The sequence below is a fragment of the Scardinius erythrophthalmus genome (assembly GCF_964197995.2).
Source record: "Scardinius erythrophthalmus genome assembly, chromosome: 6".
In the NCBI taxonomy this organism is placed as follows: Eukaryota; Metazoa; Chordata; class Actinopteri; order Cypriniformes; family Leuciscidae; genus Scardinius; species Scardinius erythrophthalmus.
In genome coordinates, this window is record NC_138226.1 from 1832850 (window position 1) to 1904938 (window position 72089).

General features: G+C 42.5%; 2 protein-coding genes and 2 long non-coding RNA genes across 10 annotated transcripts; 3 read left to right on the forward strand and 1 right to left on the reverse strand.

Annotated features, from left to right (window-relative positions):
* The first annotated feature begins 9573 nt into the window (after positions 1-9573).
* On the forward strand, positions 9574-20921 carry LOC308692658 (uncharacterized protein). The gene is made up of 5 exons (XM_081368879.1): positions 9574-9829; positions 17406-17756; positions 17950-18264; positions 18426-18746; positions 19014-20921. The coding sequence occupies exons 1-5, from the start codon at positions 9655-9657 to the stop codon at positions 19103-19105; spliced, it is 1254 nt and encodes a 417-aa protein (XP_081225005.1). The 5' UTR covers positions 9574-9654; the 3' UTR covers positions 19106-20921.
* Positions 20922-23138: 2217 nt separating this feature from the next.
* Positions 23139-51912, forward strand: LOC308692657 (uncharacterized protein). 7 transcript variants are annotated; one of them, XM_081368875.1, is made up of 11 exons: positions 23951-24871; positions 25042-25201; positions 25360-25549; positions 25640-25798; positions 27186-27437; positions 48591-48723; positions 48817-48941; positions 49113-49418; positions 50622-50927; positions 51114-51398; positions 51483-51912. In XM_081368875.1, the coding sequence occupies exons 5-11, from the start codon at positions 27278-27280 to the stop codon at positions 51632-51634; spliced, it is 1467 nt and encodes a 488-aa protein (XP_081225001.1). In that variant the 5' UTR covers positions 23951-24871; positions 25042-25201; positions 25360-25549; positions 25640-25798; positions 27186-27277; the 3' UTR covers positions 51635-51912. The 7 variants fall into 7 exon arrangements, with proteins under 7 accessions (XP_081225002.1, XP_081225003.1, XP_081225004.1 ...); XM_081368877.1 differs by adding an exon at positions 40337-40444 and having other exon boundaries at positions 23405-24871; positions 25042-25549; positions 25640-26846; positions 48591-48941; XM_081368878.1 differs by adding an exon at positions 40337-40444 and having other exon boundaries at positions 23545-24871; positions 25042-25549; positions 48591-48941.
* Positions 26171-38322, reverse strand: LOC308692661. The gene is made up of 3 exons (XR_014030364.1): positions 38215-38322; positions 37899-38097; positions 26171-29898 (listed from the first exon to the last, which is right to left on the reverse strand). It is a non-coding gene; the product is annotated as an uncharacterized lncRNA (long non-coding RNA).
* Positions 51913-52952: 1040 nt separating the features above from the next.
* On the forward strand, positions 52953-55097 carry LOC308692662. The gene is made up of 3 exons (XR_014030365.1): positions 52953-53270; positions 53433-53567; positions 53652-55097. It is a non-coding gene; the product is annotated as an uncharacterized lncRNA (long non-coding RNA).
* Positions 55098-72089: the final 16992 nt, after the last annotated feature.

The following is a 72089-nucleotide window of genomic DNA, read 5'->3' on the forward strand; positions in this document are numbered from 1 at the left end:
GGGCTGTTGAGGTAAAGAACTGGGGCTGGTTGTAGTATGCACATGGAAATTGAAACGTTGCATTTCTTGTTATTTCAGGTTTATTACCTGGTTATCCTTTTTGAAATAAACAAACAAATGTGGAATACCGAGTAATATCCTCTTTGTACACGGGGTTGCCCTTTCCGTGGGAAGAAAACGGAACAGTAATAAACCAACGGCCCAAGAGCGTTAAGCCAAGTCTGCCACTGCCATATCAGCATTGACCAGTGAAGGAGCACCAAGGGAAGAGGAATAGGCCAAATAGACCCCTCTGTCAATAGCGCCTTGGTCAGTGCAGAGAAAGGAAGATGGATTTGGCAGAATTAGTGTCCCTAAAAGGAAAGCGCTCAACAGCACAGAGCTCTTTCAGCAAGAGAGCCAAAAAGCTGTTCCTCACTGTAGACCTCCTAGAAAAAAAGGTGCTCATCGACGAGATCAGAGCACTTGGTGTGGACTTTGGAAAGCTGCACGACACTGGACTCGAATATGTTGATGCTCTAGGAGAAGTGGAAAGTGAGGAAGAAAAAGCAGAAAAAGAAGCGGCTCATGTAGAGGAGAAAATGGCGACGTGCCTTGCCACCTATACAGAAACGCTCCGGCTCGCTAAAGAGACGTTATGGTCCAAATTCGCCTATGTTGACCTTAAATTGTACGCCGATGGTGCAGAGGAGAAATGTGCTGAAGTGGAGAACACTGATCTGAAGGAGCTGGCAGATGAAGACTTTCAAGTCCTGAGAGAGGGCCTGGTGGAGAGAATCAAAATGCTTGAGCAGAAGGTGCTTGAATGGGAAGGTCTTGTCCCTGGAGCCAAGACAACAGTGTATAAGCAGCAGCTATACAAGCTGGTCAACAAACTGCATGACTGGGTGCGGAGCTGGCAAAAGTTGAAGCGGACAGAAGAGGTCGACGGAGGAGAAGAGGTTGAAGAAGCAGGTGCTAATGAAGAGCATAGCGAGTCCGAAGAGGGGCCCACTAGAGCTGGCACGCAGCCTCAAATCCCCAGTGTAACACCTGTATCCAGTACTGGAGCAGCTGCGTTTCCATATGCACCACCACAAAGCATCTCTGGCCTGCATCCCGGAGCATACGGCTTCAGACCACAGATCAGTCTTGAAAGAACACGCCTGCCAACGTTCTCGGGAGACATGACCGATTACTATCGGTGGAAGGCTGAGTGGGAAGAGCTGGAACAGCTGGGAAACCCACAGAGAACGGCTGGTGTTACAAGGTTCCACCTCCTGGCAAGTCTCAGCGACAGGGTTAAGAAAGACTTGGTTCTGTCCAGCTGTGCGTCGGCGGATGAAATGTTCAGGCGCCTCGACAACCGTTTCGGGAACAAGGCGAAAATCGTCCTGAAGATATCTGAGGAGGTTCAGGGCCTACCCCCTGTAAAGGGTGACAACCCTAGGAAAGCAATTGAGCTGATTCAAGCAGTGGAGCGGGCCCTTAGTAACCTTGTGATCCTGGGAGAAGAAGATGTTATAAGGAACCGTTGGGTAGCGCAGTCCCTTGAAAGCAAGCTACCAAGCTCTCTGAAGGAGAAATGGATTGCACACAAGACTGAGGCTGTGAATGGGTTTGCTCCACATAACCATTTCGACTGCTTACTGTGCTTCCTGAAGAAGCAGGAGGCAATCCTGGAGGAGCTGGATCAGCTGGAGGTAAGTCCTAGGGAGGGAAGCTCCTCAGTGAAAGGCCCGGCAGACAAACTAGAAAGAGGAGTCAAGAAAGCATTTTCCAAAGCTACCTCAGGCCGTAGAGAGGCTCAGTCGAAGCTACGTTTGGGCTCGTGCACTGCCTGTGCTGATGAGACTCACGCTGGCAGGCTATTTGCTTGCAAAACCTTCAGGGAGATGGATCTCCAGAGGAGAAAGACCCATCTAAATACCCATGGGATTTGCAATCGTTGCCTGTGCCTCCACCTAAAGGATGGCCGTTGCAACCCGAAGTTCCTCTGCAGTAAAATGGACTGCCGCAAAGAAGAGCCTCACCACTATCTGCTCTGCCCCAAGTCCATCGCTCAAGAGAAAGACGCTGGCAGAGAGGTGCAAGGTACCAAAAGGGTGGAGAGAAAAGGCCTCGGACTGACCAGCAAGCAAGAAGAGCTCCTGGCGAAAGTCACTCCGGAATTAAGAGCAGAATTTAGGAAGGCATTTTCCAATAAAGCCTCAACCACGATCTGCACTGCTGGAGGTGGACTGAAAGAGTACCCAGTTATAATGATGTTACTGGAAGTGACAACTAACTCAGGTCAGCTGATAGGCACTCTTATTGATCTTGCCTCTGACACCAACTACATAACAAACAACGCTGCCCAGCGCCTTGGACTGATTGGTGAGTGCATCAAGTTAATTGTCCATGGAATAGGAGGGATGAGAACGACAGTTACAACCAAGAGGTATTCCCTGCGACTAAGAGTGAAGACCACCAAGGGGACGGTAATGGAACATAAACTGCTCTGCTACGGCTTGGAGAGTATTGCGGAGATAAGTCAGCCTGTCACTCCGCAACAACTGCAAAAGATCTTTCCTGACGTCGCTATTGAAGAGCTGGTCCGCCCTGAGAACATCGATCTTTTGATCAGCCACAGGGAAGGTCGTCTAGTTCCACAGCCGTTCAAGTTGGAGGGAGATCTAGTCCTCTGGGACGGCCCATTGGGCAAAACTGTTGGTGGTACTCACCCTGACCTCTTCGAGGTAGTCGACCTAACGCTGCATCAGTCTGAAACTCACTTTGCAAGGTCTATGAGAACATCCTCAACGGTGTATAAGGAGGTTGTTGTAGACACCAAAGACCTGAGTGAGAACCCAATGAGGATGGAAGAAGTGACCTTCAGCAGCACCATTGCTACGAATAAGGAGGTGTTTGATTGGTTCAAGTGGGATAGTATTGGAGCAGCGTGTGACCCGAAATGCGGGAGCTGCAAGTGCAGCAAGTGTCCTCCGGGAGGCAAAGAGATGACCCTTGGAGAAGAAAGGGACTTAGAAAAGATAAAGGACTGCCTCTTTTATGTGCTAGCGGACAAACACAGCGACGCCCCACACTGGGATGCGGCCTACCCATGGAAAGTAAGCCCAGGAATTCTGCCAGATAACCGCCGAGCAGTGGAAGCAACCTTCCTGAACACCGAGGCTCGGCTGGCTAGAGACCCTGTGTGGAAAGCAGCATATGGAGAGCAGATCCGCGAGATGGTATCAAGAGGAGCAGCCATCAAGTTCACGAAGGAAAAGATCGAGGGCTGGAACGGCCCAATCTGGTACATCAGCCATTTGGTTGCCCCAAATCCTCATTCTAGCTCAACGCCAGTGAGGATAGTCTGGAACAGTAGCCAGGAGTTTAAAGGGTTGAGCCTAAACAACCTCCTGCACAAAGGCCCTGATGTCCTCAACCCAATCCGAGGTGTTTTGCTAAGATTCAGAACGAGATTGTATGCTGCCCTTGGCGATGTTAAAAAAATGTATAATTCAGTGTGGCTAAAAGATGAGGAGGTCCACCTCCATCGATTCCTTTGGAGGGATAACCCCGAAGATGAAATCGGTGTGTTTGCCGTCGTCAGGGTCAACATCGGCGACAAGCCTGCCGGATGCATCGCTCAGGTTGCCATGAGAGAGACGGCAAACCTGCCTCAGTTTACATCTATGGTTGAAGAGCGCCGGATCCTGACAGAGGATTGTTATGTGGATGACATCTTGACATCGCATGATGATCTCCAAACTCTGATCAGGATGACCGAAGGAGTAGAAGAGATCTTAAAAGCAGGTGGCTTCTCACTCAAGCCCTGGATCCTGACAGGCCAAAGTGGGAGGAGTGGAAAACCCACTGACCCCAGCAACGTCAGGTCAACAGAACCCAAGACCCTGATACTCCCCAACCAGATGCGGGACGAGGAGAATAAGGCATTGGGATTGGGATATGAACCCGAATCTGACAAACTCCGTGTGCTGACGTCGGTGAACTTTTCAAGGAGGCGAGGAAAGATGAGGACAGGTCTGGATTTACGAGAGGATGAGATCAGAGGCAGCACTCCCGACCCTCTCACCCGACGCATGCTGCTGAGTCAGATTGCAGGGTTCTATGACCCCATTGGCCTGGCCTCACCTGCCAAGCAACGAGGAGCGATGCTCATAAGAGAGTCCTTTCAGGAAGCAGGAAGAGACCATTCCTCCAAGGACACCTGGGACGATCCTCTTTCACCACGTCTTCGAGAGGCTGCAATAAAACTCTTTGAGCAATATGTGAGGCTTGGTCAACTCAGATTCGACAGGAGTCTCACACCCCTTGGAGCCATAGGTCACCCGATGGGGATCACGTTTTCTGATGGTAGTGAAGCTTCCTACGGAGCCGTTCTTTACCTACGGTGGCAGACAAAAGATGGAGTCGTAGTGAAGCTGGTTGAGTCTAAGGCCAAGCTCACCCCTTTAGACCAGAAAGGTGATGTCATTAAAGCAGAGCTGTGTGGGGCTGTCTTTGCATCCCGTCTGAAGACATACTTCGAGAAGCACTGTTACATCAAGATTGATCAGTGGATCCATTTTGTCGATAGTCAGACAATCCTGGGAGCTATCCAGAAGGATAGCTATGGCTATCAGACATTTTTTGCAAACCGGATTGGTGAAATCCAAAAGGCCGGATCAGTAGATAGCTGGAGGTGGGTCGAAGGAAGACAGAACGTCGCCGATCTCATCACAAGGGGAGCATCCCCTGAGGAGCTTGCTGAAGGATCAGTCTGGCAGGAAGGCCCAGAATTTTTTAAGTTGCCTGAATCAGATTGGCCTGTGAAAACTGCCAGAGAGATCAACCCCTCTGTTGTTGAAGAGATAGGGGGACTTCGGAGGAAGGCCTTCTCGGCACTGGTCACAGCAGGAGCCCAGCCCAGGAAATGGTTAGGCTCAACCAGTGTTGCGCTTGTGCGCCTTGTGGACCCCCGAAGGTTCAGTTCACTGGCACGGTTATGCGGGACCATCGCCTGGATGAGACAAGCAGTAGAAATCTGGCTGGGTAACAGCCAGGCCCCAGTTCGGTCAAAGTGGGAGGCAAGACCATACCTGTCTGTGGAAGAAAGAGCAACAGCTTTCAAAGATCTAGCTCTTGCAGCTCAAGATGATGTCGAGTTCCGGGACACAACCCTGGATCGCCTGGTTGTTCAGAAGGAGGAAAAGACAGGACTTCTGCTTTGCGGAGGGAGAATCCAACGCTGGAATGAAGATAGAGTGGCTGTACCGCTAATCCCATGCCAGTCGTGGCTCGCAACCCTATTGGCCAGGGAGGCACATGAAGAAAACCATGAAGGTGTTGCCTCAACCCTTCTACGGACAAGAGGGAAAGCCTGGATCATACAGGGACGAAGAATAGTTAAGAAGGTGCTGAACAACTGTGTCACCTGCAGAAAGCAAAGAGCCAAAATGTGCCAGCAAGTAATGAGTGATCTCCCTCAAGAGCGTACCAAAAGAGCAAGCCCATTCGAGTATACAACCCTCGACCTTTTTGGTCCCTTTGAGGTGAAGGACGCTGTTAAAAGAAGGACAAGCAAGAAGGTCTGGGGCATTGTTTTCTGTTGTATGTCCTCGAGGGCCGTCCATGCGGACCTCACCGATGACCAGTCGGCAGAAAGCTTCCTCCAAGCATACTCCCGCTTTGTTGCTCTGAGGGGGCATCCAAGGAAACTATGGTCTGACAGAGGCACCAACTTCGTTGGTGCTAAGTCGGCTCTGTGTGAGCTGCATAAACATCTGGCTTGCCTGCAGGCTGCGTCCATAGGAGATGTAGCCGCTAAGAACGGGACTGAGTGGAAGTGGGATTTTCACCCAGCAGATGCACCCCACAGGAATGGAGCTGCGGAGGCTGCTGTGAAGCTTTTGAAGAGGGCGCTCATGAGCCTCGGAGGAGCTACAGGATCTCTCACATGGGGGGAGCTCCAAACTTTGTTCTATCAGGCAGCCAACCTGACAAACGAACGCCCAATCGATGCCAGAGCTCAAGAACAGGAGGATTCGGTCGAGTACTTAACACCCAACTCCCTCATACTGGGTCGAGCATCGCTTGGAGGAGACACCAGCGGGCTTGACCTAGAGACCCATCCCTGGCGTCGTCTAAGGGCTATTCAAATCGGAGTTGACCGGTTCTGGGCAAAGTGGAGGGAACTAGCTGGTCCAAATCTGTTCATTCGACATAAGTGGCACCGGACAGAGAGGAGCGTCAAAGTCGGCGACCTTGTCTGGACTGCTGACCCAAATGCTTTGAGAGGTCAGTTTCGTCTGGGCCGGATTTTGACAGTTTATCCTGACAGTAAAGGAATTGTCAGGGATGCTGACATTGTAACATGTACTGGCCTTCCTGTTTCCTTGGTGGATGGCCGAAAGAAGAGGAGTTCTTCACTACCCATGACAGTTATTAGAAGAGACGTGAGAAGACTGGTGGTCCTTCTCCCGGTGGACGAAACTCATCCACCCCAGCCACCTTGACACCCGCCTCTTCCTGAACCCCTCTCATTTTGCACACTGCCCTATCCCCCTGGCCCAAACCCATCTCATTTACTGTCCAAACCCCTTTCATCTTGTCACCGCCCTAACCCTTGTTGGCTGGTTGGTGTAAGCCTAGCGCTGCCACCATGCCCATCACTTTGCACATACATGAAGAAGTTAGAGCATGCACATCCCATACCTCGCATACCCGGGCAGTACACCACACACCTGCCATAGGGATGTGATTGATTTGGACATTGGACTAAGCTGCTGCTCTTCCATTGGTCGTGCCTTCATCAGACACTTATATATAGACATTGTGCAAAGCTGTGGTTAAAAAAAAAAAAAAAAAAAAAAAAATTATATGTATGCGTATAAACATGTATGATTTGTGGAAAGGGAAAAATAAGAGGGGTCATTTGAGTGATTTTGGTAAGTTCCCTGGATTATAAGATCAGGAACTTAAGTGGGAGGTGTTGTGTTTTCTGTGAAGTTTGTCATTTGTGAAGTTTTGTTATTTACATGTTTAATTAAATGTTTAATGTTTAAATTTGCTTTAAACTAGAGCTACCAATGTTGCAAGTAACACTTTAGCAGCACAATAGTGTAGTGCCTCTTTAAGAGAGGAGTGTGCTGTGAGCACATGTGACCGGTATTTACTACGTGAAAAGGAAGCGTGAGATTCATTCAGTTTGTAGTAACTTTCAACCCGGTGTGCAGCCACTTGGTAAGCTCTCTTAAATCTCAAATGTTTTCTTGTCTACTTTAATGATGTATGCTTTATGTTGTCTGCTGTCGCCATGCTATGCTGTTGTACTGTGTTTATGTCCGTTGCACGTTAAAAATAACGCTATTTCGCTATTCTCCGGTAGATCAAAGCAGATTAGTTTACTGATAGAGATAACGCTATGCGCTGTATAAATTATAAACTGGCGAAGTGGCGAAGTCGTGGGATTAACATTTTGATTCATAACATTACTATACGTATTCATTTGTATTTACTCTATTTCGTTTTATAATGTTTGATGAAGTAGGAATCGCGGACTTCCTGGTTTGCCGCGGGGCATTTTGGGAGCTGTAGTTTCCTGCTTACAGAAAGGATTGTATGCATTTTGCATAGAGTTGTGGTAGGACTTAAGTATGATGCATAATGTTTAAAGTGTGAATTGTGTACGTTTAAATTATGAAACTATTATTATTATTATTATTATTATAGTATATTAATATTATTTTCTATTTGTATTTGATTAATGTTATTTAGTGTTGCTTATTGTTATTGGGCTGTTGAGGTAAAGAACTGGGGCTGGTTGTAGTATGCACATGGAAATTGAAACGTTGCATTTCTTGTTATTTCAGGTTTATTACCTGGTTATCCTTTTTGAAATAAACAAACAAATGTGGAATACCGAGTAATATCCTCTTTGTACACGGGGTTGCCCTTTCCGTGGGAAGAAAACGGAACATAATGTTAAAACATACAGGTGATACAAAAACTAATTCATTACCTCTTCCGTGAATATGATTCATGAATTCCATACATCTCTGGATGATGAAAACAACATTATTCTCTCATCTTTCCACTCTCCTTCATAGCATCATCAAGCTTCACCTTTGTTATTGTTTTGAAAATGGAAGCAAAAACGTACATAATGTGCCTTTAACTTCAAATTGTCATGTAATCTCAATTTAAATAATTGTATTAGTGGAAACTCAGCTAGATATAACTAACTAACTGCATGGTATAGCACTTGCTGAATGAGTACACCAATCATTTACTACATCTGAGGCCTGTTTCATAAAAGACGCTACTGTATAAAGCGGGGATTAAACTGCAACACCTGACTTGAATGAACAAATTGGGGCTGAAGCGGTTTCATAAAAGGTAATTGAAGTTCACACAATCCCACTAATTTGCTCCAGCTTTATCTATGTATAATATTGTGGGAGTTCAGTTAAAATATATATATATAATTTATGTTATAGGGAAGTGTAGAGTTAAATCATTTAAATGCAGCCTCCTTGATATTCATTTCCCTTGTTATGCATCATGAGGTTGTAGTCATAGTTAAATGTGATGTTGTATTCAGAGTTTTTTTTTTTTTTTTGTCAGCCCTATTTAAATACATGAGGTGGTCAGAATATTAGAAATGCATCTGGATATAAAGCAAATAAGTACAGCAGCACCCCCACAAATAAGACCTCAATGCTAAAACGTGTAAATTAATGTACACCTCTATGACAGTATAACAAAATCCTGAACATTATAGAAAAGCAGAATTTATGGCTGAGCTTTGTATATACGGTATCATAATGCAATAAAAATATAATTTTTTGGATGAGCAAAATAATCATCCAGCTTCTTCCATAATGTTGTTGTATAAGAATAATCATTTGAATAACAATAGAAATGCTATCTATTTGAAATTAAATGAGAACAACAAATTTATATATATAAATTATATATAAATTTGTTGTTCTCATTTAATTTCAAATAGATAGCATTTCTATTGTTATTCAAATGATTATTCTTATACAACAACATTATGGAAGAAGCTGGATGATTATTTTGCTCATATATATACAGTAAATACACAAAATTGTATTCAATTCAAAGGGCTTTATTGACATAAAAGTTTCAAGAACAGTGTGTGTGTGTGTGTGTGTGTGTGTGTGTGTGTGTGTGTGTGTGTGTGTGTGTGTGTGTGTGTGTGTGTGTGTGTCTGTCTGTCTGTGTGTAACTGGAGAGATGGTTACTGAATGAAATAACTATGTTCCTAAATACGATCCATAACATTAACATTACTGTTAAATGATTAATTTTAGTATGGCTAATGTACCTCTACATCCTTTCAACCCATTCATCAGAACACACACAAATACATGCATACGATGTACATGTGCACAGTATGTTTACGTGTAAATGTACTGAAATGAATCCCGTTAACAGTAACGTTAATGTTATAGTTATTCCACTCATTAACCATTTCTCCAGTTTAATTTCAACTGACCACACTGCTAACGTTAATGCCGTCTCTCCATCTTTACAGAAATCTGCTGCAAATGGTCGTTGGTGTAAATGTATTCTATACGTCATGGGAGCACTCCATTTCCTTTCAAAATTAAACACGCGTGGTGGCGAGATCACAGAGTGTCGCAACTCTGGTGCAGTTACATGAGATGTTGGTGGAGTTTCACTTCATTTCACTACAGAGCAGCTTCACATCAGGTCATCTGTCATTTTATCACTGAAGCAGTTTTGAAGAGTTTGTCTTTTCATATTTGTGGACTGAAAGCACTGAAGATGTTTCGGATTGTTTTCTTCTGTCTGTGTTTCTGGCGTCTGGATGGTGAGTTTTAAATATGACTTTGGTTGTTTCTCTTCTGGTACCATGTAATAAATTACAGGTTAAATTAGACAGAGATGTTTTAACATTCACTGTTATTCTCATATAGAAATAATTGAGTTGTGATTTTACTGTGAGATCAAGTTTGAATTCAGGTCTAAACTCAGTTATTAGTGTAGGCAGAAATAGCGGGGGATTCTTCAGGGCTTTTTACCCCTTACTCAGGATATATTGAGGATACAAAATCAGTTGAGTTTGCTTCTGTTGCAATTTGTTCAAGGTTGACCCCCATTTTGGCTTAAAATGACTGGACTACAACTACAACACCTTCACAACCTACAACATTTTTTATTTTCAGTAAACAGAAAAATTTGTTGTGGATGCAATGCTTTTGAACACTTTTCCTCTGGCATGCTGTGTTTTAATGTTTGAACTACAGATAATTGCTTATGATAGCAGATTCTGAGAAAATAGTTTTGTGCAAATAATGCACTACAAGGTATATCTGTTGTTTCCATTAAAAATATAAATAAATTAAAGATACTATTTGGCAGGGGCGCCACTAAGGGGGGAAAGTTAGGACGATTCTAAGGGCCCAGGCACTTTTGGGGGCCCCAGAGATAGATTTTATTAACGGAATGGGTGCGGTAGGGGGCCCAACCTCATATTCTTTCATAGGGCCCAAAATTGATAGAGGCGTCCCTGCTATTTGGCCAGTGGAAAAGATTGAGAAAAACTTTCTCTGAAATGTATTTTACGCTATTTGATTTATTTATTGTTATGGAAAAATGTATCTTTTCTTTGTATTTTATTTTTCAATGATTTAACAAATGAATGCCATTCATTTGTTTGGCTTTATTTTGAGTTTCGTTTACGATGTTGATACAGCTGGAAGGGTGTGTGTGAGACTTCAGAGGTTAGAAGATTCCCAGGCTGGGAGGGGTTAGGGGAGCCACAGAGGTTCCTCTGTTTATTGTTTTTGGTGTGTGTGTGTGTGTGGGGGGGGGGGGGGGGGCTGTAAGAGATAGCTTTGAGGAGAACATTATAAAACTGCCAGCCAAGAACCTCTGAAATGTCTCACTCCGCCTGCAGCTGGACTGTGGATGGTCTGGGAACTCTTTTTGCAAGAATAAATATCTTTTAAGGACAATTTGAATCCTGATGTCTCTTATGCTGTGATGCTGTTTTGTTAGTTATTGTTTTTGCCACAACATTATTCAAAAACAAGGCAAGGAAAGGCTACTAAATTATTTTTATCAATGTAATGTGACACATCCGTATTTCATATTTTCCTAATGTCTTGTACCGTTAACAGGTTATCACGTGGATGAATAATCATATGCAAATAATATGCAGATGGGTATATGCATAGTAAAACTAGGCGTTGTTAGGTCCATATGGTTATTTGGGGGAGGAGATGCCTGTGCGCACAATCTTCCGCTGACTGGGATTTATAAAGTGAATTCTGCACAGGTTCTGGCGTACGAACGGTTTTATAAGTCTGAATATTTTTTGGCATACGCCATTTTTGGCTTTCGGGGGCACATACACTTTTAGTAAGGCGTTTTATTAGCCTAGAAATCTAGACGCACCCTAGTGGCAGCAAAATGTATTTTGCAGCCAGGGTAGTCTAGCAACTCTCCGTTGACTTTCGGAGCTGTAAAAACACATCGTGTATAGAGTAGGCGGGGTGGGCTTAACATAACGACAGCGTTGCGACGGTTCCCTGCTACTTGAAAACAAAGAAGAGTTGCTGTTTCTGGCGAACAGTCTTTCAAATCGGCTTTGGCCGCGACTCTGGAGAACTTGGAGTTAAGTTTTTCTTTGAGAAAAGAGCATTTCAAACACATTTTCATTATTAAAAATTCAATAATCCATATTCACCTTTCATATTTCACTTCCAAAATATTCAAACGGTTTAAAAATACAACCTATAATATTCAATAGGCATTTTTCGGTCCATTTCATTTCGCTTTGCAAATTCGCTTCCACAAATTCAGTGGTTCAAATTCGACAGTTAATTCAACATTGACATCCAGGAAATGCAGGAAAAGCAGTAGATTGCCGAGCATACTCTCCATTTGCTGTTAGTCAACCTCACCAGCAGGAGGTGCAAAAGCGCGTGTTGTTGACGAAGACCAGCAACAGTTAGAACAAGCCATTCAGTCATAAAACTCATTTACAGCAATGTAAGTATATTTGTGATTATTATGAAGGCGGTTTTATGTTAAATTCAGTGAAGAAGATTTGCTGTACGTCTAATAACTGGCAATGGATATCGGACGACCATCACAACCTCGAACAGTCGAACTTCATTCACCACGTCTAAAAGTAAGCTATGGCTTGTTTAACCTGTTTGTTATAGTTAATTTGACTATCGTTAAATCTAGAGAGAATATTGGTCAAAACAGCATGCCTCTTTATACATAATTATGTTTTCAAATGTAGCTTAATGTTGTCAATATTCAAATGATAATTAATGATGGCATATGTTTTGTATAACATTTGCCACATTTATTTCAAATCAAGCCAAATATGTCGTTCTTTCCAATGACAAAAAAACAACATAGAAAACTGTTAATGTTTTGTTGCGTTTTATGTTTCTCTTAAAGCAGGGTTAGATGTTATCAGGGGGTTGGGGGCAAAATGCCAGCAGAATTAATATGCACTATCTTTATTGAAAGCAGAATATACTTCTCTATCTATATCCAAAGCTGAGTTTATCACTCATAGAACAAAGCAAAAATACTATTTTAATGCAGATAGGCCTAGCAGATTGCTTGCACTGAAACTTAAAGAGTGTGAATCTAAAGCCAGCATTGATGTTATTAAAACTGACTCTGGTGAAATTACTACGGACCCAAAGGCTGTTAATGATGAGTTTAGATCATTCTACTCTGCGTTGTATTCTTCTGAGGTTTGCCTTGACAGAGGAGAATGTAGTGATTTTCTCAGTCACCTGAATCTTCCCACTTTACCAATATCTGCTCAAGAATCACTGGATGCTCCTCTAACATTGGAGGAACTCCACAATGCAGCTAAATTGTTGCAGAAAGGTAAATCTCCCGGCCCTGATGGAATTCCTCCGGAGTTCTATCTACCTATCTGGGATATTGTGGGCCCACTAATTTTGAAGTCCATGAATTATGCCATTGGTCATGGTACACTTCATAGAGATCAAAATGTTGCCATCATTACCCTGTTACTTAAAAAAGACAAAGATCCACTAAGTTGTTCTAGTTATCGTCCAATATCTCTGATATCAGCCGACGTCAAGATCCTAGCCAAGGCATTGGTTTTAAGATTGGAACCATATATTGACAATCTGATCCATTATGATCAGACTGGCTTCTTGAAGGGCCGCATAGCATCGGATAACATGCGCCGACTATTACACATTATTGACTATGCTCAGACCACTAATGCTACTTCTGCCATTTTTTCTTTGGACGCTCTCAAAGCATTTGATAGGCTTGAATGGGATTATCTGTGGGCTGTTCTGGAGCGTTTTGGATTTGGCTCCAAGTTCCTAAATATTATACGATTGTTATATAAATGTCCCTCTGCTTCCGTATCAACAGGTTTCTGCCAATCACAACCTTTCTTACTTCAAAGAGGTTGTCGGCAAGGTTGTCCCTTGTCACCAATCTTGTTTGCACTCTCACTAGAACCTCTCGCACAAGCTCTTAGACAAAACCAAACAATGGCTACGTTCACACTGCAGGCTGAAACGACCCAATTCCGATTTTTTTGCCCCAATGCGACCTGTATCTGATCTTTTCATGACAGTCTGAACGACACATATCCGATCTTTTCAAATGCGACCCAGGCCACTTGGGTATGTGGTCCCAAATCCGATACATATCCGATCTTTTGAAATGCGACTTTAGTCTGAACGGCCAGGTCGCATGTATCCGACCCGCACGTCATTGATACGCGAAAAATGTCATTATTCTGCATTGAAGTAACGTTAGCAGCTAGTCGTCGGTTTGAAAACGGACTGCATATTCGTTGAGCTGAGGTAAATCTGCCGAACGGGTCGACCTCGACGAGCCCGTTAATTAAAAAAAAAAAAAAAGCCCACGGCCATAATATATACGTTATGTTAACTTATTTATGCTGAATCTGATATTAGATAGGTCAGCGGCTGCTGTCTGGCTCTTGTGTAACGGTCGCTGCGTGCGCTCGTGTGTGTGTGTGTGTGAGTGAGAAAATCACAGTTAGTTAAAGCAGAGACGGACTCTGGTTAAAGTTTAGCTAACGTTACTTCCGCAAACAACAAGTGACGTCGTTGACCGTTGAGTACTCTTCGGCGCATGCGGGTCACTTCTGGGTCATTTCACGTTCACACAGGAGATCACAAAGGTCGCATTTAATTGGAAATGTGAACGGCCTTGCAAAAAAATCAAATTATTTAAAGGGGTCATATAATGCCATTTTTGTACAAGCTAATATGATTCTTTAGGGTCTTAATTAAAAGTTTCTAATATACTTTAATTAAAAATTCTCATTAGTATTGTAAGAAAACACTAATTTTACCTGGTCAAAAACAGCTCTGTTTTCAGCACGCCGTTTCAGTGCATGTGTCTTTAAATGATAATGAGCTTTGCTCACCCCGCCCCTCTGTTCTGTGCGTACACCGTTTCTAACACAATAACCACGCGTTGTTCATTATAAACGTGGGATTATGAATTATATTGAGAAGGTCGTACATTGAAAACATGCCGTAATGTACCCTGAGTGTAAACCTTAGATGCATTCATTGTGAAGCCTGCAGCAAGGTTTGCAAATTTCGCATAGATTATTATAAATACTAATATAAAGGTTAATAAAACATTACACTCACATTTTCTGGAGGTTCAGCAGGAACACGTTGGTACCGATCCGTTTTTTTCTCGTTTGTAAAGCTGTCTGGTGTGAAATGATTCGCGCAAACATGAAAGCATGGACGATCGTGGGGAATCCCCGTGAGGGAATCCCCGCGTCAATCCTTTGATCCTCGCTTCAAAAACAAAACTCTTCAACGGCTCGGATTTAGGAACATCCAAATGACTGCTGTGTTCCTTATTTCATCTAAGAACAGAACACCACAATCGCTTAGACGCCATTCTGCTCCAGCATATCCACAATGGCGGACTACTATGACGGCTGTCACAGCTCACTCAGGGCGGGTCTTGTGTTGCAACACAGCTGTCAATCACAATAGCGGGAGGGGCGTACGATCTTATGACGTCACAATATCGAACGGCTTGATTTCAGAGAGGGTCAAACATATAAGGAGATTAAAACAAAACCACTGGATGGATTTTTATCATGATAGGATGGTTGTGTACAGGCACTGCCAACAGACATTTCAGTGCAATCAACTTGTAAAAGTGCATGTACCATTATATGACCCCTTTAAAAAAAATCGGAATTGAGCATTAAGCCCTGCAGTGTGAACGTAGCCAATAACACCTATAACTATTAACAACTCACACCACCACATCTCATTATATGCCGATGATATTATGCTTTATCTTTCAGACTTAAATACCTCTCTACCAGAAGTTTTGCGTTTGTTCAACTCCTTTAGCACCATGTCTGGTTATAAAATAAATTGGGATAAGTCATCCTTAATGGCACTTAATAGCATTACTAAAGCAGCATCTCTACCTAGTGACCTTGTCTTTGCTAATTCATGCACTTATCTTGGTATTAAAATTTCTGATTCTTTGTCTAGTATTGCTCAGACAAATTTCTATGAAATCAGTCAGAAAATTAAGCAGGACATACAGAGGTGGGACAACGTAAAAATGTCAATGCAAGCTAGAATTAGCACGGTTAAAATGAATATTTTACCCAGAGTTAACTTTTTATTTTTCATGCTCCCGTGTTTTCCTCCCCCAAAATTTTTCAAAGAAATGAATTCATTTATCTCTAAATTCATCTGGGGTGGTAAGCGTCCTAGAGTCAACCTTTCAGTATTACAGCGTGCAAAACTGCACGACGGTCTTGCACTTCCTAATTTAATGCTTTACTACTTTGCTTTCCAAATTAGGGCCATGCGTGTTTGGGTGGACACTCACTACAAAGTACCCTGGAGAAGCATTGAGTCTGATCGTGTTCTTCCTCATAGACTTCAAGATCTACCTTTTACTGGTGTAGGCTCAAGAAGTTTACATCAGAAGTTCGGAAATATTATTTCAGTTACTTTAAAAGCTTGGTTCAATGCAGAAAAGATTACAGGTTACGTTAAAAAAAAAAATCTCACGTCAGTCTCCTCTCTGGAACAATGCCCGCCTATTATCTGGTAATCAACCTTTCATTTACCCTTCCTGGTCCTTAAAAGGTGTGTTCACATTTGGTGATATATTCAATGGCAGTGGATTGCGCACATTTCAAGATATTCAAGCGGATTATTCTTTGCCAGGTACCTCCTTTTTTATGTACTTGAAGTTGAGGTCTGCAATGAAAGCATACGGGGTACCTTGGAATTCTAGCCTAGATGATCACCCATTGTTAAAGTGGTTCAAAAATACTGGGAAAATTCAGGGCACAGTCTCCTTGATTTATAAACAACTACTTTAATGTTCATATAAGACCCTGAAGGTATTAGCTGTGTGGGAGAGAGAACTCTCATGGTTGGGCTATAGTCCTGACTGGAATTCAGTTTGGTTAAATCTCTGTCTTACCTCCAAAAACCCCTCGCACATTCTTATTCATTTCAAAACTATACACAAAATGTATTGTACCCCATACAAGCGATACTTGATGAAACTCTCATTAAATCCTAATTGCAGTCTGTGTAACAATACTCTAAAGGTACTTTTTTGCATGGGACTGTTCAGTTGTATCCAATTTTTGGAAACATGTAGTTCAAGTACTAAAACATATCACAAAGTTGCAGTTTGACCTCGACCCCTGTCTTATGTTGTTGAATGATGATTCCTCATACAACTTTACGTTAGTACAGAGAAGAATGTTAATGTCTGGTTTCACTGTTGGTAAAAAAACAATTATACAGCAATGGTTCACTCCTGACATGGATCTTAGAAGATTCTGGCTGCTGTCTTTTCATTATATTGCTTGTTTAGAACGCAGCACTGCAAGGATTAATGGGGCTAGAATACAAACGGTCACTTATTGGAGTAGTACAGCCCAAGCTCTAAAAGAATTGTTTTAAATTGATGATGCATTATTTTGTGCTGTAATTGGCTGGCGGGATTTATTTGTTTGTTCCTTTTAAGTTACCCTTCCTTGTGTGTTTTGTGTGTTTTGTCTTTTACTTTTATTAGTATTCATGCTGTCATCCAACATCTGTAATGTTATTATTTCAAATAAAAAAATAATCACAAAAAAATAAAAGTAAAAGTGTGTTTAAAAGTGTGTATAATAATAAAAGTAAAAGTAAAATTTAGTTTTTGTTCCATATATAAATCTATTTCTACTCTATTTCACTTATCAACTTTTGTTTTTGTATTGCTGCAGAATATTATTGACATCACATTTAAACGATTTAAAGTATTTCAGTGAAGCTTCATCAAACCAACATCAAGTGATTTTAAAGCTTTAATCTGTGAAAAACTCTGTTCTTCAGGTGTGTTTGATGATGAAGATGAAGATGGTGTGTTTGGTGATGAAGATGAATTGAAGTTTATGATGAAGGGAGAATCATTCACTCTAAGCTCTGATCTTACTGAAATAAAGGATGATGATGTGATTCAGTGGAGGTTTGGATATTATGAAGACACTTTAATAGCTGAAATCAATAAACGGGCCGACAGAATCGCTGTATATGATGATGTTCTTGATGGGAGATTCAGAGACAGACTGAAGCTGAACATACGATCTGCATCTCTGACCATCATAAACATCACTGAAGAGACTGGATATTATTCTCTACAGATCAACGGTGTGAGAAAGAGAAAGATCTATATTGGTTCCTATGGTGAGGCTAAACACATTTGTTTCACCTTTTTTAATGACAACATTTAAATTAATTCATACATCATTTTGTTTCTTTTTGTTTGTTTTATGATATTGTTTATTTCAAACTGACATTTCAAACTATTTAGTAAAACATTATTAAGTGATTTCACCGTATTAATCTGTGTGTGTTCTGTGTGTGTTTTTGATATCAGGATCAGTGACGTTAGTGTCAGTGAAGGGAGAATCAGTCACTCTAAACTCTGATCTCACTGATATAAAGGATGATGATGTGATTCAATGGAGGTTTGGATATTATGAAGACACTTTAATAGCTGAAGTCAATAAACGGGCCGACAGAATCGCTGTATATGATGATGTTCTTGATGGGAGATTCAGAGACAGACAGAAGCTGAACAATCAAACTGCATCTCTGACCATCACAAACATCAGACCTGAACATGCTGGACATTATAACCTGCGGGAAGGCCAGTTTGGTTCAATCAGTAATGTCCTTCTCGCTGTCTTTGGTAGGTTAAATATTTGTTTTACAATTTAATTTTTTAATCAAATGAAACAATATTAATCTAAACACCATTTTGTTTCTTTTCAGTTTTTTTATGATATTGTTCATTTGAAATTTAAATATCAATATCTCAGATATAAACTCTGTTTCTGTTTGTTGATCCAGTTGAAATATCAGTGACGGAGGGAGAATCACTCACTGTAAACTCTGATCTCACTGAAATAAAGGATTATGATTGGATTCGGTGGATGTTTGGAGATGAAAATATTTTAATAGCTGAAATTAATGTAAAGGCCGACAGAATCACTGTATATGATGATTATCTTGGGAGATTCAGAGACAGACTGAAGCTGGACAATCAAACTGGATCTCTGACCATCACAAACATCACAACTGAACATGCTGGAGATTATCAACTACAGATCAAAAGTGAGAGAGGGCTCTCAGAAAGTTTCTCATTAAAAGCTTTCAGAGTTTCTGTCTCTGGTGAGTAGAGATCATTTCTCATGTCCTTCAAATATTCTTGTTTTTAACAACTATTTTCATATTAATTAATTGTTGAATCATTTTATAGTTTGAGATGATAGATCATATAAACACTGACTCAACCAAAAAGAACCAAAAATAAGATTGTTGATTAGATTTGTTTGTATTTATCTTTTCCCTCTCTCATGTTTTCCAGCTTGTCTGCCTGTTCCTGATATTAGCGTTTATGAACTGATCTGATCTCAGTTTGGTGCTTTTATTCCTCAGACTCTGTCCACTGTTATGGTCCTACTGAAGCTATGAACCGATTGGTCCTCTCTGCTCTGGTGGGTGTGGCTACTGTCATTATTCTGGTTTAAGACATCAGATCCAGAAGAGCTGAACAAGATCAAGCACGTATTCACACATCAGAAACCTTATGGTTTCATTTCTATTATTACAATCTTTTTTTTTTTCTTTTTTTTTTGTCATTTAGGGACCGTTCGGTATTTATGGAAGGGGCCCCTGGAGGAAAATAGGGGAGGGTCATGTCTTTTTATTCTTTGTTGAGGGGAGGGTCATCCAACTTTTTTTAGTCTAGGGGGAGGGTCACCCAACTTTTATATTCATTAAAACAGCAACATTTCAAAGTGGCTTGTTTGGTGCTATTTTTTTTTTTTTTTCATTTAGCTCCATGTTGATCTCGCGTTATCAGCCCCCCTTCGATATCAGATGGGTCTGACCCAACAAAAATCCAGTTTGGCGCTGTTTGACAGTGCGCGCGCACTTCAGTTCGCGCTTAGAAAAAGTGCATCATGTCAGAACAGAATGCCAAAGAAATGTTTACCCGGCAAAGCTTTAAAGCACGAGCAAATAATGAACTTTTGTTAAGTGCACAGTGTCCTGTGAGTGTAACTCTACGGGCCCTATCTTGCACCCAGCGCAATTGACTGTACACCGACGCATGTGTCATTCTTATTTTGCACCCGCGTAAAGCGCGCTTTTCCCTCCACAGAAGCACGTCGCTAAACTAGGGAATGAACTTGCGCTCCCTGGGCGGTTCAGCGCAAAAAAGGAGGTGTGTTCCGGCGCAAACGTTGCTTCATGCTATTTTGCAGGTTTAGAAAACAATTGCGCCACTATAACCAGAAAAAAATAGTTTAAAGTCAGTGGCGCGTTGCGCATGTTATTCATATGCTATTTTAAGGGCGCATTCTTGGCCATAATCAATGTAGCGTGTGCACAACGCAGATACACTTTAATTCTCTCATCTACACACAGACGCAGCCGTTATAATTTTTGCAATAGATAGATAGATAGATAGATAGATAGATAGACGCCAGTTTAACCGAAGTTAATTTGGGTGGGTTTCTCCATTTCAATGTAACTTATCTCTTTTACGACCGTGACGAGAGCGTTGCTCTCCTTGGCTGTGAACCGCTCCTGGTGCGCGTCTAGCAAATCCGCCGGTATAATAGGAATCCGCTTTAGAACAAGCGCGCCTGCTCTAAAGGGAATGTGAGATGATGCTCTGATTGGTTTATTTCACGTTACGGCCAAACCACACCTATGAATAATGAAGCTACTTCAGACCAACCCATTTTTAGATTTTTTTTAAGAGACCCTACCGCTGCATTAACATGTGATGTGAACGTACGTCGAGTTTAACAGTATTGGGACTGAGGCGCCAGATCTGCAGCTGATAGAATGTGCGCTGTAGGGCGATACTGCATATTTTAGTTTCCATTCTTATTTTGTTTCCACGATGTGTAAGATGTAGGGCTACCACATCTTTAAATTACTATTAGTATTATTTAAGTTAACATTAAATACATAGACCTACACCACAAAAACTAGTTTAGGATAAATTCGTTAAAATTGGGCGATTCCAGTGTTATGGACGTGACATTTGCAGTAAAAACTTAAAATAAAAATTCTCAGAAAATGCATTTAATACCAATATTTTGAAACGTCTGAAAGGAGTCAAGACATTAGAAAAATATCAGTCTACACATGCGTTTTATATTTAATATGAGGGAAATAGGCCTACACATGTGGCAAAATATTTTTTAGTAATTCTATAAATTACACTGTGCAAACCAAAGATATATACCCACCAGATGAATAAAGATCGGCCTCCACAGAACATAAAATATTATATTATTTTTATTTTATTTTTCGTGTTCGCATTATGTGAAAAAAAAAAAAAAACACACAATGTTACGGACGTGACAGTTCTCCATTACGGGCATGACTGCTCTGAAGCGACTTTAAAAATTGCACAGAGACCTCAAACAGTAAGCACAAAGCCTTTCTTTAAAGTGAATTTCGTTTTTTTATTAATTTTATCTTAATTTTAATCAATGTTTCATCTGGATTTAATAAATAAGAAGTAGTCTAAATATAGTAGAAAATAGATAATCATGACACGGAGGCGCGGGCGAGTGAACTGGACTCTTGTCTCATAAATGAACCGAAACTCAGCGTAAGGTAGGCTATGCTACTTGCCTCACAGACCTGAGAAATATATAGAAAGCTTGAAATGTCTACTTTTAAACAGAACAATTCAAAACTAAAGAAAACAGACTGCTTTATGCTTATGAAATGTGCATTTCTCTCTGGCGCGTTCTGAGAAGATTGCGACGCATCGTCAACTTCATCTTTGCAGTATACACAGAAAACACTTGTTTATTAATAAACAATTAAAATGTCTCCTAGCTATATTTGACATATTAATAATCATTACTTTTGCGGGTTCTTTGTGACAGCTTTTAGATGCTTTATTCGCAACGCCACCCACATGTTGAACGAGTGGAGTCACACCGCATCAACCCCAGAAAACATGATTTTTTTTTTCAAATCTAAAATCAAAAGTCGTGATACGAACCCGTTTGGTCTATCGTTACAGCCCTAGTAAGATGAGAAAGCAAGAGTTTATGGTTACAAACAATGGCTATCTGAACATCTTTGCCAAGCGCAAACCAGTACAGAATTAGGCTAATCAATAAATTATCGGGGAGGGTCATGCCTTTTTTCACAATCATTTTGGAGGGTCATAGAAAAATTTATAGCTGGCGAAGGGAGGGTCATGTCTTTTTTGACAACAGATCTCAAAACTCCTCTGGTGGCCCCTCAAATAATTAACGAGCAGTCCCCTATTAATCTTCATTTATTTGTAATGGCTTTATATGCTGGCATTTACTGTATGTTTATTTTCAGGAGGCTTATTTCCACCCTAGAACATAATTTAAGAACAAACAGCAATATATTTTCTCATTAACTCATTAGTGTTCAGTGTTTGTCATTGTAAATACTGATTTTTTTACTGATCTAGTCATTCATATTTGATTTGGGAATTTAAAAATGACTTCCAATCACACTTAAAGTCTCACTTGTATTGTTATTATTGTTCAGATCAGACGTCTCTAATACTGAAGCTCTTTTACTGACTAAACACGACACATTTCTCTCAGATAAGACACAGATCTCACTTTACTACTGCTGTTCATCTGTCATCTGGATTTTCTTGCCTTTGTCAAAGTTTTTGATTGATTTTTTTGATTGTTTTTGATTAGTAAATCAAAAGGGGCTTTTTAAATTAATTTATACATCCAAAAGAGAAATCAATTTAAGGGCTTTCTGGTTTTTAACAAGTTTTAAAGATTTTGCACAAGGGTTTAACCTCATTCATCCACTGGATAAAGTTGGGTTTAGTTTTAAACCATCTGCATTTATGAATGAAAAACTTTCCAAGACACAACAAGAAATTAATAACAAACTCAAACTTTTTGTTTTCCAGAAAAATACCAAACCTAATTAAATGTCCGCCTAAATTTTCAATATTTGCTTCACAAAGTTTACCTCCTTAGCTTTAGGAGGGAGAAGAAAAGACTCATGGAAAATAATATTTTTTCCTGATTGCATGTATTCCCGTCTAATAGTGTTTGTGTAATAAGCCTGTAATATAACATTTCTAATGACTCTATTTGTACATTTTTAATCACAAAAATCACAACCTTGAAGAAGAAAAGAAGAAAATGTCTTCTTTAACCATTAGTCTTAAAGGAACTAGAATGGCTCTGATCATTATATTGTAAATATTAATAGTACACTGCAGTTCTCACAAAAAGCAAATTGCCACTCCTCCAGAACGGCTAGAACCATAACTGAAAAACATCTCATCACCCCATTGATTAGTCCAGAAAGAGGAATCCAAGTCTGAAGAAAGAGTCTCTTGTAGAAACACACAATGAACTTTCTGCCCAGGGATGGAAATTAGCACCAGCCAGATGCGGGTGATTTTGTGTTGTGACTGGTAAACTCGCTTCACCTACCAGCCACCGTGGCGGGTAAATAAAAGTAGCATGCTGTTTCACCCGGACACTTTTAGAGGAGGCACACCTTCAAAAAAATGTGGCGATACACCGTAGGTGTTAAGAGGTCTGCAGAGAAAACATCTCAGGAGACAGTGGACAAAGAGGCGAAGGTCAAAAAAGTTTTTTTTAAATGTTCAATGGAGAAAAGCAGACAATGGGGAGTCCCGCGATTGGTTAGTTTATGACGAAACAAGTCTGACAATGTTCTGTTCAGTATGTCGTCAACACGCTTCAGAAGATGCCTATAAGAGAACTAATAGTTTCATTGTTGGGACTAAAAACCTAAAACTGGAAGCCATAAAAGGCCAGGAATCATCCAAATGCCACATCCAGGTAAAAAGATAGCACAGGGAAAAGCAGCCCCGGAGAATACGGCTGCCATGAAGGGTCTTACCAGCCTGAAGACGGCCTAGTCGGATAAGATGATAATACTGTTTAGGAATGCCCACGCAATCACGAAAAAAGGAAGGCCATTTCAAGATTACGAATGGCAATGCAAATAAGTCTTTTTTTGTTTATGAAATGTTGAATAGTAGATTTTAGATTAAATGCTGAATAAGGTCAGAAGAATATAGCGCCCATGTAACTAATGTCAGTAGCTAGGCTAGTTTATATGCATAAAGTAGCCTATAATGTTAGTGCTATGGTACGATATTTAACTTTACTTTTCATTATTTCTTTTTCCATTGTCATTTTATAGATTAGATGAGAAAAAGGGAATTAGCACAGGTAGCACATACATGAATCGGAAGCAAGTCAGGGTGTTTGTTAAGCACATAGCTGAAGCTGAGAGGAAGACCCTTCGGTCAAAGATAGCGGCAGCGAAATTCCTCTCCATTATGTCTGACGGGTTTACTGACACTGCTGTGATGGACCAGGGAATGCTGTACACGCGCTTGTGCAACCGAGGCAAGATGGAGGTCCACTTTGTAGGGATACAGGATGTGGAGAAAGCAGACGGTGAGAACATCGCCCAGGCAATAGATAACATGATGAGGTCTGTGGAGAAGAGTGGCAGGCCAAGTTGGTGGCATGTGCAACTGATGGTGCGTCAGTGATGACAGGGACACGTAAAGGAGTAGTGAGCAGGCTGAGAGGAAGTAACATGCATGTCCTGGGTATTCACTGTATGGCACACCGCCTGGAACTAGCTTTCAAGAATGCCATTAAGAGCTGCTCTATGGCAAAACAGCTTGAAGATGTGCTCTCAGGGCTGCATACGTTCTATTGTAAAAGTGCTCTCAACAGGGCAAACCTAAAGCACAGCTTCAAGATTCTGGGCCAGAATCCCCTTGTACCAGCTAGGGTTGGAGGCACCAGGTGGGTTTCTCACCTCTTCAGGGCCATTGACCATTTTTTAAGGGGTTATGAGGGACTTACCCAGCACCTAGACCAGGTAGGCTAAATAACAGTGTAGAGAACTTGAATGTTAAGTTAAAAGGTTAAGTCCGTTTAATTTAATAAATCAAACTAACTTACACTTTATAAAAATGGCAATTGAACTAATGACTTTTCTTGTTTGATTTGATGGATTTTATATAAAGATTAGGTCACCAGATGCTGAAGGGGTGAATGCAGTGCAGAAGAGTAAAGCACGCCACTACTTCCAAACCTGCCGGGATCCAGCACTTTTCATGTTTTGCAACTTCGTGCAAGATTGCCTGACCCACCTCAGCAGCCTCTCTCTGACTCTTCAAACCTCAGCTATCACAATGGCTGAAGTACACAGCTGCCTGACACCCAAACAGTGCTCACAAAATACAAAACCAGGTGAGTGTCAGAGAACTGAAAAGTTGTGTTAACCCTTTAATTATTTAATTTATTAATCCAATGCAAAAGATGGATGCTTAATCATTTTATGGTTAAAGGCCACGGAATTTTCTGGCCCTTGTACTACAGCCATGGCTTTCAGTTGTCTTCTTTGACAATTACTTAACTAGTTTCGACCTGATCCTGCACGCAAATCTGGGCATCAAGTGCATCGGCACAGCCCGATCAAACTGCATCGGTGGAGCTCACCTGATAGAAGGCAAAGAGCTGATGGAGAGAGGACGTGGAGCTCTTGACTAAGTCTGCTGAAGGAGTACTCACAGTCAAATGGTATGACAATAAATGTGTTACCCTCCTGAGCAATGCATGTGAGATCATGCCCCTTACAAGTGTCCAACTCTGGAGCAAAGACGAGAAAGCGAAGATTGCGGTCCCATGCCCTTCACTCATTGCTGAATATCTTGAATTAACTTACTAATGTACCATAGACCTGGGCCCAAGCTGAAAGCCTGTATGAAGCAGCACGAGAATGATGACAGCGCCCTAAACCGTGTCATGAAGGCCAAGTTTGAGCTGCTCGACAAACTCTGCCAGAGTCTGCAAACATGACCATAGGGATTCCCCAAACTACAAAGTTAGTGAATCTGAACAGTTGGCCTGACGCAGATCGCTCTAAAGGTATGTGGTCTAGGTCCATACATAACATTTCATCTACATAGTCATGAAAGCATGAAAGTCAGTTGTTTCATTATGTCCATCTCTTTTCAGAATTTGGTGAATCAGAAGTGGAGGAATTAACTAGACACTTCAAGAGCATCCTGACAGCTGTTGAGCACTCATCCCAGATCCCAGGACCATTCTCAAGACCAGACTGTATGAGACGGGGGGAGAGAGGCTCCACATGAAGACCTGGCCAGAAATCAACAGGTTTTTGCAACACCAGTACCCCGACATCCTCACCCTGGCTGACCTCATTCTCACCATCAGGCTAGCATCCGGCCTAGAAGGCCAGAGTTCATGGAGGGGCAGAATAATGCTCAGGAAAGCACCTCTGAAACTCCAGAATCTGATTCTGATGAGCAGGAGTAAATTGGACTGGGAGTGGGGAGGATGGGTGGAGGAATGTTTGTTTTCTGTTTAATCTGCCCTACTCATTTAATGAAAATGAAAAATAGAACTAGTAGTTAATAAAAACACAAATTTAGCCATCACTTGTAAACTCACACTCAGTCTCTAATAACAGAGACATGTAAGCAATAGATAGACAAGAAAGCAAATATAACATACAGTTAGATTGTACTTTGTACTAATGCTTTTTATTAAGTCTGGTGACCAAGTCTGTGGCAGTAAAATTAAATACAGTTCGTGTTGCACAAAAATATTTAGCCATTACCCACAAATTTGTTCATTTGTACTTTAAGTACGATTGTTTTAAACATGTAAAACTGCGCAGCATAAACCCAACAAATCATTTGACAAATAGTCACATATCAGTAACAGGCTAATATAGCATCACATTTCACGTTCCTTGCAGCTAATTCATTACGATGACATAAAATAATGTTGATAAAACATACAGGTGATACAAAAACTAATACATTACCTCTTCCGTGAATATGATTCATGAATTCCATACATCTCTGGATGATGAAAACAACATTATTCTCCCACCTTTCCACTCTCCTTCATAGCATCATCAAGCTTCGCCTTTGTTATTGTTTTGAAAATGGTGGCAAAAACGTACATATTGTGCCTTTAACTTCAAATTGTCATGTAATCTCAATTTAAATAATTGTATTAGTGGAAACTTAGCTAGCTAAAACTAACTAACTGCATGGTATAGCACTTGCTGAATGACTACAGCAATCATTTACTACATCTGAGGCCTGTTTCATAAAAGACGCTATAAAGCGGGGATTAAACTGCAACACCTGACTTGAATGAACAAATTGGGGCTGAAGTGGTTTCATAAAAGGTAATTGAAGCTCACGCAATCCCACTAATTTTCTCCAGGTTTATCTAGTCTGGATAATTGCATGTGCACGCTTTTCTTAAAGCTACACTGTGTCATTTTTTTAGTTGATTCTTAGCAAAAAACACTTAGTTCTTTCAAAAATATATGTGCTCATTAATGTATATTTACTTCTTTCAAGTAATAAAGTATTCTCGTAATTTTATAATCTGCCATTGAAAGTACATACGGGTGAGGGGTTCGAATGCCGGTCGCCATGTTGCCCCTCCATCTTGAAACTACATTAGCCAAAGAGGGACATACCTGTAAATTCAAGCTTCGCCTTTCGCGCTTTGCACTCAGTGACACAGAGACGAATGCGAGGGGGAGATTACTCGCGACTGCCGGCAGATTTGAAAGATTGCTGATGGAGGATCACACCTATTTTCGAGGACATGTCGCCAAGGAAGCAAAAGAGAGAATTAAAACGTCAACGCGACAGGCAAATCAACAAGACCAAAGTCAATATTGGAGTGGCTTTTCCAAGATGGAAAGAGCTCATGAGGAGCAAAGATTTCAAACTGACGCTGAAGTTGCCTGCTTTCTTCTCGACAGGTAATTCAGCTTATTTGTGTAAATTCAAAGTTTTATAGTTGCTTGTCTAACCATAGCATGGTTGTGCATAACGCCAGAACGACCTCTAGTATAACTTGCCTTACTTTTCCTCACGTTAATGGTGAAAAAGTATCGTTTACCTTGTAACATAAATCTGTGCTGCGACGGATCACAGGTGATAGTTTTAAAGGAGACGTATCATGCTTTTAAGTCGTTCCTTTTTACATATAAATCATACATTTGTAGTCTATATAAAGCAGAACTGCAATGCTTGGGTCTGAATTCCTCATTATTATAGCTCCACAGGCCCCTTTTCTACCCCTTTTCTGATGTGCGTCTGAGAGCAACTCGTTTTGATGCTGGGCTTTATGAAGTAAGGTCAGGGAGGCATCAGTGGTGCTCCGATTGGGCTTGTAAGCAAATTGTAATGGGTAAACAGATCCGTTAATTTGTGCTAGAAGTTCCTTGCACAATATGCGCTCCATGCACTTGCACAGGACAGATGTGAGGGCAATTGGGCGAAGGTCCTTAGGATCTCTTGCATAAGTGGTTTTAGGTACTGGAATTACAGTGGTGTTTTTCCTTGCTACCGGCACAAAGCCATCGTCTAAAAAGATCTGAAACAGCCTAGTACATGCATGCCCAAGTTGTACTGCACACTCTTTTAGAACAATACCCCTAATGCCATCTGGACCGGTAGCCTTATTTGGTTTAATTCTACGGAGCACTTTGATAACCTCCCCTAACTCTATTTTCATAGGTTCAGATTCTATCAGAGTGACATTATGCTCAATATCTACATGATTGTCAAATCTTGAGTAAAAAACATTTAAATTGTTTACAAAGCTATGCGGGTCATCATTGATAACCAGTTGTGCCCATCTCTGGTGTTTGCCCATCATTGTATTTAAATTTATTTTCAACTTTACCTTTATACTGTGTTTGGGCCTCCTTTATCTTACATTTGATTTCTTTATTTAATTCTCTTACTATGTCTGTCTCATTCCTTAAAAAGGCCATTCTTTTCTTGTTTAAAATTTGTTTAAGATCTTTGTTAATCCAAGGTTTGTTGTTTGGAAATAGTCTAATATTTTTTGTTTGAATTACTGACTCTGTACAGAAGTTAATATAACTGGTAATGGTGTCATTCAAGGACTCATGATCGACATTACAACAATTAAAATCATTAAAAAACAGATTCCAATCTGTACTTTCAAAGCAATCTCTGAGGTTTGCAATTGAGTCTTTAGTCCATAACTGGACCTGATGAATGACAGGTTCAGTCCTTTTTAGTATTGGTCTATATTTTGGAAGGAGGTGGATAACATTATGGTCTGAACATCCTAATGGTGGGTGCAGCCTTGGTACATAAGCCCCATCCACATTACCAAAACATTTATCCAAGGTTTTACTCAGTCTTGTTGGGCAAGTTATGTACTGTTCCAAATTCAGCAAAAACGCAGATAATTCACAGTTGTTCAAATCTCCCAAAAGGAACACCGGATCATCCGATGAGTTACGTAATGCCATGTTGTAGCTGGCAGCAATGCCCTCGGCTGCAAATGGAAAATTCGGCCCAGGTACATAAACAAAAATAACAGTTATTTGTCCAAACTCACGGGGCAGATAGTGTGGCCTGAAAGACACAGATAACAGTTCGTAATGGGTTGAGCAATAAGTTCCACGTACCGTGATGTTTGTTGTCCAGCTGTTATTGACAAACATACACAATCCTCCTCCGATGGTTTTGGATGATTTCTGACTATCACGGTCCAGTCGAATTAGAGTATATCCCTAGAGGTTTACATCATCATTCTCCTCCGTTAGCCATGTTTCAGTGATGCAAAGCAGATTATTTTTTTTATAGTCTCTGTTATATTTGATTAATGCCTCGTTCAGGCATTTTGTTCTTAAGTGATCGAGCATTAGTTAGAGTAATTGTGGGCAGAGGAAAACGGCTACCACGTCGTTTCAGTCTGTTCCTAATTCCCCCTCTAGTACCTCTCCTTCTCCTTTTCCTTCTCTTGTTTGTGGAGAATAGATGATTTCAAGGGGAAAAGCACAAGGAGGTTTCGGTGGGACTCTCGCATTATAGCGAAGACTCAGTAGATCCTCCCGGCTGTAGATAATCAATTTGCCGTTTCTCAGACTTCCCATGCAGCACTTGCGCATGCGCCCCAGCATATAAGCAGTCCTAGAGGTCGATCATGGATCAATTCGATCCACCACAGCACACACAAAGATCCGATATTTTGTGCTGTTTTATGTGTTTGTGCAAAACTTACATTTCACAGGTATATTCTCCACTCCATCTGTAAACTAGTGATGGGAAACTTGAGGTTTTCTGAAGCATTTGAGGCTTTCATCAGATTGTGCCGAAAAAAAAGGTTCATTACTCGAAGCTCTTACCACAATGCGCATTAGTGACATCTGGTGGTCAGACTTGTTTTCTCCACCATATCTAACAAATCACCAGAGAAGAAAAGCATGTGACCAAACAAAGCTTCGGAAGTCCATGACATACAAGAGTGGGATCAATACAGTTCTATCTAATCTCATCTACATTAATTTGTGCCAATGAGACCACAGCTCGTGTCAGGTGTAGCCTGGTCAACAGATTGACAGATTGATCAATGATATAAAATATACAAGTATGTGATCATAATTATAGTAATAGTAATTGAGAAAAATATTGTGGGTGTTCAGTTTTAAAAATATAGAATTTGTGTTATAGGGAAGTGTAGAGTTAAATCATTTAAATAAAGGCTCCTCGATAATCATGCAGATAACTATTTTTTAAACAGTTCTGACCAAGTCCAACTAAAATCCAACAAAATGAATAATGAACAAATAAAATATGAAACAACATGAAATTAGTTCATTGACAGTCTTATATTTTAAAGGGGTCATATAATGCCATTTCTGTACAAGCTAATATGATTATTTAGGGTCTAAATTAAAAGTTTGTAATATACTTTAATTAAAAATTCTCATTAGTATTGTAAGAAAACGTCTCGGTTACGTATGTAACCCTCGTTCCCTGAGTAGGGAACGGAGACGTTACGTCGGATGACGACGAATGGGGTTTCGCTTAGAAATCCTATCATCTTCGAGTATTAAAACACGAGCCAATGGCAATGAAATGCCATGGGTCTGCGGAATTTGCATAGCGTAACTCCGCCCCATGCAGGGGGTATATAAGGAAGTGCGCGAGCAACATGCAGACTATGTCTTCGCTGAGGAGCCGAGACTGAACTCAGGCGTTCCAGCGGTACAGCGGAAGTGGCAGGGAGACGTAACGTCTCCGTTCCCTACTCAGGGAACGAGGGTTACATACGTAACCGAGACGTTCCCTTTCGTTGTCACTCCGAGTTACGTCGGATGACGACGAATGGGGTTCCCAGTGTAATCACGCCACCTCTCGACTGTCTTCCAGTGCCCTGCGTAAGTCTGAGCTCCCTGTCGTGAGACTAGCACGGACGAAGGACTCCTACTTAACACAGGAATACCAAGGTACACTGGGAAGCATATTCAGTAGAAATATGCAATCATACCCAGCCCGAAGGGGGGGACTTAAGAATACACATATGACCCGAAGGAACTGCATAAGGAGAATCACTGGGGTGTCCAGCCGCAGGTGGAATATTTCAACCCCAGGGGTGGCAAGGTGGCTTGCCAAGGGAAAGACACATGCTCAAGGAGGCTTACAGTGGAATACACATGTGGGGGTCGCCCGGAGGGGAACCATGCACATGGAGGCACCTAGCCAACGCGAAAGCTGCCGGTGGCATAACTCTGGCGTTGACGTCGTCAGTGCTGGAGGAGACTCAGGGCTTATTAGGCTCACCTGAGGAAATATCGCACGTATCCCGTCCGTGGAGAGGAATGGCGAGCAAGCGAAGACACCTGAGCAGAATCTAGTACCGGCTAGTTGAGGCGAGTACATGAGAAGAAACTGGCTCCACTCGGAGATTGTAGAATCTCGCGAATGTGTTAGGTGTCGCCCAGCCTGCAGCTCTGCAGATGTCTGTTAGCGAGGCGCCATGCGCTAGAGCCCAAGAGGATGCCACACTCCGGGTGGAGTGGGCCGTCACACCAAGGGGGGATGGTCAACCTTGCTGCTGGTAAGCCAAGCAATGGCGTCCACTATCCAGTGAGACAACCTTTGCTTGGAGAGAGCCTTTCCCTTCAGCTTCCCACCATAACAGACAAAGAGCTGGTCTGAGGTCCTGAAACACTGCGTTCTGTCTACGTAAGCACAGAGGGCGCGTACTGGACAGAGCAGTGCCAAGGCTGGGTCTGCCTCCTCCAAAGGCAGCGCTTGCAGGTTCACCACCTGATCTCGAAAAGGTGTGGTGGGAACCTTGGGCACACATCCAGGCCGGGGTCTCAGAATCACGTGAGAGTTAGCCGGCCCGAATTCCAGGCACGCTTCGTCAACCGAAAATGCCTGCAGGTCCCCTACCCTCTTGATGGAGGCCAATGCAACCAGGAGCGCTGTCTTCTTCATTGACAGGAACTTAAGCTCCACTGATTGCAGAGGCTCAAAGGGAGCACTCTGCAGGGCAGTTAAAACCACTGAGAGGTCCCAAGAGGGTACGAGGGGAGGACGAGGAGGATTCAATCTCCTCTCTCCCCTCAGGAACCTGACGACCAGGTCGTGCTTCCTCAAGGACTTACCATCAACTGCGTCGTGATGAGCGGCAATGGCGGCAACATACACTTTCAGGGTGGGGGGAGACAGCCTTCGCTCCACCCTTCTTGCAGGAAGGAAAGCACGACACTGATGGGGCATTTCGTGGGTTCAAGATTTTTAGAAGAACACCAGTTGACGAAGAGGTTCCACTTCAACGCATAGACATGTCTCGCGATGCTCTAGCGGAAGTGATGGTAGCCACCACCGCTGGTGGTAGGGTACTCAAACCTACCTCGTCCCGTCCAGGAGCCACACGTGGAGGTTCCACAGATCGGGACGAGGGTGCCATAAGGTGCCCCGTCCCTGAGAAAGCAGGTCCTTCCTCAGGGGAATAGGCCAGGGAGGTGCTGTCGCGAGGAGTACTAGTTCTGGGAACCAGGTGCGGTTGTGCCAGTATGGGGCAACCAAAATTACCTGCTCCTCGTCCTCCCTGATCTTGCGCAAGGTCTGCGCAAGAAGGCTCACTGGGGGAAACGCATACTTGCGGAGGCCCCGCGGCCAGTTGTGCGCCAGTGCATCCGTGCCGAGCGTGCCCTCGGTCAGGGAATAAAACAGGTCGCAGTGGGACGAGTCGTGGGAGGCAAACAGGTCTACCTGTGCGTCCCCGAACTGATCCCAAAACAGCTGAACCGTCTGGGGATGGAGTCGCCATTTTCCAGCGAGAGGCCGAAGCCGAGACAGCTCGTCGGCCGCCTGGTTCAGGTCTCCCGGGATATAAATGGCTCGAAGCGACCTCAGAGGCTTCTGACTCCATATGAGGAGGTGGCGGGCGAGTTGCGACATACAGCGGGAGCGTAGACCACCTTGACGGTTGATGTACGCTACTGTGGCGGTATTGTCTGATCGGACTAGTACGTGTTGACCCCTGAGCAACGCCCGAAAGCGGTGCAGGGCAAGGCGTACAGCCAGCAACTCGAGGCAATTGACATGCCAAAGGCGCTGGGGTCCTGTCCAGGAGCCCGCGGCAGCATGTCCATTGCACATGGCACCCCAACCCGTGGCGGAGGCATCTGTTGATACAACAACATACCTGGAAGCTCGTTCTAAGGGAACTCTGGCCCGTAGAAAATTGAGGTTCGACCACGGGGAGAAGGTCTGATGGCAGGTCGGAGTCACTGGGACTCGGAGCCTGCCGTGTTGCCATGCCCACCTCGGGACTCGATCGCGAAGCCAAAGCTGAAGCGGTCTCATATGAAGCAAACCGTGCAGCGTTACTGCGGCTGTGGATGCCATATGCCCCAGGAGCCTCTGAAAAAGTTTCAGTGGGACCGCACTCTTGCCCTCGAACTGACGAAGACAAGTCAGCAGTGACTGCGCGCGCTCGCTCGTAAGCTGCGCACACATGGCGACCGAGTCGATTTCCATACCGAGAAAAGAGATCCTCTGCACTGGCAGAGTTTGCTCTTCTCCCAGTTGACCCGAAGGCCCAGACGAGCTAGGTGCCGGAGCACAAGGTCCCTGTGTTCGCAAACCTGGTCTCGAGAGTGAGCTAGGATCAGCCAGTCGTCGAGATAGTTCAGGATGCGAACCCCGTGTTCGCGTAGGGGAACAAGGGCTGCCTCGACGACCTTCGTGAAGACGCGAGGAGACAGGGCTAGCCCGAAAGGGAGAACCGCGTACTGTATGCCTGTCCCTCGAAAGCAAACCGTAGAAACGGTCTGTGTCGAGGAAAAATGGAGACATGGGAGTAGGCGTCCTTCAGGTCGATCGCTGCAAACCAATCCTGCGGCCGCACGCATTCGAAAATGCGTTTGGCCGTGAGCAACTTGAACGGCGTCCTCTTTTTTGAAGGGAGCGGTTCAAGACGCGCAGGTCCAGGATTGGTCGTAACCCACCGGATTCTTCGGTACAATAAAGTAGGGGCTGTAAAACCCAGACTTCATTTCGGCTGGAGGGACAGTCTCGATCGCACCCTTCGCCAGTAGGGTAGCGACCTCCGCTCTCATGACAGGGGCATTGCCACCGGCCATAGTGAGTGGATTCCCCTGAGGCGGGGAGGAGACCACGCGAACTGAATCACGTAGCCGAGCCTGATGGTTCTCCGACCCGGCGGGACAGTCCGGAAAGCTCTAGCCAGGCCTCCAGAAACTGCGCCAGCGGGGTTATTCGAACCACAGACGTACCGTCGGGGGTGCAGCGAGGCGGAATGACCGGCCCAGGCGAGGGTGGCATAGCGGCCCGGTGCGGGGGCACGGCCATAAACCGCGTCCTGCCAGAGGAGGCCAGGGGAGGACCAGCGTCCCACGGGGGCGTGCTCTGGCAGGGGTCTGGCGACAGAGGGGGATGAGAGGAGCGTGGCCCGTGGGCGGCGCGTGCTGTCATCCACAGCCTCTTGGGGCTCAGAGAAAGAGCATTAGTTCTTTTGTAGAGATCTTCACCCAGCCCTCAAGCGGGGGAAGGAGTGGTCCTGCTACCAGCTCCTGAAGAACTGAGCCCTAACTCCAAGCTGCCTGTCTCAGGTTTTGTGCTGCTCAGCCAGGTGTTAGCCGGCTAAGGGGCAGAGACAGGCGGTGCCAGCCTCCAGCGACCCCCTTGTGCTCAGGCCAGTGAAGGCTCGAGGGGAGGAGCCGCAAGGAGGCGGCGTCGGCGGGAAGCAGACTAAGCAGACCACACCGACAGATGACCGTCAGTGCAGAAGCCTCAGTCTGCTTGTGGATTGATCGAAGACTGTTGGGCGCAGTCCTCAACCACCCCGCCGACCAGGCAGCCCGCCTCAAGGTGCTGCTTAGGCTGTCGTGGCAGTCTAAGGGGCGGAGACGGGCAGCGCCGCCCTCCTGCGGCTTCCTCCTGCTCAGGTCCGTTTGCAGGCCAGAGGGGAGCAGCCGCATGGATGGGGGCTTGGCGGGAAGCAGACTGAGGAGGCCGCACGGATGGATGACCATCGGTGCCGGACCCGAGTCTGCTTCAGGTGGTCGAAGCCACACCGCCAAAGAGCTCAGCCTGGGACATGGGGGAGCTGAGAAAATGAATTCTCAGACCCTGCCACATCAACCTGGCTAAGCCCATGTCTGGACCACATAGTGGACATCACCTGACCCAGGATCACGCAGGTACCGATGTCGCCCGAGAGCGAGGTCAGTAGTGTGCGTGGCGGAACAACCAGGCCGGGCATGGGAGGCATAGCGTCCCAGCATAGGGGCGTGGTTAGAATTTCCGCGTTCTGCCAGGGTTGGCCAGGGAAGGACTAGCGTTCCACTGCGGCCGGTTCGACAGAACTCCCGGGACAGCACTGCATCGAAGGCGCAGGCGACACACAGCACTGCATGACCGTGCCACTATAGTGACAGGGAACATACAGACCATGATCGCCGTGCGATCGAAAGCAGCGAAGGCGGAGGACACCCGCGGGCCGCGAAAGTCACGTGGAGTTTCGCGCAGCGCAGGTGTCCTGATGCACGTCCGGGAGAAGCTTACAGCGCTCGGGGGGAGGGCGGGGCCACTCCAGCCGATGCTTTCAGCTGCCCGGGAAAGCATGGCTGACAGCTCTGGATCGGTCCCGGCAACGATGGCACTCCCGTGGGAGGCAACGTAGTCGAAACTTCATTTCCAGAGGAATCAAGCCCGCCTTGTGATGCTGTGAGTGCATGGTCTGCGATGTGGAGGGGGGTGTGGCCCGAGGAATTGACTCGTCGGTTGTTGTGCCACACCAAACCCTCAGATCACCCTGGCCACCAGCCAAAGTATCCCTTCTCGAGGAAGAGATAAATTGGGGTGTGGCAGAGGGGACTCTACTCACATGGAGATCATTGAGTCTTGATCTATAAACATCGCGATGGTCATGTTCCCGCAATGAAAACATGACTCATCAACGAGCGCTGCCAAGCGTGATTAAGCCCAACACGCAAAACAGCGCTCGCGACCGTTAGGCAGATGACTGACGCACACACATCCAGAAAATACACGGGCGAACCGTCTTGAAAAAGACGTGCCGCGTGCAGCTCTTTTAGAGAGTGGAAAAGCTCAGCAGAGTGCTGAAGCACCCAGGGAGAAACACACTCACTGTCGGCAGATTACTGCACAAATCAGCAGCAGGAAATGCGATCTCGCTGGAAGCGCCGTCACACCAACACACTGAAGAGCCGCTCGTCTCGAAGAGATTTGAGATGACACTCAAAAGGCTTGTGGAGTGAAGTACTGAACTTGGCTCCGAAGCGAAAACATAGTCTGCATGTTGCTCGCGCACTTCCTTATATACCCCCTGCATGGGGCGGAGTTACGCTATGCAAATTCCGCAGACCCATGGCATTTCATTGCCATTGGCTCGTGTTTTAATACTCGAAGATGATAGGATTTCTAAGCGAAACCCCATTCGTCGTCATCCGACGTAACTCGGAGTGACAACGAAAGGGAACACTCATTTTACCTGGTCAAAAACAGCTCTGTTTTCAGCACGCCGTTTAAGTGCATGTCTTTAAATGATAATGAGCTTTGCTCACCCCGCCCCTCTGTTCTGTGCGGACACCGTTTGTAATAACACAATAACCATAACGCGTTGTCAAAGATTAATATAAATATTAATATAAAGGTTAATAAAACGTTACACTCACTTCTTCTGGAGGTGCAGCAGGAACACGAATAGTTGGTACCGATCCTTTTTTCAGGAGCAGCTTCTTAGCAAAACCAGCTTTACTGACCCTCGTTTGTAAAGCAGTCTGGTGAAATGATTCGCGCAAACATGAAAGCATTGACGTTGATCGTGGGGAATATTCCCTTCGAAAACAAAACTCAGCCACTGCGTCTTCAGCGGTTCGGATTTAGGAACATCAAAATGATGCTGTGTTTCTTATTACACCCAAGAACAGAACACCACAATCGCTCAGACGCCATTCTGCTCATAGACAGTGCTCCAGCGTATCAACAATGACGCGCGGACTATGATGACTCACGAGGGCGGGTCTGTGTTGAAACGCTGCTGTCAATCAACATTAGTGGGAGGGGTGTCGATTTTGTGACGTCACAATATCGAACAGCTTGATTTGAGACGGAGGAAAACATATAAGAAGATTAAAAAAAACACTGGATGGATTTTTATCATTATATGATGGTTGTGTACAGGCACTGCCAACACACATTTCAGTACAATCAGCTTGTAAAGTGCATGTACCATTATATGACCCCTTTAAGAATATATTAAACCAAAAACTTTCACATTTTTAGAGAGGATGTGAATGAAAACCACATCAGGCAACAAGTTGATAAATTCTGTTAAACTAAAATTGTAATTTATCGAATTATCCATTTGTTTTCCGACAGGGAACACATGTAACTAATCCCTTATGAAAAAGAAGTTTATTCAAGTGTGCTATTAGTATACTTCTTTTAAACTAAAAATAAGAAATTATAGTTTCATTCTACTTTTTATATACTTCTCAGAAATAAACTTCAAATTCCACTTAAGTATACTTGACTTATACTGACAGAAAAGTCTAAGTATATTTGGCCTATACTTGTTGATCGAGATATACTTAAAAGTATAAGTATTCTAAGTATTCTTGGCTTGTACTTGTGTTTACTATTTTGATTGAGTAGCTTATTAAATACTTTTTTAAATTATAATATTACACACTGTCTTACAAACTAACATGTTCAGCTTTATTTTGTAACACCTGATTTTAAAATAATGTTTTTGATGCTACATAATTAAGGGACCAGAGACTTGCAATGTACATATAGTTACACAGTTGCATGGGAAAAATCAAACAGTTCAGTTCAGACTTTTGTACTCAAGGTCAGTGACATAGAAGCAAGATGAAATAGTAGCCTACTTAAGTGCCTTGTTGATGAGGCCCCATCTGCCTGCATCCGAGCTTCCCAATAACTGTCAGTAATGTGAACTGTAGTTTATAAAATGAACCATAGATGGCAAAAAGATGTTGTGGACAAAACGAAGACAGTTAATCCAATTTTTTGATCAAGGTCCTATCAATAGTCCAGCTGCCAGCTCAGGCCTGCATGTTGAACCCTCTGCATCAAACAAACAGATAAACTTAGTGCCACCAGTAACACATTTACTCATCCCATATTTACATAAACATTACCCAACATCATATATACAAATAAAGTACTAACAAGATCACTTACATTTGAGTTAAAGGACCTCAGGTTCCTCAAATGAGGGAAAAAAAGCAAGACAGCATTGGTGAGAAGACTCCTCCATGTGGTTAACTTCCTACTCCATACTTCTTCTCTTACCCTTTTATGCTACTAGGCATCTCACTGGCTAGAGCGCCCCTAGTGACAGGATTAAATAACACACGCCCTGAAAGCTAATGGGACAAAATGTAACTGTAAAACTGTTACAATATAATAACAAACTTTCGGGTGGAATAGCTTATAGAGTAAATAAAATAAGCATGGAAAATACGTTTATTCAAGTGTTCTATTAGTATACTTCTTTTTAACTAAAAAGAAGAAAGCATACTTTCAGTCTACATTTTATATACAGTATTTCTCAAAAATATTCTTTATGTACTTCTCAGAAATATACTTAATTACTCTTAAGTGTTCTTGACTTATACTGAGAGAAAAGTCCAAGTATATTTGGCCAGTACTTGAACTCAATCTTTTGATCGAGATATACTTAAAAGTTTAATTATTCAAAGTATACTTGGCTTGTAGTTGTGTTAACTCTTTGATTGAGTAGCCTATTAAATATATTTTTTTACATCGTTTGTCATATACAGTCTAATGAAACTTTGTTTGAAAATATTGATTAAAATATTGATATAAAACAGGTATGTTTAGTCATTCAGCAGTCTTGCAGCCTGAACCACTGCAGGAAATCCACCCTTACAGGAAGTTGAGATGCAATCGAACTCAAAGTGACAAAGTTCAGAGCATGAAATGATGAGTTAATAAAGTGCTAGATGCTCACATGCATTAACTTAACCCAAAAACTGGCAATGTGATCTGGGTGTAACATAGTTTTTGTCATCTTGTTTTGGGCGTAAGAATGATTTTATCATCAAATCCTTTTATCATGTATCACAGCCTGCTCTGTCTTGAGTATGCTGGTCACATGATTTGTTTAAAAAATTTTGTGATTATTAGTCAGCCTGACCTAAATCCAACATGGCTGCCAGTGGTGCAGGACATTAAGATTTTGAGATAAGTAAATACACTCACCTAAAGGATTATTAGGAACACCATACTAATACTGTGTTTGACCCCCTTTCGCCTTCAGAACTGCCTTAATTCTACGTGGCATTGATTCAACAAGGTGCTGAAAGCATTCTTTAGAAATGTTGGCCCATATTGATAGGATAGCATCTTGCAGTTGATGGAGATTTGTGGGATGCACATCCAGGGCACGAAGCTCCCGTTCCACCACATCCCAAAGATGCTCTATTGGGTTGAGATCTGGTGACTGTGGGGGCCATTTTAGTAAACTGAACTCATTGTCATGTTCAAGAAACCAATTTGAAATGATTCAAGCTTTGTGACATGGTGCATTATCCTGCTGGAAGTAGCCATCAGAGGATGGGTACATGGTGGTCATAAAGGGATGGACATGGTCAGAAACAATGCTCAGGTAGGCCGTGGCATTTAAACGATGCCCAATTGGCACTAAGCGGCCTAAAGTGTGCCAAGAAAACATCCCCCACACCATTACACCACCACCACCAGCCTGCACAGTGGTAACAAGGCATGATGGATCCATGTTCTCATTCTGTTTACGCCAAATTCTGACTCTACCATCTGAATGTCTCAACAGAAATCGAGACTCATCAGACCAGGCAACATTTTTCCAGTCTTCAACTGTCCAATTTTGGTGAGCTCGTGCAAATTGTAGCCTCTTTTTCCTATTTGTAGTGGAGATGAGTGGTACCCGGTGGGGTCTTCTGCTGTTGTAGCCCATCCGCCTCAAGGTTGTGCGTGTTGTGGCTTCACAAATGCTTTGCTGCATACGTCGGTTGTAACGAGTGGTTATTTCAGTCAAAGTTGCTCTTCTATCAGCTTGAATCAGTCACCCCATTCTCCTCTGACCTCTAGCATCAACAAGGCATTTTCGCCCACAGGACTGCCGCATACTGGATGTTTTTCCCTTTTCACACCATTCTTTGTAAACCCTAGAAATGGTTGTGCGTGAAAATCCCAGTAACTGAGCAGATTGTGAAATTCTCAGACCGGCCCGTCTGGCACCAACAACCATGCCACGCTCAAAATTGCTTAAATCACATTTCTTTCCCATTCTGACATTCAGTTTGGAGTTCAGGAGATTGTCTTGACCAGGATCACACCCCTAAATGCACTGAAGCAACTGCCGTGTGATTGGTTGATTAAATAATTGCATTAATGAGAAATTGAACAGGTGAGTGTATATATTAAACTTACTTTTCTTTTGAAAAAAAAAATAATAATACTAACACTGCTAACATTAATTATGAACATTTTCTTAAGGTGCTGAAAAAGAAAATTTATAAAAATGTTGTTCATGTTGTTATTTAGCACGTTTTGAAATATATGTTACACCTGAGTCGCATTGCCACTTTTGGGTATAAAAAAGGGATTAACCCTACTTTTGACTATCTTTGTATTCTGGGGTATTTTTTTTTATTTTTATTTTTACAAATTATAAAATTTACAGGTTAAACTGATACAGCATGCCTGTCTTGAGTATGCTGGTCACATGATTTGAAAAACAACAACAATATTACAAACCTGTCATCCCCCTTTTTGAGAACATATGTAATATTGCACTATCCAAATTTAAATGGTTGTAATTCAAGAATGCTTTAGCTGTACCAAAAATAGCCACTGAGGGTTTTTTGTAAAACATTTATTTATTTTTAGTCTCAATACAGTCTCAGACCTTTCCGACGATATGTGTTTTGTCAAGATTAGAAACGTTTTTTATTATAAAGTAGTTAAAATAAACTTTGTAATAAGAAACCTGACACCACCCACTAGGTAAGGAACTTGCTAAAATAATTTAAAGTACAATTTTTATGGTACCGCAAGGTCCGATTTCAAAACGGTTTTCTCAGGCTGAATCTTGAGTTTGTAAGCTTTCCAATGATATATAATATATAATGTCAACATATATAATGTATGTTATAATGAGTTGAAGTATAGGATATTATTGTTTTAAACATGCAATGGCAGTTACAGTTATAGATTTGGTCCTTTTTTATACCCTAAACAGGCAATGTGATCTGGGAGTCACAACTCATAAAATCCAAAATATATAAAAAAATTCAAAAATTATTTTGGATATGATTTACTTAAGTCCAGATGATATAAAAAATGACATGAAATTATTTGTTGCTTATCATTTTCTACTCTTGCCTGTTTAAGGGTTAAGGATGTGGTTATTTTAGATGTTGGTGGAGTTTCAAAAACATGAGGTAGCTTCACATCAAATCATCTGTCATTTTATCACTGAACCAGTATTGAAGAGTTTGTCTTTTCATATTTGTGGACTGAAAGCGCTGAAGATGTTTTGCATCGTTTTCTTCTGTCTGTGTTTCTGGCGTCTGGATGGTGAGTTTTAAATATGACTTTGGTTGTTTCTCTTCTGGTACCATGTAATATGACAGGTTAAATTAGACAGAGAGGACTTAACATTCACTGTTATTCTCATATAGAAATAATTGAGCTGTGATTTTACTGTGAGATCAAGTTTGAATTCAGGTCTAAACACAGTTATTAGTGTAGGCAGAAATAGCGGAGGTCAGGACCCGATCTCAGGGTTTCCCCCATAAACATATCAGTAAAAAACAAGCTTTGTATTGTAAATAATATAATAATATATACTGTAATAATATATAACTGTAAGTAAAACAATACAAACACAAATGAGGTAAAATAAAAAGTTCAGAAACACTGAGTCCTCACTCCCTTCCCTCACAGTGCTTTGATCAGCAGACAAACATAATGATTCATGAGTGACGGGTTTTAGCGCGATAAGAAATCAGATTTTGAACGTGTTTATCGTGCAATTTATACGCGAAAATTAGTTTTTATGTACATGTGATACATACTTTATTGCGTGTAATAGGCTTACACACGCACCCAACAACAAGCATTAAGTGTTATCTATAGCACTACTTGAACAGGATTGGTTTCTCAAATGATAAACCACTAATCCCAACCAGACGTACAATACACACGTACACCACACCACTACTAAGCCTACCCTAAACCTAACCATGCGTATCATATGCACGTAAAAACTCATTTTCGTGTATAATTGCATGATTGCACGATAAAGACAATGCAGAGACGCATTTAGTGTGACCGGGTTGGTATATTCAAGTGATCACAATGCCAGGGTTTCCTAAATATAAGTTACACGGTAAAGAGTGGGAGAGTCTCTAACTCTCAAAAAGTGAATTACACCGGTGGAGGGAGATGACGAAGGCTCTTAGTTCATACACTGTTAGCCCGGACAAGTTGAATCTACTTAAAAAATGTGAGCAAACTGGTTGCCCTAAAATAATTAAGTAATGGTAACTTTAAAAAAATTTGTTAATTTAACAAAATGTTTCGTAATATCAATTACTTTGCAGTTATTACACATAGTATATTTAAGTTCAATGTACTAGCCCAACTACTTAAAAAAGGTGAGCAAACTGGTTGCCCTAAAATAATCAAGTAATGGTTACTTAAAACATTTGAGTATTCTGTTTTATTTTAATTTCATTTGAAATACAACAAAACATGAATTTTACATGCCCTGAAAACATTTTCCTCATAAAACATGAAAAGACAATCACAACAAATTGCACCAAAACTATGTGGTATGTTTACTCTTGAGTTCACAGTATTGTCAGTATTTAATTTTAGGTGCCAGCTCACCTTTTCCCAGGCAAAACATTACCTGCTGAAAAAAAAAAAATGTTTTTCATACAGTTAGGGTACTCCAGGGCAGGGCGTAAATCAGTCCGAAAAAAGGACATAAAAGGCATGATGTTGGTCAGTTCATCCATCACCAAACATCCTTCCAAATCGATCATCAATCTAGATAGGTTTAACTGAGGACTTTCTTGATCAACGCAGAGGATTCTCACTGGAGCTTGTAAGAGTCCTTGTCAGCTGCATCCTAATGAGGAAGAAAAAGATTAAAGATAAAGATAGACAAATATATTATCATGTAAGATGATTCTGTTGTCAAATACTCATAAGTCATATGCTGCATTTACGCCATGTCGTAATTACTGTAATTCCGAGATGATAAAATGTGACGTTTTACTCGTTCTTTGACTGGCCGTTCATGTTCTTTGACTGGGAATTATGCATTTTTAAGGCAACATTGTCAACGGCTAAATGAATCAGCAGCAGAAGGGTGGTACGACGGTCACGTGGTAAAAATAAGGAACTCTCCGAAAATTCCCAGTTTACAGGTTGCAATTACGAGTTCTACCAGAACGGAAGCGCTTTTTTACAAGCTGGAATCTCATAATTATGGTATTACAAAATGGCGTGAATGCACCTATACATACCTGGTTTAATACCTGTAGAAAGAGCTGGCCATTGAAGTACCATCAGGCTGATGTCAAAGATTTTCATTGACAACTTTTCTGTGAGGAGCAAACATTAAAGTTATAGTCTTTATAATAGCACCTGACTTTCTGGTTTTACATGTAATTGTGCACTGCGCAGTATGCAGATGACACCAGCCTCAGAACATGTCTTAATAAACTTACATGACATACTTATCTGGAGGCAGGATAAGTTGAACATTGTGCATAAGTGATTTAAATGTACATACATTTCAGATGTAAACAAGGAAATTGTTCTGTTCATGTATAACTTACATGTTTGAGCCTGCAATATTTAAATAGATGTGCTCTCTTTTCACAGTTATGAGGGCAATACTTGCAGGTCCAAAGCATCTCTTCTTGACCGGCAACACAAAACAAGATAGTCTGTCGTTAAGAGAGCTATGAACTTAGATAAAACAGTACATCCATACGTTTTTGTATTCAACCCATTAATTAACTTTAACTTACTCTTTTAATCAATAGTCGTGTCAAAATAAAATATGGTCTTAAATTATTGCACTCACCACCGTATTCGCGCCGCGATCGTCGTTCTGTTCGATGCCGGCCGGAGGTTCAAACAGTTACACTCTCCGTCTCAACAACAGCTCCTCCAGTGAAATAGAAACAATAGGAAGGAAAATTCAAAAAAACAACGTAACGTTACGTCGAACTCGCCGGTCAGGGGTTCAAGCGCGGCGATGTCCGCTGCACGCGAGTGAGAAATCTAGCTAGCTAAAAAACAAACAAACATTGATTTTCACTGCTCACAAACAGAAAACAAATAAACGATAAAAAGGTAAATGTCGGGAAAAACGTCCATAGAACTTGCTAAAACAAATGTTCCACTTCCAACTTCTCATCAACAGCTCCTTGAATTCACACACACCACGACAAAATGGCGTTACCTGACTAATTTACCTGGCTTCCGGCGGTATCCGCATCAGAGTGACTCCGAGCTGCGTTTCAGCACTGAAGCCCTGGTTAGCGGCCGACTGGTACCAGCGGGGAGTGACAATGGGAGCTATCTCACACCACAAAGTTATCTCGACGGACGCTTCCACCTCAGGCTGGGGTGCTCTGTTCGAGGGCAAACCGGTTTTTGGCCTATGGTCAGACCAGGAAAAATGCCTCCACATAAACTGTTTGGAGATGATAGCGGTCGAGAACGCGCTCAAACGCTTCCTCCCATTCATACAGGATCACCATGTGCTAGTCCGCTCGGACAACATGTCCGTGGTATCCTATGTGAACCGACAGGGCGGTGTCAGATCCAAGAATCTTTGCAAGCTGACAGAACGCCTTCTCGTGTGGGCTTACCGCTCGCTGCGCTCGCTGAGAGCCGCGCACGTGCCGGGCCACCTGAATGTCGGTCCAGACAGACTGTCCAGGGACAACATTCCCCCGGGAGAATGGTCCCTGCACCCCTAGACAGTCCAGTTTCTCTGGCGCCTATTCGGCAGAGCGGAGATCGACCTCTTTGCGTCGGAAGACAATGCTCAATGCCCGAAGTTTTAATAGAAGAGCGAGGACGCGCTGTCCCAGACATGGCCCAGCCTCCCGCTGTATGCTTTTCCTCCGATCTCCCTGTTGCCACAAGTCATTTCGAGGATCAGAGAAACGCACCACTCAGTGCTGCTTATAGCCCCGCGATGGGAAAACCAAACTTGGTACCCAGAGCTGGTGAGGCTGTCGCACTCACCCCCGTGGCTGATCCCGGTGAGAAAGGATCTCCTCTCCCAAGCCGGTGGATCGATCTGGCATCCCCATCCAGAGCGTCGGTCGCTGCATGCATGGGTGATCAACGGATACCCGTTGACCTGTCAGAAGGGGTCGTGAACACGATCACACAGTCTAGAGCCCCCTCCACGAGACGGCTCTACGCGTCTAAATGGTCGGTGTTTTCCAAATGGTGCGCTACTAAAAGCTTGGATCCGCGCGCATGTGGGGTCCCGCGGGTGCTCTCCTTCTTACAAGAGCTGTTGGAAAAGGGCAGATCCCCTTCCACGCTCAAAGTATATGTGGCCGCTATTGCAGCGTTCACTGAGACGACGCGCGGCCGGGCAATGGGAAGGAATGAGCTCATTATCCGCTTCCTCAGAGGAGCTAGACGGATGAATCCCCCGCGGCCCCCTTCGGTTCCTTCTTGGGATCTGTCCTTGGTCCTGGCGGCCCTGAAGGCTTTTCCCTTTGAACCGCTTGAATCCGCGGATCTAAAGTACCTGTCGCTTAAAACCGTTTTTCTGATAGCTCAGTCAAACGAGTGGGTGATCTGCACACGCTATCTGTTAGCCCTGCATGTCTTGAGTTCGGGCCGAATGACTCGAAAGTCATTCTCAGACCGAGACACGGTTACATCCCCAAGTGATTGGAACCCCGTTTAGGGCACAAGTTATTTCCCTTTCGGCTCTGCCAGCATCCGGGGACTGGGGACAGTGATAACCTCTTATGCCCTGTCCGGGCGCTGAGAGTTTACATCACGCGCTCCGCCGCTTTCAGGCGTTCAGAGCAGCTCTTTGTTTCCTTCGGCGGACGCACCAAGGGTCTTGCCGCCTCGAAGCAGAGCTTGTCCAGGTGGATAGTGGACGCGATAGCAGCAGCTTATGCCTCCAGACACCTGCAGTGCCCTCTGGGCATCAGAGCCCACTCCACTAGAGGCATGGCCTCGTCGTGGGCCTGGTCCAGCGGAATTTCTATCCACGATATTTGTATGGCGGCGGTCTGGGCCTCCCCATCAACATTCGTGAGGTTTTATAACCTGGAAGTTCCCGCCCTACAGGCAAAAATATTGTCAGTATAAGTGACATGTATGCTCTGCCCAGTTCTTGTGTGCAGACTACGTTCATATGCTGGCGCTATTCTGGTACTATACTCAGGGTAAAGTGTTTGACTCAGACCGACCGGCTGATCCACTCCGTTTCCTATTTCCCGTTACGCGCTGTTATCGGTGCTGGCCCGCGCTGCTGGCCGTCCGTATTCCTCTCTGTGGCGCAGGGATTTTTCTCTTCATGTGAGACCGACTATGTCGTTCTTCTCCTACCCTTATGAGTGCTTATGTACTGTATGGGCTCGCTCCGCCGGCTCTACCGTTTTGCACTGTTATATGCTTATAGACCGGCCGTGCCGCTCTATTTCATATACGGCATGAAGTGCATGTACTGCGCTTGCCCGTCTCTCTGACCGGCCACATATTCCAGCAGAATGTTTTTCCCCGGTCTCCCTGGGATTCATGGGCTGGATGCTCGGCGCACACGGCGTTGACAAGGGGTTCCGGATGCGTAAGCAACTTACGCAATACGAGAGAACCTCTCGTAAGAGAACGTACTCGGTTACTAATGTAACCTCGGTTCTCTCTAGAAGAGGGAACGAGTATTGCGTAACCTGCCGTGTCGCGCCACGAGCTTTTGCGCTTCAGACGGCGAAAACCAGAATTTTAGCCTGTGAGCACTGAATATATACACGCTGGCCACACCCATTCTGATGGTTAGAAGGTTGGTTCATTGGTTGCCGCGTTCAGAGCGCTCACTGATAGGCTTAAGCAGTTGCCACCGAGCAGCCAATGAGCACGCTTATACAGCCTGCCTAGGTCTGTCGGCTGCTGCACTGCGTTGACAATGAATACAAAATTAAGGATAATTTTTTGGCTTCAGATCTCGAAGAAAGAAGACTTTCCCGATGCGTAAGCAACTTACGCAATACTCGTTCCCTCTTCTAGAGAGAACCGAGGTTACATTAGTAACCGAGTACGTTAGCTTGTTTAATATCATAGTTTATTGGAAACAACTACAACTAGCAAGGCGAACAAACAGCGCTGTTTTCAGTTGTTTTCTTATGTGAACATGCGCCAATGCCCTGACAATTTTCAGACTTAAAAATGTTTAAAGTCTACGAGCCTCTGCATGTTGTCTCTGATCAAGTGTCTCTTGGTTTGGAGCAAGTATAATAATATCATCAGAGATATTCCCTCAGTACGAGCGCTGATGCACCTTCATGTTGATTTTGCTCACTGTTAGAATAAGGAGCTCTTCTGGAGCTGGAATTTGATTCTGGTCTCAAATTATTGCTTTATTTGCCCGCCTTGAATCCAAGCATTTGCTCACAATGGTATCTCATAACTGATTATCTTAGTCAGCTCTGAGGTCACAGTCTTTAGCAGCTCGTCTGAGACATGTGAGGAACTGTTGCACCGTTTCAGTGTTTTTGTTTGAGCGTCTCACTAATGCAGTGTTTACTCTGAATAAAGTGAGCATTTAGAGTGTCACAGCAGTGGTGTAATCCATAGTGGATGAATGAACACTTATAGATATGCAGTTATTTTAGATGTTGGTGGAGTTTCACTTCATTTTACTACGGAGCAGCTTCACATCAGCTCATCTGTCATTTTATTACTGAAGCAGTTTTGAAGAGTTTGTCTTTTCATATTTGTGGACTGAAAGCGCTAAAGAGGTTTTGGATTGTTTCCTTCTGTCTGTGTTTCTTTTAAATGTGTTTTTATGGCTTCAGTTCTGGTTCCATGTAATAAATGACTGGCTAAATTAGTTAGAGAGGATTAACATTCACTGTTACAGGACAGCACTAACATTTACTAACATCTACTAAAGATATATGGATATACCAGTTTGCACACACTGTGCTTCTTTTCTGTGTCTTTATTCAATTTCGTAAATGTTAGTTAATCCACAATAACGTTTAAGAAATCTACTAAAGACAGAAAAGAACCACAGCATGAGTTTATACAGCAACAGTAAATTCAGCCTATAACTTGTTACAACATTAAAGTAAAAGTGTGTTTTTATTTAGTTTTTGTTCCATATATTAATCTATTTCTACTCTATTTTATTTTTCATCTTTTTTCTCTGTATTGCTGCAGAATATTATTAACATCACATTTAAATGATTAAAAGTATTTTAGTGAAGCTTCATCAAACCAACATCAAGTGATTTTAAAGCTTTAATGAAAACTCTGTTCTTCAGGTGTGTTTTATGATGAAGATGAAGATGGTGTGTTTGGTGATGGAGTTGAATTTAAGGCTTTGATGAAGGGAGATTCATTCACTCTAAACACTGATCTTACTGAAATAAAGGATGATGATGTGATTCAGTGGAGGTTTGGATATTATGAAGACGCTTTAATAGCTGAAATCAATAAACGGGCCGACAGAATCGCTGTATATGATGATGTTCTTGATGGGAGATTCAGAGACAGACTGAAGCTGAACATACGATCTGCATCTCTGACCATCACAAACATCACTGAAGAGACTGGATATTATTCTCTACAGATCAACGGTGTGAGAAAGAGAAAGATCAATATTGGTTCCTATGGTGAGGTTAAACACATTTGTTTCACCTTTATTTAATGACAACATTTGTTTATTTTTGTTGGTTTATGATATTGTTTATTTCAAACTGACATTTTAAACTATTAGTAAAACATTACTAAGTGATTTCACAGTATTAATCTGACAAACCCTGTGTGTGTTTTTGGTTTTACAGCAGGGACGTCAGTGTCAGTGAAGGAGGGAGATTCATTCACTCTAAACTCTGATCTTACTGAAATAAAGGATGATGATGTGATTCAGTGGAAGTATAAAGACACTTTAATAGCTGAAATCAATAAACGGGCCGACAGAATCGCTGTATATGATGATGTTCTTGATGGGAGATTCAGAGACAGACTGAAGCTGAACAAACAAACTGGATCTCTGACCATCACAAACATCAGAACTGAACATGCTGGAGATTATAAACGAAGCGTGCAGGAAGACTGGCCGATCAGTTTTGTCTTTCTCGCTGTCTTAGGTAGGTTAAATATTTGTTTTACCATTTTATGTTTTAATCAAATGAAACAATATTAATCCAAACACCATTTTTGCTTCATTTCTGTGTTTCATTTTATGTTATTGTTAATTTGACATACAGTGAGGAAAATAAGTATTTGAACACCCTGCTATTTTGCAAGTTCTCCCACTTAGAAATCATGGAGGGGTCTGAAATTGTCATCGTAGGTGCATGTCCACTGTGAGAGACATAATCAAAAAAAAAAAAATCCAGAAATCACAATGTATGATTTTTTTTAACTATTTATTTGTATGATACAGCTGCAAATAAGTATTTGAACACCTGAGAAAATCAATGTTAATATTTGGGACAGTAGCCTTTGTTTGCAATTACAGAGGTCAAACGTTTCCTGTAGTTTTTCACCAGGTTTGCACACACTGCAGGAGGGATTCTGGCCCACTCCTCCACACAGATCTTCTCTAGATCACTCAGGTTTCTGGGCTGTCGCTGAGAAACACGGAGTTTGAGCTCCCTCCAAAGATCCTCTATTGGGTTTATGTCTGGAGACTGGCTAGGCCACGCCAGAACCTTGATATGCTTCTTACAGAGCCACTCCTTGGTTATCCTGGCTGTGTGCTTCGGGTCATTGTCATGTTGGAAGACCCAGCCTCGACCCATCTTCAATGCTCTAACTGAGGGAAGGAGGTTGTTCCCCAAAATCTCGCAATACATGGCCCCGGTCATCCTCTCCTTAATACAGTGCAGTCGCCCTGTCCCATGTGCAGAAAAACACCCCCAAAGCATGATGCTACCACCCCCATGCTTCACAGTAGGGAATGTAGCTTTATGTCTTTATGTAGCTAATGATCTCAAACAGGTGCATCTAATTTAGGATAATAAATGGAGTGGAGGTGGACATTTTAAAGGCAGACTAACAGGTCTTTGAGGGTCAGAATTCTAGCTGATAGACAGGTGTTCAAATACTTATTTGCAGCTGTACCATACAGATAAAGAGTTAAAAAATCATATATTGTGATTTCTGAATTTTTTTTTTTATAGATTGTTTCTCACAGTTGACATGCACCTACGATGACAATTTCAGACCCCTCCATGATTTCCAAGTGGGAGAACTTGCAAAATAGCAGGGTGATCAAATACTTATTTTCCTCACTGTATATATATCAATATCTCTGATACAAACTCGGTTTCTGTTTGTTGATCCAGTTGAAATATCAGTGAAGGAGGGAGAATCACTCACTGTAAACTCTGATCTCACTGAAATAAAGGATTATGAATGGATTCAGTGGATGTTTGGAAATGAAAACATTTTAATAGCTGAAATTGATGTAACATACAGAATCGCTGTATATGATGATTATCTTGGGAGATTCAGAGACAGACTGAAGCTGAACAATCAAACTGGATCTCTGACCATCACAAACATCACAACTGAACATGCTGGAGATTATAAACTAAAGATGAGGTTTTCAAACACACTCTCAATAAAAGCTTTCAGAGTTTCTGTCTATGGTGAGTCGAGATCATTTCTCATGTCCTTCAGATATTCTTGTTTTTATGAACTATTTATTAATTGTTGAATCATTTTATAGTTTGATATGATAGATAATATAAACACTGACTCAACCAAAAATAACCAAAAATAAGATTGTTGATTAGATTTGTTCTAATTTTTCTTTTCTCTCTCTCGTTTTCCAGCTCGTCTGCCTGATCCTGTCATCAGCAGAGACTGTTCTTCATCATCTTCATCATCATCATGTTCATTGGTGTGTTCAGCTGTGAATGTGGGTCATGTGACTCTCTCCTGGTACAAAGGAAACAGTTTATTGTCCAGCATCAGTGTGTCTGATCTCAGCATGAGTCTCTCTCTCCCTCTGGAAGTGGAATATCAGGATAAAAACTCCTACATCTGTGTGCTGAACAATCCCATCAGCAACCAGACTCAACATCTCAACATCACTCAACTCTGTCACACATGTTCAGGTACGGCTGATATTAGTTGATGTCAGCGGTGATATTAGCGTTTATAAACTGATCTGATCTCAGTTTGATGCTTTTATTCCTCAGACTCTGTCCACTGGTGTGGTCCTACTGAAGCTGTGATCCGATTGGTCCTCTCTGCTCTGGTGGGCGTGGCTACTGTCATTCTTCTGGTTTATGACATCAGATCCAGAAGAGCTGAACGAGATCAAGCTCATATTCACACATCAGAAACCTAATGGTGTCATTTCTCATATTACTATTTTTTTGTCATTTATTAATCTTCATTTATTTGTAATGGCTTTAAATGCTGGCATTTACTGTATGTTTATTTTCAGGAGGCTTATTTCCACCCTTTTTATAGATCGCTTGTGAGATTTACTTATTTGCGGCTTTATATGTTCATCTTTTTCAGGAAGTATTGAAATCTAAAGCAGAACACTGAACTTTAAAGGATCTTCAAGTGTGTTTTTTGTTCTTCTAATGTTTTTTGTCATAATAAATACTGATGATTGTTTAGCTTGTGCTCTCTCTTTTGAGCAATATATTTTTCAAATGGGGGGGGGGGGGGGCTTAACGAACAAGTCCGTGCACAAGAGCAAAGTGGGCTTTTACGTTATCTTAACCTGGTCATTCCAATCCCAGACAGCAACATAGTGTCGGCCCACATCTGGGAAGCGTTGAATCCGCATGTACCGGATGTGGGCCGGGTCTGGCCCGACACTGTGTTGCTGTCTGAGGTGGCAAAACAATTCATAACAACATGAGCCACCAGGAATGAATAAAGTGAGCAACATGACTGATATTAAAAATGGAAAGCAAGCACTGCTTTCTTTAGTTAAAAAAAAAAAAAGAAAAAGAAAAGGTTAGTAGCTCTGGGTGCCGTTAAATAACAGCTTAATGAAAACTTGATCATGAACACGGTGTAACAATTACAGTGCAGCACCACTAGAGATCCAGATTACTTACATAAAGTATTCCTGCAGGGGGCGCCCGATATTATAAATGTCAGAAAACATGGAGAGACTCTTGAACTTCAGAGTGAGAAAACTTTATTGATAAAGACAAGCAAATACACATGGACAGCAGAAGTAAAGTGAAATCTGCGGCTTGGTTTGAGAATAGATGTAGAACAGATGTTTCCACTAAAAAATGATTTAGGTCGAGATTCTATGACAATTTTAAGTTAAATGTTTTAATTAGCTTACTCAAATATTTGAAGTTGTGATCAATTAAAATGTATGAGTACAAAATAAAAATCTGACTGTTCTGTTTACTTAAACTTTACATTTCTTAGCTTAAAAAGTGAGGCAACTGATTTAAGTTTTGCCAGCTTATTCAGGTTTACAGTGTAAAGTTTTTACATAAAAAATATATTTGTATTGTGAACTTATATATATTGATATTATATATATGACTCAATATATATAAGTTCACAATACTCATATGTATTTATTTTTAAACTTAAATGGTTTGCCGCAATTAGTTTCCTCAATCGGTTTGAGTTGAGTTAACTTGTTGGGTTTTACAGTGTGCTACAAACTGTTTCTGTTTGTTGATACAGTTGAAATATCAGTGAAGGAGGGAGAATCACTCACTGTAAACTCTGATCTCACTGAAATGAAAGGTTACGAATGGATTCGGTGGATGTTTGGAGATGAAAATATTTTAATAGCTGAAATTAATGTAAAGGACGACAGAATCACTTTATATAATGATTATGTTGGGAGATTCAGAGACAGACTGAAGCTGGACAATCAAACTGGATCTCTGACCATCACAAACATCACAACTGAACATGCTGGAGATTATAAACTACAGATCAAAAGTATGAGAGAGATTTGGCTTTCAGAAGGTTTCTCATTAAACCTACTGGTGAGTAGAGATCATTTCTCATGTCCTTCAGATATTTTTGTTTTTAACCAATTATTTACATATTTATTAATTGTTGAATCAGATCATATACACACTGACTGAACCGAAATAAGATTGTTGATTAGAGATGTTCTTATCTTTCTTTTTTCTCATGTTTTCCAGCTTGTCTGCCTGTTCCTGTCATCAGCAGAGACTGTTCTTCATCTTCATCATCATTATCATCATCATCTCATCCCAATCACATCAGCAACCAGACTCAACATCTCAACATCACTCAGCTCTGTCACACATGTTCAGGTACGGCTGATATTAGTTGATGTCAGCGCTGATATTAGCGTTTATGAACTGATCTGATCTCAGTTTGATGCTTTTATTCCTTAGACTCTGTCCACTGTCATGGTCCTACTGAAGCTGTGATCCGATTGGTCCTCTCTGCTCTGGTGGGCGTGGCTACTGTCATTATTCTGGTTTATTATGACATCAGATCCAGAAGAGCTGAACGAGATCAAGCTCATATTCACACATCAGAAACCTAATGGTGTCATTTCTCATATTACTATTTTTTGTCATTTATTAGTCTTCATTTATTGGTAATTGGCTTACTGTATGTTTATTTTCAGGAGGCTTATGTAACGACTGAGACAAATCAGACACAATTATTTGCTATAGTTAACAAATAATATTTAAAACTCACTCTGGGATCTATGGTCCCATCCCCCCAACAAGGGCAGGAAGGGTTTGGTTACCATGACTATGATCAGATAAGTTGGTTTAATTGCTCTAAAAAATGTGGTCATGTGGTCAAGACAGATACCATAGGGAAGACAGAAACAGACTTTAAAACAGTCTTTGCTGCATTCATTTATAGACAAACTGATCTATAAATGAACATGCACCCCAGGACACTGTGTGAATGATTTACTGTCTTGTGTACTATTATGTCTTTGATACTACAGTATGTATTTTATTATACAACCAACGGTCAATTCTCATTTAATGACTCACACTTTAGTGTACATCACCTTCTCTTAGAATGCAGTGTGTGTTTGTTATATCTATCGGAGTATAAATGGACACACATATGTCTAACCACACTTGAGATAGCTTCATAAATCCTCCCAACAGAGGAATCTCCCGCTTAGAAACTCCCCTTTTCTTATTGGTTGAGCCAACCCTGAAAGGTGGGACCTTTCTCAGGCTTTAAATGGCCACAAACCCTTCCCTCTCTTGGCCTTCTTGTACGTTCGGGCTGCTGTCCTGCGGGGCCGCACCGGGCCCCAGACCCCAGGGCAGCAGGCCTTGACTCACAACCAGCCATGTGCTCATTCAGGAGAGAGAGGACTCTCTCAACCACAACAGAATCAAGGACAATATCAGGAGTTTGGACAATGTCTTCATTCAATGCAGAAGAAGTCCATCACAACTCCCACCATTAACTCTTCCGACTTCCTCCCTTCTCCTGTTTGCTCTGCAATCTGCACTCCAATCTGCACTCCAGCCATGGCAACAGAGTCAAACTAACCACGCAAGTTCATCACCATTTCTTCAGTCAATGCCGAAGAAATCGATTGAGACTCATGGAACCATCAAAAATCCTTCTTCAGGAACTTCACGATATGTTTCACTGCAAAGACCATGCAAGTATACATTAAACGAGGCGCTCTGACAATGATAAGCTGATGGTTCCTTTCATAGTTAAATGGATCTTTTCCACAGTTTCATTTCCTGCTTCCGGTTCCATTCTGTCACTCACCATTTTACCTATGCATGCATGTATGTGTGTTTAGATTAGTTATGTTTGTGATTTAGTTAATAAAACTTGTGCACAATATGTATTTGGTTCTGATTCTCTGCTTGCAGCAAAATTTACTTTACGGTTTAGATGTTGACTACAGGCTCTTAGTACTGTACAGTAAGAAAGACATTTCCCATCCCCGGAAATGAATATTTCTTAGAATTAATAAACAATTAACGCTGACTGAGTGTTCACGGGACGAACAGGTGGGTTGATTGTAATATTAATTTGACTACATTAAGTTAATTCTATTAACCGATCCAAATATTCATAATCAATTATAACAAGTTATGATTGATTAGACAAGGCAAGGCAAGGCAAGTTTATTTATATAGCACATTTCATACACAATGGTAATTCAAAGTGCTTTACATACTATTAAAAATAATCAGAAGAAATAAGAATATACAGTTTAAAATAAAGAAACGAGAAAGAACTAAAAATAATTAAAACAGTTTAGAATAAAGAACAGTTTAAAATAAAGAAACGAGAAAGAACTAAAAATAATTAAAACAGTTTAGAATAAAGACTAAAATAAGACACAGTATAAACAGTCGGACAAACAGTGGCACAGTGCTCATTCATTAAATGCAAAGTTAAACAGATGTGTTTTGAGTCTGGATTTGGATGTGACTAATGTAGGAGCACGTCTGATCTCCTCTGGAAGCTGGTTCCTATGGAGCGAAATATGTGCCATAATTTAACAAACAAATCCAGCATTTTGCAAACAAACTCAATCTACTTCGCAAAGGAAAACTCGACTCGCAAACAAACTCAATCTACTTCGCAAAGGAAAACTCGACTCGCAAACAAACTCGATCCGCTTTGCAAAGGAAATCTCGACTCGCAAACAAACAGAAAGAAATGTGCAAGCACAAAGGTCACAAATGCGTGCAGGCAGATTTTCTCACAAATGCGTCCAGGCAGATTTTCTCACAAATGCGTCCAGGCAGATTTTCTCACAAATGCGTCCAGGCAGATTTTCTCACAAATGCGTCCAGGCAGATTTTCTCACAAATGCGTCCTGGCAGATTTTCTCACAAATGCGTCCAGGCAGATTTTCTCACAAATGCAGTTGAGTAACTTCCTCCTCTAAAACAGTAGATGGCGCTAAACTATAGGCTAATTTAGCGCTAGTCTCCCAGGAGAAGCTCTGATTTGAAACTTGTCTTTGCCTACAGCTGAGGAAAATGACCGGTGAACGGGTGTGTTTCTGTCTTATTTGATCTATAATTAACCTTTTTGAGGTTTTCTCTTGCCAAACGTTTATTGCATATCTAGACAGAAATCCACATTCCTCAGCTGTAGGCAAAGGCAAGTTTCAAATCAGAGCTTCTCCTGGGAGACTAGCGCTAAATTAGCCTATAGTTTAGCGCCATCTACTGTTTTAGAGGAGGAAGTTACTCAACTGCATTTGTGAGAAAATCTGCCTGGACGCATTTGTGAGAAAATCTGCCAGGACGCATTTGTGAGAAAATCTGCCAGGACGCATTTGTGAGAAAATCTGCCTGGACGCATTTGTGAGAAAATCTGCCTGCACGCATTTGTGACCTTTGTGCTTGCACATTTCTTTCTGTTTGTTTGCGAGTCGAGATTTCCTTTGCAAAGCGGATCGAGTTTGTTTGCGAGTCGAGTTTTCCTTTGCGAAGTAGATTGAGTTTGTTTGCGAGTCGAGTTTTCCTTTGCAAAGTAGATTGAGTTTGTTTGCAAAATGCTGGATTTGTTTGTTAAATTATGGCACATATTTCGCTCCATAGGTTCCAGCTGCGGCTGGCATAATAGCTAAAAGCAGACTCTCCTTGCTTAGAGTGAACTCTTGGAACTTCTAGCTGATGTGATCCTAATGATCTGAGTGATCTGTTGGGTTTGTATTCCGTGAGCATATCTGCAATGTATTGAGGTCCTAGGCCATTAAGTGATTTATATACTAGTAATAATACTTTAAAATCAATCCTATAAGTAACTGGCAGCCAGTGTAATGACCTGAGTACTGGTGTGATATGATCATATTTTCTGGTTCTGCTTAGAATCCTGGCTGCAGCGTTCTGTATGAGCTGCAAATGTCTTATGGTCTTTTTGGGAAGGCCAGTTAGGAGTCCATTACAATAATCCACCCTGCTGGTGATGAAAGCATGCACTAGTTTTTCTAAGTCTTGACTTGAAACAAAGCATCTAATTCTTGCAATATTTTTCAGATGATAGTATGCTGATTTAGTTATTGCTTTGACATGACTACTGAAACTAAGGTCTGACTCTAAAGACACACCAAGATTCTTGACCTGATTTTTAGTTGTTTGACCTTTAGAGTGAAGGTATGCGTTCACCTTGAGAACTTCATCTTTGTTTCCAAACACAATGACTTCAGTTTTGTCTTTGTTTAACTGTAGAAAGTTTTGGCACATCCAGCTGTTGACCTCATCAATGCATTGGCACAGGGAGTCAATGGGGCTGTAATCGTTAGGCGATAGGGCTAAGTAGATCTGTGTGTCGTCTGCATAGCTGTGGTAAGAGATTTGGTTCTTTCTCATTATTTGGCTCATTGGGAGCATATACAGGTTGAACAGGAGTGGCGCAAGAATTGAGCCTTGAGGGACTCCGCATGTCATGGGCGTCCACTCAGACTTATGGTCACCTATACTCACATAATAACCTCTCCCATCTAAGTATGACCTGAACCATTTTAGAACTGTCCCAGAAAACCCCACCCAGTTTTCCAGCCTGTCTAGAAGTATTTTGTGATCGACAGTGTCAAATGCAGCACTGAGGTCGAGTAGCACCAGCACTGATAATTTGCCTGAATCAGTATTTAAGCGAATATCGTTTATTATCTTAATGAGCGCCGTCTCTGTGCTGTGATGCAATCGGAAGCCAGATTATTAATATTCTTTGAGCTAACTCGTTACACTTATTTCCATCCAAGAAGATAATTTGAAAACAAACTATATATAGTTTAGCAATATATTTTCTCATTAACTCATTAGTGCTCAAAGTGTTACATTTGAATGTTTGTCATTGTAAATACTGACTTAAAAAAAATAAAAATAAAACTTTTTTTTTTTTTTTTTTACAATCTATTCATTCATACAGTATTTGATTGGGGGATTTAAAAAAGACTTCCAATCACACTTAAAGTCTCACATGTCTTGTATTGTTATTATTGTTCAGATCAGACGTCTCTAATACTGAAGCTCTTTTACTGACTAAACACGACACATTTCTCTCAAAGACACAGATCTCACTTTACTACTGCTGTTCATCTGTCATCTGGATTTGCTTGCCTTTGTCAATAAAGTTTTTTTCAGTCTGAGGTTCAAGAGTTTCTCCATGTTTTATTAGATTCATTATGTCGAGCGCAGGAATACTAACCCTACAGTATGTATTTTAACAATTCTAGCACTTTACATTTTTTTAAACGGTTCTAAATGTTTACATTATTATTAAGGTAAATCCTCCATTAACACTAAAATAATATTTTTAGTTTTTTAGTTTATATTTTTGTACCTCTGCCAGATTTTCTGAAACAAACCACAAATACATTATGTATTAATGTACCGAATAATAAACATTAAAGGATCAAATCTTGTTCATTATCATCAGGTGTCTACAATAATCAAACAATCATCACTCAATTAATTAACAAACTAACTCAATTCCCATATCACTGAGTGGTGTTCATTTAACACTGGGGATTTGCTGTGAGGTTTCCAAACAATTCCTTTGAATATACTTTAATCACGGCCGGGAGGATCTCGACCAATTTCAGAGAGAATCCCACGACAAAAAGAGAACAACAGATTATATACTGTAGAATAAGTGTATGACAGTAGCCGCGTTTCCATTCCCCTTCAAATTGCGCCCTAACCCTGGAATTGGAATTGCGAATGGGAAATACGCCCAATGGAAACACGCCAATTTTGCAAAAACTCCCATATATAAAAAAATAATAATAATTACGCTCTCATGAGGTGGTTTTTCAGGCAGTTTGAAAAAGGCGTATTCCACAAAACTGCAATGGAAACAGTTTTTGTGCATTTACAACAGGTCACCTGACGTAGATGGTGCGGTATGTTTGGACAGAAAATGAGACAGTTATTTATTAAACTCATAAAAGACTAAAGAATTAGGGAAATACTAGATTCTAAACCACTAATAAATGCCACAATCAAGACCTGAAAGCAGATATGAGGAAGAAACACCAGAAACTCCTCATATGTGCCGCTCCCAGTATAAGAGTCTTTCCTTGCCATTAATGCTTGAATAACACGCATACGTCTCCTTCCATTAAAAATAATGGCTAGTGCAGCGGCTGGGATATATGTTGCCATAATTGTTGGAATGACTCATGGCGAGAAAAAAAAATCGACATTTAGAAAATATCGCAGTTTTGTGCAAATCTGTAATGGAAATGCGACTAGTGACATGATCCATTGCATTAATTTTCTCTATTATGATTGGTTCTTCATGTGTGCAATTCCTCTCCTCTGTTATACTTCCCTCTTTCTTGATCCTTCAGCTTGTTACACAAGACATGAGTTTCAATATATCCACAAACCTAGACTGCTGTCTAGTTGTTTCCTCTTGTTATTACAACTCTAACTTTGACCCAAGTGTTGGCGAGATTTAGTTTTCAAAAGCATATAAATGTTAAACCGGCAAGGTAAAGCAATGTTAGCTGTGATTATTTATTCCTTCACATGCTTTACCTTAGATCAGTTTTGGTTCCTTCTTCCTCGTCTGCATGAATATCTTCATTCATCTTCATTTATCTCTATTCTCTCATGTTTTCCAGCTCGTCTGCCTGTCATCAGGAAAATACAGAAAAGTGAAGTTGGACAAGAAAAGATGATGTAACATTTAAGATATGCATATTGAATAATATTTAGAAAATAGACTAAAGCCAGTTGAACTAGAAGAGCAAATGAGAAAGAAACCACCATATCTTGCAAAAAACACTAGAAGGAGCGGCGTGAGTTAACAGCAAAACATGATTTGTGTATTGAGCCAAACATGTGTAGCAGACTTCAAGTGGTAACCTCCGGACACCATGGAAACACGACCACACAATGAATGGGATGATGGACATGTGGAATATATTCACCTTTAACAGAGTAGTGAGGCAAGATTAGTATAACACACATACGTTTCCTTCCATTAAAAATAATGGCTAGTGCGGCGGCTGGGATATATGTTGCCATAATTGTTGGAATGACTCATGGCGAGAGAAAAAAAAAAAAACGTTTCAGTCGGTTAATGGAAATGTCGTCATTTCGCAATAGTTATTTAGTGACATTTAAAAAATATTGTAAAAGTTCTGTGCAAATCTGTAATGGAAATGCGGCAAGTGACATTGTTGCAGCAAACCGCCCACTCTCACGCCTCTCGTCACACGGGAATGAACGCCCAGTGAAGCTGGTTTCAATCAGCGTGGCGCGCACCTTGGGCTTGGAGATAGTGCTCGCACCGCTCATTTCATTGTGAACTGTGAGCAGCATGGACGCGGTGGAAACGTTGAGTCAAGGACTTTGATCTAAACTGCACGGGATCGCTCTGCATCTGAAAAGACTGCCGGTAAAAGCGAATGCCTACGTGTTGCGCTATGTACTAACATCTGCGTTTGGTGGCTTCATGTAAATGCGCATTTCATGAACTTGATTTAATGAGTTGTACATAATTGTTATTGTTATTTTTGTCACGTAAACCAGTTACGATCTATGATTGAGCATGTGTCAGTACCTACGTATGCGTAAAATAATACAGGAAGTAAAACACTGAGCAGATTCACGTGTGTGAGGTTACATCATGTTGGAATAAAGTCGAGTCAAAGACAATCTACTGTCTCCTCATAATTATATATTATACGAAGATAGCAACACTTCACATGGTGTCAGAAGTGAACCGACACAGCAAGCTGACTTGGGAACGTAGTTTCACTGGAGGAAACCGCCCAGGATGGCAAAGTTGTGCAGCTGAACTTCACTAAACCGGAGGAAACAACGCTTCTCCTGGTACCGAGTAGCAACGAAGATTAACAAAGAGCCAGCCGATGTCCAGGTCAGCGCATTGATTTATTCTATGGGCCCGGAGGCAGAACAAGTGTACAAATCAATCATCTTGAAGGATGATGAGGAAGAGGATTTTGACTATGTGCTGAGACTGTTTGACGAGCACTTTGGGCTGAAGAGGAACGTGATTTTCGAGAGAGCACGTTTCCGCTCGCGGACGCAAGAGGCGGGTGAGTCCGTTGAACAGTACATAAGGCACCTGTATGAACTTGCAGCTCACTGTGACTTTCATGAGAAGGAGGAAAAAATAAGAGATAGACTTGTCATAGGGATTAAAGACAAATATCTTTCATTGAAGCTACAAAAGGCAGTCAACATGGCCAGGCACTCTGAGCTTGTGAAGCAACAGAACAGCGAGGCTGGCGCATCAGGGCACGTTGATGACTTGAAATCAAAGTCTTATAAAAGTAAGTGAGAAAACATACAGTATGAGGCAACTGAAGGATGAAAAGAAAATGAAAGGAAAAACTGTAGAAGACAGTTTTTAGAAGATGTGCGCGCAGGCATGCAAGAGACAAATGCCCAGCTAAAGATAGAGAATGTAATAAATGCCACAAAATTGGTCACTTTGCAAACAAACGCAAAACCAGAATGATACAGGAATTGACTGAAGAAGTTGACAGCTTATTCTTAGGCTCAATAGATGAGACTACAAGCAAGAATGAGGCTACAGTGGATGAAGTCCTCACCGATACAGAGCCACCATGGCGCACAACTCTAGTGATACGCCATACTCCAGTTAGCTTCCAGATAGATTCTGGTGCTGACACAACAATAATAAATGAGGTTACATATAGCCGCCTCCGTGTCAAGCCAAAAGTTAGTCTAGTTACCTCTAAACTGGAAAGTCCAGGAGGAAAAGTGGTCCATTTGGGGCAATTCCTAGCTAAGACACAGGAGTCAAAAGGGAGAAAAATAACAGACTGTTACTTTAGGGTAATAGTGGCAAAGTCTACATGTGATAACCTACTGAGCAGATCTGTCGGTGTTCGCCTGGGTCTGATACAACACATTGAAGAAGTCAATGTGTTTGGGGAGTTAGGACTGCTTAAAGGAGACACCATAAAAATAGTCCTAAAAGAAAACGCTAAGCCATGCAGCGTCGCAGCCCCTCGCCGCATACCTATTCCACTGCTACCTAAAAGTAAAAGAGGAGCTGAAGCAAATGTAAGAAAATGGCATATGAGCACGTGACGGAGTCTACAGAATGGGTAGCGCCTATGGTGCCTGTGATTAAGCTGACTGGAAAAGTAAGAATCTGTGTAGGTCTTACTAAACTGAATGAGAACGTGAAAAGGGAAAAGTTCATCTTGCCGACCACAGACAGCATGTACACAAGTAAGGTGTACATAACTCTGGATGCTGCCAGTGGATTTTGGCAGATGGCCCTAGATGAAGAAAGTTCAAAGTTGACTACCTTCATAACACCTAATGGTCGCTACTGCTTTAAACGGCTCCCATTCGGAATAACATCCGCACCAGAGATATTCCAAAGGAGGATGCAAGAACTGCTGCAGGATCACGAGGGCACGGTAGTTTACATGGATGACATACTTGTGTTCGGAGCCAGTCTGGAAGAGCATGACCGCCGCCTGAAAAGGGTGATGGAGACGATCCGTGCATCTGGCCTAAAACTCAACCGCCAGAAGTGTAAGTTCAAACAGGCTTCCCTTTACTTCCTGGGCCAGGTTATCAGTCAGGAGGGCGTGACTCCAAGCCCAGAAAGAGTGTCCGCCATCACCGCCCTGGAGACACCTACAAATGTGAGTGAGTTAAAAAGGGTACTTGGTATGGTGAATTATGTTGGTAGATACATACCCAACTTGTCACAAATCCTTCATCCCCTTAACGAGCTGTTGAAGAATACATTAGCATGGGTGTGGGACTCGCAGCAAGAAGCAGCCTTCAAAAAGGTACAGTAAAAACACTGATATCCTCTGCACCCGTTCTTCAGTACTTTGATTCAAAACTGCCCACTGTAGTAGGTGCTGACACATCCAGCTATGGATTAGGAGGAGTACTGCTGCAAAATCATGGAGGCACACTCAAACCAGTAGCCTACTGCTCTTGTACTCTAAATAAAGCGGAAAAGAAGTACGCACAGATAGAAAGGAGTGTCTTGCTAGTGTATGGGCTTCAGAAAAGTTATATCTATATCTGTGTTGTCTGGAAAGCTACAAATTACTTACCGACCATAAACCACTGGTGACACTCATCAACCACAGGGACCTAGACAAAACTCCACTGAGGTGCCAGCGACTTCTGATCCGCCTAATGAAGTTCAACCCTGTTGCTGAGTACATCCCAGGTAAAAACCTGATAGTACCTGATGTGTTGTCAAGGCACCCAGAATCAAAAGTGGACGACACAAAACTGAGCGAGGACATCCAGGCATACGTGGACACAATCGAAGAGCTGGAAAGGCCTAAAACAGTGCTGGAGCGCATAAAGGCAGAGACAGAGAAGGATGAAACACTGCAGAAGGTCAGACAATACATTACATCTAGCTGGCCGCGATTTAGACGATTTTATGGAGAGAAGTAGTCTTAGTGAGCATAATGGACTGGTAAAGAAGGCAAACCAAATAGTGATCCCACAAACAATGAGAACTGAGATGCTGGAGAGGATTCACCACGGGCATCAAGGCCTAAACAAATCCAGGGAGAGATATGATGCCATCTGGTGGCCAAAGATCAGCCATGCGGTTAGGGATGGGTACCGAAACCCGGTATTAAACGGGCCCCGGTGCTGAATTTTGAAATACCGCTGGATCGATAAGCTCGGACGTTATCGGTTCTGCTGTTGGTACTGGAGAAATTAAGAAAGTGCTATTGCTATTAAGAAATTATTATTTGCAAATTTAATCTCGCCAGCCACTTCTATATATAATAATATTGAACTATTTGACGGTGATGCATTTTTGTTAAAGAGAGAGAGGGAGAGAGAGAGAGAGAGAGAGCGATCTTTCACGTGGAGCGACGGCGCGCACAACACAACAGCCCTGCTTAATGAGTGACGATGAGGACAGAACTAAACATTCAAACGGTTAGGCTACACTTTAGATCTTTGATATTAAACTAATTTTATTTTAGATTTAGATTTTGGCTTCCAATGATTATAAAAAAGATATTTGATGTATAACCATTAAAGACTAAAGCCGCATTCTCTCCAGCGCAGCTTCCTTCCCTTCACAGCGGTGCGCTGTCATTTCTCCCTAAATCCCAAACGTAACTTAAGAATCTGCATGATCGGTGATTGTTGTAAAATGTAGTCTATACTGTTGCTAAACTGCGGGACGCGTTTGATAATAACAGGCTATTAAAAGTACTAAAATTGAGCAATAGATGTTGATCCAAATGCGGCGCGCGCTCCGAAACACACCGCAACGAGACAAGCAACGTATATTTTGGGCTTCGTGTGCGCATCTAAACGATCAAATATACACAAAAATATGTCAAAATGGCCGTCTTGGAGATTCACTTAAACCGTTTATTCACTTAAATACAGTTTATGTCTTAAATGAGCGTAAATAGTTGGGAGAAAATATGATGCGTAATAATGATTAGATCTGCATTTGGTCTTAAAGGGGCAGCAGTCTAATAAACCTGCTGACGATTGCTCCATTAATGTGAATGAAACAACAAAAGGCAAAGAGAAAATCAGTCGCAGCTCTTGAATGAATAATTTTGGCTTTCATAAGCTTTAATCTATCTATGATAAACTATGCAGTGTTATTTTAAATCTGACTTTATTAGATGTCTTTTTAGCCCATATTACTCTTGAACAGTAATGTCAGACATTACTGAAATTAAAGCACTGGGTATATAATTTGTATATTTGTTTTATTGTATACTTTTTTTTTTTGTTTGACCATGTGTTTGTACTTTGTTTTTGGTGTCCTACGTCTTCTGTATATAAAACACAAAAGCCTGCACCCTTCTGCATAACATGCATGTTTTATTTGTTTTGTTAAAGCATTGCTTTTTCTTTTGCTGTAGATATTTATTTTACATTTCAAAATTTAAAGCAATATTAATTATGTTCTAAATTATTTTTTTCCTTTTTTTTTAATATAACAAAAAGAACCAATAAGAATACCGTTAAAGTACCGGATCGATAAGGAGTATCGGTAAGAGTAGTAATACCGTTAAAACCTTAACGATACCCATCCCTACATGCGGTAAAGGAGAAAGTTTCCTCATGCCCACACTGTAATGAGCACAAACCAAGCCAAAGCCGGGAACCACTCATCACAACGCCTTTGCCGGAGCTCCCTTGGCAAAAACTAGCTGCAGATCTTTGTGAGTTTAAAATAGTCCAAGTGACTACAGTGGCTCAACCTTAAGTTTATCAAGCGACAAGAATGCTTTTTGTGCGCAGAAGAAACAAAAATAATGACTTTATTCAACTCTTCATGTTCTTCTGTGTGGGCCTCAGAGTGAGTTCACGTAGTGTAACAGCGCAGCACTTCTGGGTTGTATGTCAGAACGCAGGCTCACTATTGGCAAACATCACACACATGATGAGCATCGGCCAATAGTGAGCCTACGTTCTGACGTTGCGCTGCGCTGTTACACTACGTGAACTCACGTCTGAGGAGTTTAATGTCCTTTAAGCCCCTAACATTCAGAGAACCAAAAATTTTTTTTCCTTAATCATTAACGCTAAAACAGAAAAAAAGACAAAAAAAATTTATTACTAGTAGTAATCAGTAGCGTGTCAGAGGTTCTGGGTTCTAATCCGCACTTGTATCGTTTTTTTTTTCTTCTTCTTCTAGTTGTATGTCAAGCTACACGTTTGTGTGCATTTTGTTTTATGATTTCACTGGAACGAATAGAGAGTCTCCGCAACGGCATAAAGCGATAGATTGAAGCGTGCGACTGAGTGAAGAGAGACAGTGTGCGCGAGCCACAAGAAAACACATGTGTCTACGCCACTCATAGCAACGGCAACGAGCACTTTGACCACTTGATTTAAAAACAACACATTTTAACGCTATAATGCTTCTTCTTTAACAAACAAATGAAATTAATGCTCTGCTAGTTAACTGGAGATGTTTTACTTTTTTGTATTTGGTACATCCGTGCCGCGAGATGTTTCAAAGAGTGGTGGGGACAATATCGACCCTGGCAAAGAGTGGTGGGGACATGTCCCTCCTGTCCCACCCGCAAATTATGCCTATATGCTTACAAGATATTGTTGTCGCTCGCTACAGCTGCTCGAGCACGGAGAAAATGGCGGACAGTGTTCAAACTTGCTGAGGGCGGAAACTATGGTAACGCAGGCCTGTCAGCCAATGGCCGTGGGCGGGGCCTGAGCAGTATGATGTCACTATGCTCAGAGAATCATGTCTAATGAGACTGATTTGGTTTAATGGGGATTAAAATAAAAGGAGAGGGTGTATTTGTTCACACACTTCCAACACACATTTATGTCCAGACACCATGTAAAAGTGGATTTTGCATAATAGGTGCCCTTTAATTCACTCTCTGTGCTGATGCTTCCATACAGTAACATTACACATGAGAACAATTCATCCACTCTGTTCTTGAACCAATAAAGCTTGCATGTGAGATGACTTTGGTTGATGCTTTCTTGTCAAAGTAAGCAAGGGTTCAGCTATAGCCAACTTCTGATTAAAGGCTCTTAAACTTCTGTGTTTCTCTGTTTCTCTGGCCTCGACCACACCATTCAGCGGTCGGCTCAATCCCCTTTCTGAAACCAGCATTCCCATGAACTTCATATTGTGTTATTGTTGAGTGTCAATCCACAGTATAAGAGCCTCTGCTAAACTGCATGTAGTCTCTCATATTATTACACAACCTCACCTTGTTGTTGTGTGATTTAATAAGGCAGACTCTCGCTAATGTGGTGTTTATGTGGAACGTTGGAATCCATAGCGGTTGAATATTAATCATATTTTCATATCAGAGAACTCTTCGATCTCCATAAAGCCATTAGAGAAACTCTGAAATGAGTCTGAGAGGAAAAACAATCGAGACATTTAATAAGAAATGAACAAGTTAGTGGAGAGAGCAGAGCCAAACACTCACAGCATCTCATGACAAGATCAAACTGTTGCTTTAGATATATTTATCATGTTATGGGTCAGTTCATTTCTGTGGAAAATGATGTCATTGATCTAGAGGAAGTTGAGATGCACTTGAACGCAAAGTGACAAAGTTCAGAGCGTGAATTAATGAGCTAATAAAGAGCTAGATGGTCACATGCATTAACACTTATAGATGTGCAGTTATTTTAGATGTTGGTGGAGTTTCACTTCATTTCACTACAGAGCAGCTTCACATCAGATCATCTGTTATTTTATTACTGAAGCAGTTTTGAAGAGTTTGTCTTCATATTTGTGGACTGAAAGCGCTGAAGATGTTTCTCACTGTTTTCTTCTGTTTGTGTTTCTGGCGTCTGGATGGTGAGTTTTAATAATGTTTTTATGGCTTCAGATCTTTCTCTTATGGTACCATGTAATAAATGACTGGTTAAATTAGACAGAGAGGATTAACATTACAATCCACTACAGACACAGAGAAGAACCACCGCGGGTGCATAAAGGTATATCCATATATAATAAAAAATTAGTCAAACTTACAGTCGGTAGAGTTGAAGGCATCAGTGTTTCACTGAATCGAACTTCTGCAGTTCTTTCCACTCATTTGTGCATTTCTTTCTCAAAAGTAAGTTTTACCAAGTGGTATTAACAGCATATTTGTGATCAACGAGATCCATACCTGTCGGGTCCAACAGTGGTTTAAGTTTGGTTTTGTCCAGAAAAAACTCGAGTCCAGGGCTGCGAGAGCTTGCATGAGTTTATTGTTAGTCTCCAAACCGTTCAGACATTTCTCCACTCACAGCATCAACTGTGCTGAAATAAAGAAGATGAAGTCTCGTCATTGTGTTCATGTTGTGTTCATAATGCTACAAGTTCTCACTCGTTGTGCGTTGTCTTTTGTTTGGTTTGATTTCGGTTCGGACCAGATCACAGATAATTCTCCAAAGCTCACTGAACTTTTTTTTTTAACTGAACTGATCGTTTTTTTTTTATGCAATCATCTGCGTAATTTAAATTACAAACTTAATGGCTGCGGGTAAATCAGTGTTTTCTGCTTGAAGAATTTTGTTTGCTGGGTCAAGAAGTTTCAGTATCTTATGTACCATAACAGCAATGAAGCTGAAGTTAGGTTCTGTCACTGATCGCACCGGTCCTGTAGCCTCAACTCGAATGCCTATGGGACAGATCATTAATTAATTACTTCATTACGATCATTACTTATGCCCATCAACAGCGAACACATTTCTCCCAGATATTTAAGAATAACACGAAGATGGCTGCTGATCCAAGAGATGTTTTAGGTTCTTGACCTTGTAGTGAAATACTATATGATTGTTAAAGTTTGTAATGTGTGCCCTCATACTGCTCATGTCACATATGTGTGACCTGCTGCTATCCATAAATGGATTTATGCTAATAAAAGAGTTTCCGGTCCAACAGTGATGTCTGTGTGTTCTTCCTCCATATAGTTTACTAAAATAACCAGTTATAATTCATGAAAATGGCTGCATCAACACTGATGAACTTGTAAAGTAGATCACAAACAAAATTGAAAAATAATTTCACTCTCAGTCAATAATGCATGCGTAGAGAGGGCCATCTTGAAACTCAGGCTCGACAGGACTGACAAAAAGAAACTCAGGCTCAGTATTGACAAAACAAAACTCAGGCTTGGCAGAACTGACGAGAAGAAGCTCAGGCTCGCCAGGACTGACGAGAAGAAGCTCAGGCTCGGCAGGACTGACATGAATGACATGAAGAAACTCAAGCTCGGCAGGACTGACGTGAAGAAACTCAGGCTCGGCAGGACTGACATGAATGACATGAAGAAACTCAAGCTCGGCAGGACTGACGTGAAGAAACTCAGGCTCGGCAGGACTGACATGAAGAAGCTCAGGCTCGGCAGGACTGACGTGAAGAAACTCGGGCTCGGCAGGACTGACATGAAGAAGCTCAGGCTCGGCAGGACTGACATGAAGAAGCTCAGGCTCGGCAGGACTGACGTGAAGAAGCTCAGGCTCGGCAGGACTGACGTGAAGAAGCTCAGGCTCGGCAGGACTGACATGAAGAAGCTCAGGCTCGGCAGGACTGACATGAAGAAACTCAGGCTCGGCAGGACTGACGTGAAGAAGCTCAGGCTCGGCAGGACTGACGTGAAGAAGCTCAGGCTCGGCAGGACTGACGTGAAGAAGCTCAGGCTCGGCAGGACTGACATGAAGAAGCTCAGGCTCGGCAGGACTGACATGAAGAAGCTCAGGCTCGGCAGGACTGACGTGAAGAAGCTCAGGCTCGGCAGGACTGACATGAAGAAGCTCAGGCTCGGCAGGACTGACGTGAAGAAACTCAAGCTCGGCAGGACTGACGTGAAGAAACTCGGGCTCGGCAGGACTGACGTGAAGAAGCTCAGGCTCGGCAGGACTGACATGAAGAAGCTCAGGCTCGGCAGGACTGACATGAAGAAACTCAGGCTCGGCAGGACTGACATGAAGAAGCTCAGGCTCGGCAGGACTGACGTGAAGAAGCTCAGGCTCGGCAGGACTGACGTGAAGAAACTCAAGCTCGGCAGGACTGACATGAAGAAGCTCAGGCTCGGCAGGACTGACGTGAAGAAGCTCAGGCTCGGCAGGACTGACATGAAGAAGCTCAGGCTCGGCAGGACTGACATGAAGAAACTCAGGCTCGGCAGGACTGACATGAAGAAGCTCAGGCTCGGCAGGACTGACGTGAAGAAGCTCAGGCTCGGCAGGACTGACGTGAAGAAGCTCAGGCTCGGCAGGACTGACATGAAGAAGCTCAGGCTCGGCAGGACTGACATGAAGAAGCTCAGGCTCGGCAGGACTGACGTGAAGAAGCTCAGGCTCGGCAGGACTGACATGAAGAAGCTCAGGCTCGGCAGGACTGACGTGAAGAAACTCAAGCTCGGCAGGACTGACGTGAAGAAACTCGGGCTCGGCAGGACTGACGAGAAGAAACTCGGGCTCGGCAGGACTGACATGAAGAAGCTCAGGCTCGGCAGGACTGACGTGAGGAAACTCGGGCTCGGCAGGACTGACATGAAGAAGCTCAGGCTCGGCAGGACTGACGTGAAGAAACTCGGGCTCGGCAGGACTGACATGAAGAAGCTCAGGCTCGGCAGGACTGACGTGAAGAAGCTCAGGCTCGGCAGGACTGACGTGAAGAAACTCAAGCTCGGCAGGACTGACGTGAAGAAACTCGGGCTCGGCAGGACTGACGTGAAGAAACTCGGGCTCGGCAGGACTGACATGAAGAAGCTCAGGCTCGGCAGGACTGACATGAAGAAACTCGGGCTCGGCAGGACTGACGTGAAGAAACTCGGGCTCGGCAGGACTGACATGAAGAAGCTCAGGCTCGGCAGGACTGACGTGAGGAAACACGGGCTCGGCAGGACTGACATGAAGAAGCTCAGGCTCGGCAGGACTGACGTGAAGAAGCTCAGGCTCGGCAGGACTGACATGAAGAAGCTCAGGCTTGGCAGGACTGACGTGAAGAAGCTCAGGCTCGGCAGGACTGACGTGAAGAAACTCAGGCTCGGCAGGACTGACGGGAAGAAACTCAGGCTCGGCAGGACTGACGTGAAGAAACTCAGGCTCGGCAGGACTGACGTGAAGAAACTCAGGCTCGGCAGGACTGACATGAAGAAGCTCAGGCTCGGCAGGACTGACGTGAAGAAGCTCAGGCTCGGCAGGACTGACGTGAAGAAACTCAGGCTCGGCAGGACTGACTTGAAGAAGCTCAGGCTCGGCAGGACTGACATGAAGAAGCTCAGGCTCGGCAGGACTGACGTGAAGAAACTCAGGCTCGGCAGGACTGACGGGAAGAAACTCAGGCTCGGCAGGACTGACATGAAGAAGCTCAGGCTCGGCAGGACTGACGTGAAGAAACTCAGGCTCGGCAGGACTGACGTGAAGAAACTCAGGCTCGGCAGGACTGACGGGAAGAAACTCAGGCTCGGCAGGACTGACGTGAAGAAACTCAGGCTCGGCAGGACTGACGTGAAGAAACTCAGGCTCGGCAGGACTGACATGAAGAAGCTCAGGCTCGGCAGGACTGACGTGAAGAAGCTCAGGCTCGGCAGGACTGACGTGAAGAAACTCAGGCTCGGCAGGACTGACTTGAAGAAGCTCAGGCTCGGCAGGACTGACGTGAAGAAGCTCAGGCTCGGCAGGACTGACGTGAGGAAACTCAGTCTCGGCAGGACTGACATGAAGAAGCTCAGGCTCGGCAGGACTGACGTGAAGAAGCTCGGGCTCGGCAGGACTGACGTGAAGAAACTCAGGCTCGGCAGGACTGACGTGAAGAAACTCAGGCTCGGCAGGACTGACGTGAAGAAGCTCAGGCTCGGTAGGACTGACGTGAAGAAACTCAGGCTCGGCAGGACTGACGAGAAGAAACTCAGGCTCGGCAGGACTGACGTGAGGAAACTCAGGCTCGGCAGGACTGACGTGAAGAAACTCAGGCTCGGCAGGACTGACGAGAAGAAACTCAGGCTCGGCAGGACTGATGAGAAGAAGCTCAGGCTCGGTAGGACTGACGTGAAGAAACTCAGGCTCGGCAGGACTGACGTGAAGAAGCTCAGGCTCGGCAGGACTGACATGAAGAAACTCAGGCTCGGTAGGACTGACGTGAAGAAACTCAGGCTCGGTAGGACTGACGTGAAGAAACTCAGGCTCGGCAAGACTGACGAGAAGAAGCTCAGGCTCGGCAGGACTGACGTGAGGAAACTCAGGCTTGGCAGGACTGACGTGAGGAAACTCAGGCTCGGCAGGACTGACGTGAAGAAGCTCAGGCTCGGCAGGACTGACATGAAGAAGCTCAGGCTCGGCAGGACTGACGTGAAGAAACTCAGGCTCGGTAGGACTGACGTGAAGAAACTC

Bases quoted from the DNA above. Each gene is read 5' to 3' on its own strand.
- LOC308692658 (XM_081368879.1), top strand. From the start codon at position 9,655: ATGAGATGTTGGTGGAGTTTCACTTCATTTCACTACAGAGCAGCTTCA. The intron at 9,830-17,405 runs GTGAGTTTTAAA...TCTGTTCTTCAG, and splicing joins GTGTTTCTGGCGTCTGGATG to GTGTGTTTGATGATGAAGAT. The intron at 18,747-19,013 runs GTGAGTAGAGAT...TTTATTCCTCAG, and splicing joins TTTCAGAGTTTCTGTCTCTG to ACTCTGTCCACTGTTATGGT.
- LOC308692657 (XM_081368873.1), top strand. From the start codon at position 27,278: ATGTCGCCAAGGAAGCAAAAGAGAGAATTAAAACGTCAACGCGACAGG. The intron at 50,928-51,113 runs GTGAGTCGAGAT...CTCGTTTTCCAG, and splicing joins TTTCAGAGTTTCTGTCTATG to CTCGTCTGCCTGATCCTGTC. The intron at 51,399-51,482 runs GTACGGCTGATA...TTTATTCCTCAG, and splicing joins ACTCTGTCACACATGTTCAG to ACTCTGTCCACTGGTGTGGT.